General features: G+C 42.3%; 1 protein-coding gene and 4 long non-coding RNA genes across 5 annotated transcripts in view; 2 read left to right on the top strand and 3 right to left on the bottom strand.

Moving 5' to 3' along the window:
• The first annotated feature begins 4,954 nt into the window (after positions 1 to 4,954).
• Positions 4,955 to 30,827, top strand: LOC120730402. The gene is made up of 4 exons (XR_005695101.1): positions 4,955 to 6,668; positions 27,882 to 27,892; positions 28,973 to 28,984; positions 30,816 to 30,827. It is a non-coding gene; the product is annotated as an uncharacterized LOC120730402 (long non-coding RNA).
• LOC120730408 lies at positions 8,311 to 11,222 on the bottom strand. Its single transcript, XR_005695104.1, has 3 exons — positions 11,209 to 11,222; positions 9,209 to 9,214; positions 8,311 to 8,399 (listed from the first exon to the last, which is right to left on the bottom strand). It is a non-coding gene; the product is annotated as an uncharacterized LOC120730408 (long non-coding RNA).
• LOC120730396 lies at positions 20,294 to 38,026 on the bottom strand. The gene is made up of 4 exons (XR_005695100.1): positions 37,828 to 38,026; positions 26,308 to 26,312; positions 25,844 to 25,848; positions 20,294 to 20,306 (listed from the first exon to the last, which is right to left on the bottom strand). It is a non-coding gene; the product is annotated as an uncharacterized LOC120730396 (long non-coding RNA).
• Positions 38,027 to 59,377: 21,351 nt separating this feature from the next.
• Positions 59,378 to 60,726, bottom strand: LOC120730097. Its single transcript, XM_040026229.1, has one exon. It carries the CDS (start codon positions 60,724 to 60,726, stop codon positions 59,509 to 59,511), a length of 1,218 nt encoding a protein of 405 aa, XP_039882163.1. The 3' UTR covers positions 59,378 to 59,508.
• An 11,172-nt stretch (positions 60,727 to 71,898) lies between these two features.
• LOC120730427 overlaps positions 71,899 to 72,089 on the top strand; it is a 1,176-nt gene continuing 985 nt past the window's right edge. The window contains exon 1 of the long non-coding RNA XR_005695106.1: positions 71,899 to 72,089. This exon is cut by the window's right edge and continues 61 nt beyond it. This is a non-coding gene — a long non-coding RNA (uncharacterized LOC120730427).

The raw sequence follows: 72,089 nt of genomic DNA on the forward strand, positions 1-72,089 counted from the left end.
TTTAACAAGGCCGACATAAAGACTCTATTCCCAAAGTTCTATCAGCATGTCAAATGTCCCACCAGGGGAGAGAACACTCTAGATCATGATTACTCCAACATTAAACATGCATATAGAGCCATACCCCTCCCTCAGCCAGTCCGACCACCTCTCTGTCCTGAACACCAGCACCTAGAAACATTTGCAGGATCAGCAATGGGCTATATATCAAGGTCTATATTGTGACTGGATGACCAGCCAGGCACACTTCTAAGAGCCCGCAATGCTGCCTTCAGGTCAGGCTGCAGTTCTCTATACAGGGCTGCTTGAGCTGTTCTGAAAAGGGGAATAAAAAAAGCCAGGAGTGACCATAGAAGAAGCATGTCTAACACCTGTCCAGCAACAACACACAAAATATTGGATAACACAAATTAAAGTGCTAGTAGTATTTAAGTTTTAAAAAAAAATTGCAAATAGATATAAGTTCAAATAAAGTGTCAAATAAAAAAAATAAAAAAAAAAGGTTTTATTTTCCACTCCAAGATAACAAGTTTCCAAAAGTTACAGACAATTTAGTTCTTGAATTTACGATTGCAGAAGACATGCTCTGGAGGCTTGCTCTTATTTTTGAGGTGATGTTCCCAGCTGTTGATGACCATGCTTAAGATGCTCTCTGTCATGACTTCAACCATTTGAGAGGTGCAAGAGCCTTTTTCAGGACAAACTCATCTATACTTTTTGCTTAATGCTAGTAAAGCAGAATAAAGCAGAATCAGAAAATAACGCTACTAATCACAAATTTGGTTGTACTCGTTGGTTCATTTTGTGTTACACCATTGAAAACAACATACAGTTGAGAGTAGGTGAAGAAGAAAGTGCAGGCACCGTGGAGCGAATAGAGACAAGTGTCAGAAGTGATTTGTGTGTGTAGCAAAAAGAACGAAAGAGATGGTTTACTAGATTTCAGCAGTAGACATCTGCTATTATGTATGGCTTGGAAACAATGGTACTCACAAAAAAAGGAGTTTGGAGCTGAATGTGGCAGAATTAAAGATGTCTTTCAACTTTCTTTTAAATTGACCAGGATGGACAAGATTAGAATTGAGCTTATCAGAGGTGCAGGTTAAATAGTTTGGAGACAAAGTTAAAGAGGCAAGGCTGAAATGGTGGATGATTGGACATGTGCAGAAGAGGGATTCTGGATTTACTGAAGAAAGTTAAAACATGTTGAGTATGAAGCTGCCAGGCAGGAGGAAAAGAGGAAGACCTCAGAGAAGGTTCATGGCTGTAGTAAGGAGGATATGCAGAGGATTGGTGTGACTGAGGAGGATGCTAGGTATAGGGTGAGATAGGGGCAGATGATCTACTGTGGTGATCCCTAATCGGAGCTGCTGAAAGAAGAAGTTGCTTCCACAGAACACATTTATTACTATCTTTGTCGAACTTTGAAAGAGTAAAGCTACTTGTTTAGCAGTTATGGGAGAGTTAAGATAAGACATTCACATGTCTATCTTATCTTACCTGATCTACTTACATTGATAAAATAACTTCTTACTAGAGGTATCTGTGTAATGTTATAGTACGAAACATGCACCAAGTGACACAGAGAGAGAGAGAAATACAAATGTCAGAGACCAACTTTAACTTCTATTTTAAAGTGAAGCTTTATAAAGGTGAAATAAATATTTATGTGTCTTTAAATGCCTATGTGCTGCTGTTAAGTGTAACAGACTTCCTTGCACCTAATAAAAAAGAATTAAACATCTTTTTCAAGTGGTGAACAATAGGAGGCCCAGAGGCCTCCGACATACCCACTCCTCAGTTACTATTCACAAGAATTCATTGCTACCACCAGTGGAGCTACAATGCCATTACCTTTTGTACCTGATTGGTCATTCTGTGGCGTTAAATCAATAACCACTTTGGCCAAGCTGAGTGCTGTGGTGTTGCTGAGGTTGTTTTTATTCAGATCAGACAGCACAGTATAACTGTTCAATCTGGCCAAAAACACCATACATGAAAACACAACAACCCTTTTTTGTGTGGTTGTGCAGATTGTGGTGTGGGTTTTTTTTCCAGGAGTTGGGCTCGGCCCCTTAATTCCAGTGAGAGGAACTGATAATGCTTTAGGATACTGAGACATTCTGGATGATGTCTTGATGCACGCTCAATCATCCAGGTAAGTACAAAACGCTACATCCAGATGAACAGAATCAACTTTTGGAGATTCTGGATGATATTATGTTCCCAACTGTGTGGAAAACAGTTTATGGACGGCCCCTTCCTATTCCAGCGTGACTGCGACGTAGTGCACAAGAAAAGGTCTACAAAGACGATAAGCGACAGTGGTGTGGAAGAACTTTATGGGCTTGCACAGAGTTCTGATCTCAACCTGGTAAAACACCATTGGGATTAATTAAAGTGGAGACTGCAAGCCAGGCCAGGTCCAACATCAGTTTCTGACTTCACATATATGCATCTGGAAGAATAGTCAAAAATTCCCATAAACACATTCCTAAACCTTGTGGAAAGCCATAGCAGAAGATTGGAAGCTGTTATACTGGAAAAGGGTGGGCTGACATCATAAACCTGGTAGATTAAGAATGGGATGTCACTCAAGTTCATATGTGTCTGAAAGCACATGAGCAAACACTTTTGGCAATATAGTGTGTCAAAATGAGTAATGAAGGATTAAACATATGAAGGATAATAAAGTTTAAATTGACTTGTGTAAAAATGCCTATGCTTTAAAAAGGTTGGACGGTGAAATTGTTATAAAAGGTCTGAGACTCGTTGCCTGTAGCTGAGACTGTTTATTTGATTTTGTAGTTATCATGTTCCTGGGTCGTAAATGCCTTGTGAAATTGGTGTTTCCAGGCAATGCAGTCAGCATGAAACAGAAACAAAGAAATTATCCTTTTCCAGTTAAATGTTTTTGGCTGTTGACTGTACACACACACACACACACACACACACACACACACACACACACACACACACACACACACACACACACACACACACAAACAAACAAAATCAGTTTTCCATCACATCAGAGTAAAAGACATTGACTTATACTTGGGGGTGGTAGATCAGGTCATTTACTGATCAAAAGGTTGGTAGTTTGACCCCTGGCTGCTTCAGTCTGTGTGCCAAATATCCTTGTGCAAGATACTAACCCCAAGTTGCTCTCCAATGCATCCATCGGAGTATGTATGAATGAATGCGTGTGATTGGTAGATAGAAAGCACTTAAACATAGAAGGAACTGTGAATGGGTGGAAGAGGCATGTTATATAAAGACCTTTGAGTGTTTGAAATGCTTGCCAAGAGGAAGTCTCTGCTTTCTAAGAAAAAAAACCCATGCCAGCTTGTTAATGGTTTGAAACCCCCCCCCCCAAATCAACAAGAATCCCATCCATCCTCTTCTGCTTTTCCTTGTCAGGGTTGCTGGAGCCTATTCCAGCTACCATAGGGCAAGAGGCAGGGTACACCCTTGACAAGTCACCAGTCTGTCGCAGGGATAACTAGGGATGGGTACCGGTATCCGGTGCCATGATGGCACCGGTTCTGACATAAACGTTAGTAACCAGACCGAAAAGCAGCGCACATTTCGGTGCTTTATTTCGGTGCTTTATTTCGGTGCTTTTTTTTTCCTGAGATGTGATACACTTTGAATTCTAGCCAATCATTTTACGTTTCCGAAGATAGTAGGCGGGTCCAGGTACGTACGTTCTTTTAGAGCAGAGCTACAGATTAAAAATGCCCAAGGCAAAGCGGTCAAAAGTCTGGCTGTACTTCACAGCAAAATATGCAAACTCAGCAGCCTGCAACAAGTGCTTTAAGGTGATACTGTGAAAACACCTCAAATCCGATGAAACACCTGGCGACGCATAGCGTTTTTTTTAAAAGCCGAAAAATGCGCCGTATTTGAAAGCTTGCCGCGAGACCTCACACCGAGCGCATCTACTGTGGGTGTGGTGCCTGTTATCGGACCCGGATGATGATGGCAGCAGCAGCCGTTCTTCTCTGCGTGAGTAGCTTACAGTTTTTCTCAGTCGCTTTGGTGCGTTCCTCAGAACACCATTAACATTTGCACAGCAGTTAGTGCATTTCCCAAAACAATTAGTGCAAACTGCAAAACCTAGTGGATAGCCTGCAAAAGCACGTCACATGCACAGAATTGATTATCCATACCTCAAAAGCAAGTATCCATGTCAATGAAACTGTCAGTGCCATCAAAATGAAAAGTCTTGACACCATCTTTATGAACAAGATAGTCAAATGGCATTGTCATGTTTCCACTATGACAGTTTATCATTTCAGTGTTTCCCATTGCAAAAACAATTGGTGACACCTGAAAATGCTGACGACAGCACTATGGCCTACCTGTACAGCCATCTGAAATGTGCAGTAAAGTCACTGTAGATGTTATGGGAGTCTTGGGAGTAACTGAGACACTGAATACGTACGTTTCACATTTCCATTGTGTAGAAGTGTTTGTAATCCTACAGAATTGTGCAAAAGAAAAATATGCTACAGTCACTTGTGCACTGTAGAATACATGTAAACATAAAATCACCCATTTGGTAGAGCTGTGCACTAATGTGAACAATAAACAGCACATGTAACAGTACAGTAAATCATTCTGGCACATCCAGACGTTCCTGTCTGTCTGGCCACATATTTTCATCTACATCACAACAGATGTTATCCCTCGCAATGCAGCGAGGAAAGTATCTCCTGGAGTGGCGAATCCATCCTCTGCAGGACCCTGTTGTGATGTCGTCACATGCTGCATCCATGGCTGCTAGCAGGGCCATTTGCTCATGTGGATGCCGGTCATAAACTTTCCACCTCCAGGCAGAGAAAAACTCCTCTATTGGATTAAGGAATGGGGAATATGGAGGGAGATATTCAACCAGAATTCTGTCATGTGCTGCAAACCACTCTCTGACCTGATGGGAGTGGTGAAAACGGACACTATCCCAGACAACAACATACTTGCTGAGTTGGCCTCCACCTCTCTCATTCTCAGGGACTAGGTCCCTGTAAAGAGTGTCTAAAAATGTCAGGAGATGTTGGGTATTGTATGGACCAAGAAGGGGGATATGGGTGAGGACGCCGTTGTCTGAGATGGCTGCACACATGGTAATATTCCCTTCGTGCTGACCAGGGACTTCAGTGGTTGCCCTCTGTCCAATGCAATCTCTTCTACGCCTTCTGCCTTTGGCCAGATTGAAACCTGCCTCATCAACATATATGAATGTGTGCAGTGTTTCCCTGGCTTCCAGCTCCAGTACACGCTTTAGAGAGAGACAGAAATGCAATGTCACAATATGCCTGTGTACAGTAACAAACAGTAATGCATGCATTTGGTAAAACACATTGTAGAGTATGTGCTGTGGAATTGCAAGTGTACTGCATGAAACTACGAAGTACTGTAAAACAGTTTGCAGTGCAGAACATAGAAGACCAGCTTTACCTGCACATACTGGTGACGGATCTCCTTCACCCTGTCACTGTTTCGTTCAAATGGCACTTTATACAATTGCTTCATGTGGATTTCATTTTTCTTGAGTACTCTGTCAATTGTTGAAATTGAAACAGATTCAATATTGCCAAATACCGTGTAATTCTCTATGACAGCGCTTTGTATTTCTCTCAGCTTTATTGCATTGTTTGCAATGACCATTGCACAAATGGCTTCTTCTTGCTGTGGGTTAAAAAGGGGCCCTCTTCCGCCTCCGCGAGGTTGTCTTACAATCCTATGTGGTGCAGAGTGAACTTTTTGTGAAATTGCAAATACAGTACAGTAACATGTGATGTGTCTGAGATGGCACAGTACAGTACAGTGTATTACTGTTTGCATACCTGTTTTCCCTACGGAATGTTTGAATGATTGAACTGACAGTAGTTCTTCCAATATTGGGTTGCACCCTTCGACCAGCCTCCTCCATGGTGAGGCCGTGATTGACAACATGGTCCACAATTGTAGCCCTTATTTCATTAGGAATCCGCCTATATCTGCCTCTTCTCCCTCTTCCCCTTCCTCCCCGCATCCTCACCCCTCTTCCACGGTGCTGACCTTCCATTTTGTGTCACAGAAGTGTAGAAATGGTACACACTAGCTCCTGCGCAGTTTATATATGCTTGCCAATTGGGGATTCACAGGATTCATCCATAATTGACAGTGAACAAGTTGTTTGTCATTGGTTACAACTAAACTTTCACACGCCTCCTCATGAGTGACAGCTGTAATTCACCTGAGATCAATTGTTCAATTTCGGAGACATTTCCAGGAAAAATGATACAGAAAGGTATAGGATTTGCTTGACAGATGGCCAATATTTGGCATGTGATAACTAGTTCAACAATTTTGTGTGTGATGACTCAAGCAATGGATGTATGACTATTAGTTTTATTGGGAACGACTATTCAGCATCCATAGGTATGATTACTTTTGACTGACATGACATAAGCAAATGGAAATGTCAGAAAGCAGCAGGGAAATGTATGGAAGCAACTGATTCATGTCCAAAATCATTTGCAGTTTGTTCAGAGAGAGGAGAAATTGCTACTATGATGTGCACAAATGACTGAGTGTTGTGGAGGTTGAACTAATAGTTATGAGAATTTCAATTCTGATCTGAGAAACGCACCAAAGCGACTGAGAAAAACTGTAATGTTGTCCGTGTGTAATTTACGTTGAGTAGGCTAACCACGTTATTACATTAATGCATGTAAGGTGAACTAGCAAACATCATCATAGCTACATGCGGCTGTCTTCTTGTTTGATGGCAGATACTCCCTTCACCCTGGCCAAAAAGGCTAAAATGACCAAAGAAAAAGTGGAAAACAGTTAAACATGAGAGGTTTTTGGATAAAGTTTGTGTTTTTTCCATTGTTTAAGCACTGCTTCCAGCCAAGAGTGATGCCATATATGCCCTATAGCTGCAGAAAAGGCTAACATTGTTATCTTTTTACAAAAAAAAAACAGCTGAACATGAGAGGTTTTTGGACCAATTTTGTGTTCTCCATTCTTTAAGCACCGGTTTGAGCACCGTTTAAGCACCGGCACCGTTTCAAAAGTACCGGTTTGGCACCGGTATCGGATAAAACCTAAACGATACCCATCCCTAGGGATAACACAGGGAGACAGACAGCCACTTGCACCAATTTAGAATTACCAGTTAAAAGACTACAGCTCCCCTTTCAACACCACAGTTCCATCCAGGCTTATCGAAGCTTGGAATCTGCGCATCAGTGTCTCCTTATGCTGCTGGGTCCTAGACTTCCTGTCGGACAGACCACAGGTGGTAAGGATTGGACATGTCATGTCATCTACACTGACACTCGGCATCAGTGCCCCCAGGGATGTGTGGTCAGTCCCCTGCTGTACAAACTGCTCCACAACTGTGAGGTCACACACAGCTCCAACAGATGCAGATATCACCACCATCATCAGTTGCATTTAAGGCTAAGGGAGGTTTGGCATGGACCCCAGAATACTCACCAACATCTATTGATTCATGACCTGGTACAGCAGTTGTAATGGTCTGTAAAGCTCTGTGGAGTGTGGCCAGATCTGTACAACGTATTGCCAGGTTTGAACTGCCAGAAAGCTCACTGGATCTTCTCTGATCCCAGCCACCCCAGCCATAAACTCTTCATCCTACTACCTAATGACAGGAGGTACAGGAGCATCCACAGCCGCACCAGCAGGTTCAGGAAAAGCCATCAGGCTACTGAACTGCAGAAATATTGGCCAGTTTATTTTGCACATGTGTATACATGAGTTCAACTTCTTGAACCAAAAATGTACAGCTCTATTTTGGTAAATGGACTGGCTTTTATACAGCACTTTTCTACTCTATCTGAGCACTCAAAGCACTTTACCTCACTAACCCATGCTCTTCCTAGGTAAGAGCTTGCTATATATTGCTGGTGTCTAACATTTGCACATTTCCTATCATTTCCTCTTACATACTGATGGAGGGATCAGAGAGCAACTTGGTATTAGTATCTTGCCTAAGGATATTTGGCATTTCGCAGACTGAAGTAGATGGGGATCGAACCACCAACCTTCCGATTAGTAGGCGACCTGTGCTGCCTCTTGAGCTTCAGCCACCCCAGATATACTGTTTACACTAACTGTATACTAGGCAGTATAATCAAAGTAATATAAACTAACCTGCAGAGTTTTTTCAGGCAACCTTTAAATAACAGTTCATCTATCGCAGTTTGTTTTGCAGCATGTTTCACAATATGAAAAAACATAATGTCACATGGACTTACATGTAAACTTTAAATTTCAAGTTTATCAAATACAACTGAGCAGTCCTTGCCTCTAAATCTGACCTCTCTTCTTCCTCTCCTGTCCTTCCTTACTTATCTTTCTCCATCTCTGAGTAGATTTAGCTCTCATGTGGTTTTCCCTCTTTCAACCATGTTTTGTGACATCTTCTGGCGATTAATATATGAACAGGTTTGCCTTTTATGCGTTACTGTTTAGGCTCAAATCGGTTTGATGTGTGAAGGCCTGCAGTGATATGAAACAATAACTCCCATCAAATGTATCAAACCAAAAGTAGTGCCCTCAACAGAAGGCCCCGGACTTGTTCATGTTTTAATTTTTTTTCCTACTCTGCCGCACCCACTGAGGAAAACACTCTGGTTATTGGTTACTTTGTTTTCGGTGTCATGAAGTTAGAAGCACCAGCAGCCATTGTTCATTGTCTTTAAGGGACCAGAGCAGGCGACATTGAAGGAACCCAAAGAACCAAAAGAAGCCAAAAAATGTTGGACCCTGAAATTTTATGTGGTCCCCTCCACTCTGCTATGATGACCTGTGAACCCTGACCGAAACTCTTCAAATAAGCTATTCCTCTGATCTGTTAGCTGTTTGACAGCTGGATCTAGAGATGGCTTTTTAAGTAATGGTTTTACTACTGCCAGCTTGAAAGGCCTGTCTTACATAACCGATTATTAGAGAAGGGTTAATTATATTTGAGATTCTCCTCTTCATTACACATGACAATAACCCATAAGCTGGAAAGGAAACGACTTCTCCATAATTTATAAGATATTTATTCAGCATCATTCTGATGATAATCAATCACCCTGACCTGTTGTACATCCTTTCTAGCTTAATCTCTCTGCCTAGCCAATCGATGCAAGTGCTTTTGTATATCTAACCTCACTATAATTTATTCCTGTACCTTTTCCACCTCTTTCTTTGCCGTACACTTAAAGTATTCCTGTGTACTTTCTTCACTTCACTGACTGTCCTACTTTTTCCTCTTCCTTCAACAAGTTTCTGTATTTTCTCATCCCACTACCAAGTCTCCTTGGCCTCTTTCTGTTTGGATACACCTAACAGGTCTTTACCTCATAATAAACAGGCAACTGTTGTTGTGATTTGCTGCTATATAAATATTTGGTGCTATATATATATATATATATATATATATATATATATATATATATATATATATATATATTTATAAAAAAAAAACCTAACTGAATTGAACCTTGGCACTTTTCCTCAGGACTACAGCTATATTTTCCCAATATTCCATTTCCACATAATTTTCCCCACAAGCTTACAATGCTTAAACTACAAATGAAACTATGTTCCTTCCTCTGCTGTTTCACCCAGTAGTAAAGCTGCTCCAGGCCTGACAGAGGAGTCAAAGAACAGCTCACACCAGATTACTGTGATTACAGTTTTTGCTGATTATAGTTTTCAATAGGGTTATTGCTGAGCTTCATCTCAGCCATCTCACCACTTTACATGGGTGTTGTCGAACGAGCAACCAGGAAGTATCCTCAGACAGACCAGTATCTTTCATCACTTTTGGTTCGGGTCAGCAGAAGTGTGGGGTTCATGACTAGACAGATTTTTTGTTTTGGCTGACTCAACTCATGCCAACAGACATAAAGATCAAGACTAAACTTTTATAAATAATAAAATCACTGCTTTTACAATGAGGTTTTTAATTTTTTTTTCAATATTTTCTGATGCACAGTTTTAATAAAAGGATAGTACAAAAGAGAGAAAAAAATGAAGTACAATCCTCTTTAGCCTCTTTATGCACGAGGAAAAAAGGCATGGCACCACATCAGACAAGAAAACAATGCCCACAGCTTGTAATTATGTTTGAAATGTGGTAACTTGAATATCGAGATTTCCAATTAGTTTCAAAGAAGACAAGAAAAAAAGAACCTTAAGCAGATATAAGTCTTTGCTTCACATGGTTCCACTTTACAGGCTTGAAGAGAAACAAACAAATTGCACCTCATTTGGTTGGGCTGGGTATTTATAACTGCTTTTGGCTGGCAAACCACAGCACAATCAATTGCAAGAACAGCACTGACTGAGCAGCAAAGACCGCACGCACGCACACACACACACACACACACACACACACACACACACACACACACACACACACACACACACACACACACACAAAGAGAATGTGAGAGAGAGATCTTGTATAGCATCCAGTTGTTTTACATGAGAACTGTTCTTTCTTTTTGTGGCCTGGCTTGACTCTAACTAACAAGACTGAGTCAGCAAGTTGCTAAAGTAGTAAACTTATTGGCTGGCCTTGGGAGTAAAACCGATTACTGCTTGCAAGTTTTTATCGTCGAAAGACAACTCTGAAATTCTCATCCTGCAAGAAACAGTCAAATATCGTATCCAGTGCATATACCATCTGAAATTCTTCGACCTTCTTCTGCTGAGTGTGCGTGGGCTTTGAGTGATATTCTTCCAGTTCTTTCTGATGCTCTTAGACACAGCCAGGTTACCACACATACCATGATACTATACTAAAAACCCTACATACATTTGTTGCACACGATAAAGTTATATTTGTCAGCCTTATTTTTCTATGCTATAATTGCAGAGTTCTTATGTATTAAATGAGAATGATTTTCTTACGTTATTGTGTATTTTATTCCTATCAAGTCTTCATAGTTGTCTGACTGACATAGAAATGTCTACATTTAAACTCATTTCCATTTTGATGTAATCACTTAACAACTTATATCAGCTTATTTAATACTAATAATTATATATGCTATTATTATACCCGCTAAACCACTATTTAACATATACTCAATGGCCTTTTCCTTAGATGCATGTTGCTACTACTGGATAACGCCCACTTTTTTTAATAATTATTTGGGTTTTCTTCAGTCTTTTAACACCTGTTCTTACCTGTGAAATACAACTTTTTAAAAAAAAATCTATATACTAATAGGCAAGTATACGCTAATATAAAATATATATTAGTGCTGTCAAAGAATTTAAATGTTTAATCAGATTCATCACAGGAATATAGTGGATTAATTTTGATTAATCACGTTTAAATATCATTCATTTTTATTCTATATTAATTGCATTTCATTTTGTGTGAGCAAACAGACTCAAGGAAAAAAGGGAAAATATAAGCACTTAACATGTTTATTGAACATCTTGCACATTCATGTTAACAAAAAACTCTGTAAACATTTATCCACTCTCTCTCTGTCACTCTTGGGGAGGCACCTCAAGTCCTTGAAACAAGTACCAAAGCTACGTAAACCGCTTGTTCTCAACAATATTAATAGGTCTGCAGTTTGTTGCAGTCCACTTGGCGATTGTGTCAGTCAGCATTTCAGAGGTTGACTTACTGAGCCCCTGATGCTCCGTGGGTGGTTTGTCACAAGTTGGGTGACACGTTAGCTAAAGTCCTAGCATCATTCCAGACTAACAAATCCAACGTGCGTTTATCATCTTCCATATTGAGTTGATTGGTTCAGCTGCCCATCACTACCAGATCAACTGCCCATTTGCACATGTGCGAAGGTAACTCTACTTGGACAAACTGCCCGAAATGCGTTGACAGATACATTTTGGGGAGTTTAAGTCATTTTGCACTCCAGATGCGTTAATTGCATTAAAAATTTTAATCGCGTTGACTGTGATGGTGGATTAGTTTGCGTTTGACAGCACTAAATAGAATATATAACAAGAGACAAAATATAAGAAATAGCTCTAATGTATACAAATAGCTCAATTATAAATAGCCAGAATATTACAGAGATTAAATATATGTGATTGCCATTTACTCTGTAAACTGTAAAACTTTGCTATTTGTTATTTTACTGTACAGGATGTGCAAAAGGGTGTGTAACTATTGCACTGTAACTGGCCAGCACATCATGGAGTGGGTGGGAGGTATTTTCCAACATTGTCCTTATCTTGGACAACATCTGCATCTCCGACACCACCTTAAGGGAGTCCAGCTCCATCCCCACAACATTAGTAGCCTTGCGGATCAGTTTATTTAGTCTTTTATCATCTGTAACCCTCAACCTGCTGCCCCAGCATGCACCAGCATAGAGGATAGCAGCAGCCACAACAGACTGATAGATAATCCTGAGCATTGTCCGACAGATGTTAAAAGAAGACTCTGGCAACCCAATAGAGTGCAGTGGTGTTTTTAACCTGGTCCAGTTTATTATCTATTTGTACTCCGAGGTATTTTTAGTCCTCCATAATATCCACATTGGCCCCCTGAATTGAAACAGGGGTCACAGGTTTCCTGGTCCTACAGTCCACAATCAATTCTTTGGTGTTCTGTCACATTGAGCTGCAGATGATTCTGCTCACACCACGTGACAAAGGACACATCAACAGCAAGTTACTCTGTCTCATTACCCTCGCTGATGCATCCAACCACCGCAGAGTAATCCGAAGTCTTCCTGGGCCAACATGACCTGGGAAGTAAGTGCCACAGGCCTGTAATCCTGCTGGCCACTGGGACACGGCGTCTTTGGTACAGGAACCAGGCATGACATCTTCCACAGCACTGGGACCCTCTGCAGACTCAGACTCAACATAAACAGTTTATGAAGGACTCCGGACACAGGTCTTGAGGACACAGCGAGAGAGTGATTACAGTGGATTGCAGGCTGATTACAGATAAGTCAGGTAAGTCAGGTGAACATTCACTGCTGTATTGAATCTGCTAAAGAACACATTCAGCTCTTTGGCTCTGTCCTCACTGCCCTCAGTTCCCCTGCTGTTGGATGGCCTGAATCCAGTGATTGTCTTCATTCCACTTGACACCTCTCTCATGCTGTTTCCACTCCAGTTTCTCCTGTAATTATTTTTAGCCTCTCTGATTTTGCCCTTCAATCACCCATTCTCACCTCCCCCCTATTGCCCACACTGAAGGCCTTCTTCCTGTCATTGAGGAGGGCTTTGATGTCTATGGTGCAGTTTATGTAGTCAGTGATACACTCAGTAAGTCCATTGATGTTCTCACTGTGTGGTTTGCAGAGTCTCCCAGTCTGTAGTTCTGCTAAGGCCTCATCTGACCACTTACTAATACTTCCAGTGGTCACAGGCTCCCTTTTCACAATAGGAACATAGCAGAGGGTAAGGTGAATCGAGTTATGAGCTGACCTACCCAGTGGGGGGCAGGAGGAGGAACTGTAAGCATCCTTAACATTAGCATATAGTATATGCTAATGTTAACCAGTCGTGGCAGATGGCCGCCCCTCCCTGAGCCTGGTTCTGCTGGAGGTTTCTTCCCACTGTCACCAAAGTGCTTGCTCACAGGGGGTCATATAATTGTTGGGTATTTCTCTGTATGTATTATTGTAGGGTCTACCTTACAATATAAAGAGCCTTGAGGCAGCTGTTGTTGTGATTTGGTGCTAAATAATTCAAATTGAAATTAAATAGGTCTGAAATTCTCTCCTCCCTGGTGTGACAGAGCACATACTGTGTGAAAGTTGGCAGTGTAGTGTCCAAGGTGACATGGTTGAGCCAACCTGAGACAGCAATGAAGACACTTCGGTGCTGAGTCTGTAACTATGGCAGAGTGAATACTGTCACAGACAGCTGTGCGGTTAGCAGCAAAGATTACATGGGTAAATTCCCTGGGCAAATAATACGGCCTGATAGTTATTATTATTATTATTATATTAATGATGATGTCTTAAGAGGTATGCAAGCCTCCATGACTTCAAGTTTTTTTATGCAAACATCAACATATCCACAGAAACCTTAGAATCTCAGCTAAATGGTCATATAAACTATTTCTACAAGCACCAAACACAGCGAAAACCAGCAATGATTAAAAGAGCAGTACCGGACCGGTTTCCTCTATTGTTCTCCACCGATTGCCGCTGTAGCTATTGATAACGGTAGTGCTAACACAACACATTAGAGCCACTTCCATCAACAATCACCATTTTAGGACCAGTTACACACGTGACTGGATTATGCCTTGTAACTTCTAGTTGGTGGAAGTGACGTGAACGCAGCCTCTTTACTGGGATTCTGTTGGCTCAAATGATTAAAAAGAGGTGTCAATCATGTAAATTGGCAAATACATGTTACAGCCCCTCAGAATTTAAAGCGCCAGAGTCCATTTAAACTGTCTATTACACACAGCAGAATGGGCCCGCTGACTGTGTTTGGGTGGTTCATTCTTAAAAAAATATTCAAAAAACAAGCCTTTTTAGGCTTGTCAGTTCCCAGTTTCTGTCTGATTGTGAGTCTTGCATCGGGGTCCTTTTCCTGCCTGCCAAATAGCACTTCTTGATACCATAAAGGTTACAATATACAGATACTGTGTAAAAGGAAGTAGGTAGGAACCAAAACACTGTTTAGACTGTAGAAATCATACCCTTTGGTCTTATACTTACTTACCCACCCAAACATTTATACACAAAAAAACACAGTGGCAAGTCTTTTATTTTTGTTCCCTGGAGGAGGAATACTAAACAAGGTATAATAGGGGGAAAAAACTACTCACTTTTCAACCTGAAGTACTACACGGGAGTTCTGGTCATCTACTAGTATACTAGCATATACTACCATTAAAGCAGAAACTGTTCTTAGGGACAAAAAAACTAACTAAAAAAAACTAAAAAACTAAAAAAATGTAGAAAAGTTAGATTAATTTAAAGTTTAGTTTTTCTTAATTGCAGTCTGCTGATCTCTAAAGACATTTAAATACCAGGCATACACGTAGGAAGAAAGCATTTAGAAAGCAATCTTTTTTCTTTCTTGTCTCTTCAAATACATGTATATTAATAAATTTCATTGTGTTTGAACATGGGTCTATCCAATTAAATGTCTGTACTATCACCTACATTTTCTCATTAATTCCAATTTGACTTCTCTGCATTACCACAAATCAATTGGAGATAAACTGTCTAAATTTTAGGAGCGGGACCACCTCTCCAAAGACGCCCCTTCCAGGTCTTATCTATGTATGACCACCCAGTTCTACAAGTTGTTCGTTCTTGTTTTCATGCTCCACCCTCCCTCCCTTTTTTTCTGTTCTTTCACTTCTTCACTTCTCATTAGTACATGGGGATCTGCCAGGCCAAGGAGCTGCCACCAGGCCCCATCGAGGCCTTCCCCAAATCACAGCTCAATTCTTGTTTAAGTCATTCGCCTTTATTTACTAAAAACACGTTTAGAAGGTGATAGATTACTTTGGGTCATCAACAGGTCTGCAATAGATATAAAAAACTGAAGTTGGTAAGATGGTAATTTTTTATGGACTAAGGGAAACAAATAGTCCTTTTTTGTATTGAGACACTGTTGCTGTTATATGCCTCATTCCTATGCTGTATGATTCATTGTGGACTTCATAATTAACAGCTAACTTTAAATCATTAATACCTCATCCTCCTAATTAATACCTTGATTAGGCATTTTTGTAACTATTATAACTGTTAATTTCTCTTTGACACCTTAAGCAGGGATTGGCGTGCCTCTTTGTAGGCTTGCTGGACTCCTGGTTTGAAGGTATTGTCACGTGCTCTTTGTAGAGCTCGCACCTGGCTGTTGAGCCATGGCTTCTGGTTGAGGAGCACTTTAAGAGTAGTTGTAGTTGTAACACTTTTAGTGCAGAAGTTGACGTATGAGAGTACGGCAGATGTGTGGCCCTCCTGTTCGTTCTGCAAATATACTCCATACTGTGTTGTCAAAACCGTCCTGTAGGGCTGTGGTGGCTTCCACGGTCCACACTCGTACTGTTTTTACAGATGGTCTTTGTCTTTGAATTAGAGGTCTATAAGGAGCAGGTGCAATATAAGCAGGGATCAGGCACAGAGAGAGATGATCTGAGGTTCCGAGATGGGGCAGGAGGGTGGCTCTGTAAGCATCTGGAAAGTTGGTATAGACCTGGTCCAGTGTGTTATTTTCCCTCATTGGAAAGCTCATGTTCTTAAAGAATCCAGACAGGACAGATTTCAGGTTTGCATGGTTAAAATCTCCTGCCTCGATCACATCACAGTCCAGGTGTGCTGTTAGCCATTTTTTAAAGAAGCTAACGCAGCTCCATGGCTAACTTAGCATTAGCTTGCAGTGGCACATAAACAGCTACTTAGGCATATAGAAAAGTACTCATGTGAATGGATGAATGAAGGATGTTTTATAAAGTGCTTTGAGTCCTCAAGAAGAATAGAAAATTGATATATATATTTGATTTGATATTTGAAAATATTTGCTTGCCTCAATTTAATTCAGAATTTTCAAATTTTATATATTTTATCCACATACCACTAATACACAACACAGGAATGGATAAATCTCTACTTTTTCACTGTGGAAAACTACAAACATAACACTGGGAGTAGTCGATTATGTAGCTTTTGTTCTGTAAGAGGTCCAAATGTAGCCAATTCCACAATTTTCTCTGGATAAAGACACTAGATGCCACATATATAATATTTTGCAAAAAGAATTCCTTCACCCATCTACATAACTGAATTCAGGTATTCCAATCTCTTCCTTGGCCACAGGTGTATAAAATCAAGCACTAAGGCATGCAGACACCTTTACAAACATTTATGAAAGAATAGGTCTCTCTCAGGAGCTCAGTTAATTCCAGTGTGATACCGTGATAGGATGCCACCTGTTTAACAAGTCCACTCATGAAATATCCTTATGAAGTCATAGGCCACGTAAAATCACAGAGCAGTCTCAGCAGATAATGAGGCACATAGTATACAAAGGTTGCCAGTTGTTCACTACATACCTACAAACTTCATGTGACTTTCAGATTGGCTCAAGAAAAAAATGTTTAGAGAGTTTCATGGAATGGGTTTCCATTACATTACCAAGTGCAATGCAAAACGCTGGATGCAGGGGCATAAAGAATGTCACCACTAGACTCTAGAGCAGCGGAGACCTGTTCTCTGGAGTGACGAATCACGCATCTCTGACTGGCAATCTGATGGATGAGTCTGGGATTGGCAGTTGTCAGGAGAACAGTAATTGTTTGACTGTGCAGTGCAAAGTTCAGCATACCAAGACATTTTGGACAATTTCATGCTCCCAAGTTTGTGCGAACATTTTGGGAATAGCGCCTTCATATTCCAACATGATTGTGCATCAGTGCAAAAAACAAGGCCCATTAAGACACGGATGAGTGAATTTGGTTTAGAACGCAGTCATGGTGGAACACTAACACAATACACAAACTGGTCCCACAAACTTGGGGACATGAAATGCTTGGTATGCTGAAGAGGTCCTTTCACTGGAACTAAGGAAAACTCCTGAAAACAACCCCACCCGTAATTCCCCATCTAACAGAGTTTGCATTTAGCACAGTGCAGTTATGATGAAGTGCAATGCAGTTCTCCTGGCAACTGCCAAACCGAGACTCTTCCATCAAATTGCCACAGAGAAGCGCAATTTGTCACTTCAGAAAACAGGCTTCTAGAGTCCAGTGAAGTCATGCTTTAGTCCAGCGGTGGTGTGCTTTACACCACTGCAACCAACTCTTTATGTTGAAGTTAGTGAATCATCTAAATGTAAAGGTAAATGCCACACCAAGTGCAATGCAGAGTGCATTATAGCAATGTAGTCTAGATGTAACAAAACCATGGCGCTTATAAAGCCTCATGGGAAGAGGTTTGTTTCCAGATTGTTATTCCCAGATTCTCGTCTGTTTAGTACCAATTTACATAAATTTCAATATAATATGACCTATGGCATATCTTCAATAGCCCTTGCTGTGTGGATATCAACAAGGAAACATCAATCTAAAAATATGACAAACTTATTCGAATGAGTGCATTCACAGTTACCCATATATGAATGGGTGTGATCTGTAGATGACCTGCTGCTACCTCCTGAGCTCCAGCCACCCCATACCCTGAATGTAATGAGAACCTAAATTTCACTAAAAACAATTTTACTCTGGAGAGCATCATCATCATGGGAGCACCACAGGGGTGTGTACTATCGCCACTGCTCTACTCCCTCTATACTTCAGACTGTGTGGCCACCCATGGCTCCAACACCATTGCGAAGTTTGCTGATGACACAGTGGTGTTGGGCGCCATCTCCAACAATGATGAGGCGGCCTACATGGTTGAAGTGAAGAATCTGGCATCGTGGTGCCAGGATAACCACCTCCAGCTGAATGTCGGCAAGACCAAGGAGCTGGTGGTGGACTTCAGAGGGAGTAAGGATAGAGACTACAAGCCCATTATCATCAATGGAGCTCCAGTGGAGAGGGTGCAGTCCTTCAAGTATCGGTGCCCACATCTCCTCAAACCTGATATGGTCTGCCCACATTCAGGTCAGTTCAAAAAGGCCTTTTTGAACTGACCTGAATGTGGCCTGAATGTGGCCTTTTTGAACTGCCTTTTTGAAAGGCCTTTTTGAACTGACCTGAATGTGGGCAGACCATATCAGGTTTGAGGAGATGTGGGCACCGATACTTGAAGGACTGCACCCGCTCCACTGGAGCTCCATTGATACAGTGCCTGTATCATCTCCGACAACTGAGGAAGTTCAGGGTCTCTCCAGGGATCCTCAGGACTTCCTATACAGGCGCTGTGGAAAGTATTCTCACACAGAACATCAAATCCTGGTAAGGGAACAGCTGTGTCAAGGATAAAAAAGCTCTTCAGAGAGTGATCCGTACGGCAGAACGCTGCTGCAGGTCTACTCTCCCTTCCGTACAGGACATTTACACCAGGAGATACTAGACTAGAGCTGCTCAGATACTGAAGGATTCGTCCAATCCCAGCAATAAACTGTTCCAGCTTCTGCAACCAGGCAGAAGGTTCTGCACCATCTGAGCAAAAACAGAGAGGCTAAAGAGGAGCTTTTATCCTCAAGCCATCCGTGTTTTGAAGCAGGACATTTGCTTTTGGAACTCAGCATCTTGGATTTGGGGCCTCACCTCTACACACTGTGCATTTTATTACAGCGATTTGCAAAAGTCAGTAGTAAATATAGCTGTAAGTCCTCTACATAGCAATGACAACAGATGTTATGTTTGCAAATAACTTAACCTTATAGAATGAGCATGTAGAAGGATAAGGATAAGGCCCCAAGAGAGACATTTCTGAAACTCCAAGTGTCTTAACTGCTAATTCAGATTAGAATTTTACAATGTTAACTCAGAAAGTCATTTGTTTAAGATTTAAACCTTTAAAGAGTCAAACCAGAATCCAGAATCAAATTTAGAATCCTTATACTCACATACAAGGTCTCAAACATAAAGACCCCATCATGTCTTAAAGACCTCACACACCATATCACCCCAACAGTGGACTTTGCTCTCTGATTGCTGGCTTTCTTATAGTTCCTATGATATTTAAAAGTAAAATGCAGAGCCTTCAGCTTTCAGGCCCCTGTTCTGTGAAACCAGCACCCAGTTTGGATTTGGTAGAACAGACACCCTCTCTATCTTTAAGATCAGGCTTACAACTGTCCTTTTTGCTAAAATGTATAGTTAGGATATCTGGCATGCAGTATGAAGGAGCCAGGGATTGAACCACCAACTTTGGGATTAGTACGTGATTTTCCTGAGCTGCAGCTACCCCTGCTAACAGGCTTAGGCTGGTGTATTTTTTCTTCACTCACCTTTTTTGCATTTATACACCACTCTCCTTTAATTATTAGTTCACTAGCTGGGCCCACGTCCTCATTTTAGGTTTGAAAGCGTTTTAGTAGGAAAAGGTGAATGCTTGGACATGAATTGAGCAGCAGTTTGGGGAAGCCTCGAAGGCGACCGGCGACGGCTTCCGGGCCTGGCAGATCGTCATGTACTAAACAAAAGTGAAGAAGTTAAAGAATTAAAAAGGGGAGGGAGGGTGGGGCACGTAAACGAGAATGATTAGCTTGCAGAACTGGGGTAACCTATATAGATAAGAACTGGAAGCCGCGTGTTTGGAGGCGTGGTCCCACTCTTGAAATTCCGATACATAATCTCCAATTATTATTCATCTCTGGCTAACTTCCAGAATGTAATTTTTATCTTGTCTTCCACCCCTCAACCCCAGCTGGTTGCAGTAGATGATTGTCTGAGTGATGGGGTTTTCTCTCTACTATTGTAAAGTATTTTCCTTACAGTATAAAGCACCCTAATTAAAATCATATTGAAATGAAGCCACTGACTCCTGTATAGTGTTCCAAATGCTCAATGAATAAGCCATAATTGGCAGTGTGAAAAGCAACACTCAATTCATACCGTTTGTGCATGAGAATTCTCATATGAAGGTGAGCTCTGCAGCGCCTCCGTTCCAATGCAATGTTTTTTTTTTTTAACATAATAAATGATTGAGGTACACTTTTTCACATTTCTCAGCAGCCTGTTTGTTGAATGGAATCATTGTTCCAGTTATAAGTGGAGAATTAAATATTGTGTAAAATTGAAACAAGCACATTGAATGTTGAAGTCTAAAGTGACTATACACGGGGAAAATAATGGTCAGATCTAACAGGGGTGGCTAAAATTTTCGTATTTCTTATGTTAGCTGTTTAGATCTGCTTCACTGTTGACAAGAAAACACAGCTTCAGATTAGTCACAGCGTCTCTTACTGTACTCCTAGCTATTAAAGTAATTAAGATAATTACTATCATTTTCTTCAGGTTTTATACTGTAATTAAGTGAGTTGGGAGAAGAATAGTAATTTGGCCACAACATAAGCCAATGAGGACATAAAATGAAAAATATAATTATTTACTGTGTGATTTCAGCAGCTAGCCAGGCACTAAAAAGGGGGTTTGATGTTTGCACTGACATCTACATACGTGGATAATTACTGTTCTTAGGCTGGATGATGAGATGGCACAGATTACACTGTCTCACTGCTGACTGAAAAAAAAAATAGACAGATAAGAAGAACACTGTCTAGCCTGGTCCTACAAGCGTATGCATAAAGTGTGTGAGCCTGTGTGTGTGTTTCTTGGTATGTATGTTAACATACATACATGAGAAACCCCCCCCCCCTCCCTCTCTCACACACACACACACACACACACACACACACACACACACACACACACACACACACACACACACACACACACACAAATAAAGAGAGGCAGAGTTTCAAAGGATTTAACTTTAATTTAACCTTTACCTTCACCGCTTTTTTCCCCTGTATAAGGAAGGCACATCTCCATAATGTGACAGTGAGTTGATTTAGGTCCCCACAACATAAGAAATACTCAGTAATACCACAGATGCACACACACATACAGTTATGCTTCCTCTATAATGAATTTCCTCCATTTCCTGGAAAATTTTCCTAACCATAAACACAATTACTACTTACTGAAACCTAACTTATACCCTAACCTTAAACCAAGTATGTGTACTAAAACACAATGAATAATGTCGTGGTTACTTCATAATGTGACTGTAAACAGATGTATGTTCCCACAACATGGTATTACATAGTATTACACAAAAATACACGCAAATATAAATTATCAAATCATGCCCTCTTGCTATGTCACAGTACCCCTGACTCATTGAGAACAAATTACAGAGCAGAGCACGCTCCATTAACAGGGAACAGAGATCAGAGGAAACCACACCAAAGACAGATGTTTCCAACCATCACTGGTTGTAATTTGGATTCCGATAGCACATTGTCTGTGTCTACTTCTGTTAATCAATCCAGCTGTCAAAACCAGCATAATATCTATGTTTATTTTGCTCTCAGCAGCACTTATAGGGAATTAAGGGACTTAAGGGATTATCAGTCAGAAAGAACCAACCAAGAAGGTATAGCTTGATTTACAAATAATTTAAGATCAAAATGACAGTATGCATGACAGTATGGATAGAGGTAATAGACGCTTCATTTACCTCCATTATACTGATAGAGACAAAGATTTTTATAAAACTGTAAAAATAAAACCAAATCTACTTAGAAAGATATACCTAAAAGATTATGAGATGATATACTGTATAATAGGGGTGGGCAATTCCAGGCCTCAAGGGCCGGTGTCCTGCAGGTTTTAGATCTCACCTTGGGTCAACACACCTGAATCACATGATTAGTTCATTACCAGGCCTCTGGAGAACTTCAGGACATGTTGAGGAGCTAATTTAGCCATTTAAATCAGCTGTGTTGGTTCAAGGACACATCTAAAACCTGCAGGGACACCGGCCCTCGAGGCCTGGAGTTGCCCACCCCTGCTGTATAATATAAAATAATATAACTGACTGAGCCTTTCATCATCAGTCTTCAGGAAAAAGTACAAGTATAATATTGTTACCTCTAGGGCCGACGTGTCTTTTTAACAGAGAGCATTCTAATTCCCAATGTGTAACATACCGACGATACCGAGGCATCTCATAGTAACACGAAAAGTACCCTTCCACATCCTTATGGGACGCTCCGGGTCTTCTGTTGAATCCAACAGAATGCCGGTGGTAACACACGCTTCAAGCAGAGACTCCAGCCATAACCACACCCCTAACCTTAACCCTACAACATAGTGTTTTCCAAAGCAATTAATGATCAGAATGTAAAAGACATTTACATCTATACATTAATTCCATCTGGCTCTCATGACTCTGAACGCGTAGCATGCCGACGATTTGTCAAATGAAAGTAACTATTCACAAAATCTATTTGTAATTTTACCAAATAACAGTCATTGCTATAATGACATACTTTATTTTGTTTTGATAAAAAATGTGGTAAATGGTTGAACCCCATGAACCTCATGGGTTGCATATACACATCCTATAGAGAACTATAGTCACTTTCTTTCCTGCTCCTTAGACTGTGGATGAACCTACAGAGGCACATCTAATAGTCCAAAGCTGTATGGGTGACAGTTGTGTTTAATTTTAAGGGGACTTTGGGTTAAGTGTGTGTGTGTGTGTGTATGTGTGTGTATATGTGTGTGTATATATATATATATATATATATATATATATATATATATATATATATATATATATATATATATATATATGTACAGAAAATGACAAACTTCACAGGGTAGAGTCTTGATATTTATGTATAATCACCTCTGTAATATTCTTAATAATTGTATGTATAATTGTGCGATTTGTATATATTAGTGCTATTCCTTACATTTGTAAACTCTGTACCATATTGTATTATTTAAATAGTTTAGTCTGTTACTGTTACTGTCTTGGAGCAACTGTAACCCACACAATTGCCTTAGGGATAAATAAAGTATGCAGTTGTCAATGTATATACAATGGTCCAGTTCCAGTCAAAGAAAAGCAGTATGTTTTGTTGTTGTCTCGCAAAGACATCAGAGCATTTGAGCCCGAGGGGCTCCCTTCCACACAGTAATACAGGGCTGCTCCTTTGACCTCTTGTGTAACATTCCTGAAGGACATCCTGAAAGAGAACAATAGCAGAGAACAAAGTTAGACAGTGGTTCCCAAGCTTCTATCCACCCCAGGCTCTGCACTGACGTAATATGAGGACAGACATGATGGAAATAATACGGTGAACTTTTGGAGCTTTACCCCTCCTGTTCTTGCTTTAAAACCAGGTGCAGAGTACCACCTTTGCCACCTTTGACAACAACTTACACCCAGAGGTCTTTTTTTTTTGTTTTATTTTTTGGCATTTTTGCATGAATAGTGGAGCAGTGAAGATGGACAAGAAAGTAGGGAGAGAGAGAGAGAGAGAGAGAGAGAGAGAGAGAGAGAGAAGGAGAGGAAATGTAGCAAAGACGCAGGTCAGACTCAAACCCAAGCTGCTGCACTCCAGCTATGTGGCTACTTAGCTCATTTAGCTCAGCAACCGCTGAGCTAAATGAGCTAAGTAGCACCCAGCTACTGTTGAACCCATTTGTTCAACAGTTGTTCAATGATTCTATTGAACAGATTCTGATAATATGAAATGGGTGTCACTTGTCTATTGTGGTACTTGATTTTTTGCTAATACTTCTGCAGTTCTTCTTTGTTGTTAATGTCTTTAATGCCTGTGACTTTTTAAAAAAGTGGTTTTGGTTGAATTTGCCTGACAGTTGCCACAAGACACAAATTTAATTTCTGAAAGTACTGTATGAAACCTCATCTGACTGAACCCTTCCTTATTTACACTGCAATAGGCCTGAACTGCTGGGGGCTTTCCACAATACACAATTTCTTGTTTATTCACCTCTTTTCACTCTCTAATACTAAGAGTGGTGGTTTATACACCACTTTGCATTTAATCATTAGTTACTACTAATCTCTGGATATCTTCCACAGTGTGTCTTTTGTCAAATCTCCCTCTCTTTGCCCCCAACCAGTCATGGCAGATGGCTGAGTATAGTTCTACAAAGTTTCTTCTTGTTTAAAGGGACCTTTTCCCTTCTTGTTCATAGCGCGTCATATGACTACTGCACTTTTTGTGTATTATTGTCTGTGTGTGTCAAGTTATGAAGAAATCTTAAGATGAAATCCTGAACCTTTCACACAACTTCCAGTTTTAATTTCACTCCTTTAAGAAAGGAAAACTGATGCCAACTTGGGGTCTACTTGCATATAGTGAAATACGTCAGGATATGCAATGCATTTTGCATCACTGACATCTAACTTCAATTTAAACGCACCCTTACTCTAGGTATGTACAAGGTATGTAATATGAACCACATAGTCTTAAGAAGACAACAGAGCACATTAACCAGATGCTTGCATGCAAACTTAGTATCAATTTAAACTATATTTGTAATAAATGAATGTCTAAAACCTCCATCTTTTTTGGTTTACAGTGAATAGTAATTTAAAAAAAATAAACTTCCAAAAGATAAAGTTAAATGCAATGCTTCAATCAGCCATTAACACTGACCGTAGAGTTGGTGTGCCGACATCCAGCCTAAGAACAGAGTAAGTCATCTTTAAGATTACTGAGATAATTATTACTATTAGTGGCTAGAGAGGGTTTTCAATTATTTATAACTGGTTTTATAAACAAATGTATTTAGCAAAATGTAAGAGCAAAAATAACAGTGAGTGCTTATTATTTATTTTTTACCCAATTGTCCACTGTGAATACATAATGATTATGCTTCTATACTTTTCAAACTGTATTTCTAGATCTCAGTGAATATTATGATGAGAAGCTACAATGTTTAAGTTCCAGTTTATAATAAAAAAAAAAGGTATTCTTTAGTTCATAGCAAGTACAAGCATTTATAAGAGTTTATAATACAGTCCTTTCGACCTCTGCTATCAACACAATGTAAACATTGTATAGAAATTTTTGTTGTTGTTCTCTGACTTTGAGAGAAATCTGGATCTAATGAACTATCCCTTCTATTTATTTGACTTCACACATCTGCTCAAACAGCCAAAAACGCAGACCAGATATTGTTTATTGATGGACAGAACCATCTGCACTGCTAAGAGCTTTGTTATCTCCCCTAAAACCAAGGTTCGTAGGGGCCTCTGGAACAACAATAAAAGTAGGGTGAATCCCCCTCTTTTTGAAATACATAACAGTGCAGTTACCACTGAGCTTTGGCACCATGCTGCTGCATTCCACTGGATCAGCTGAGATGTAGACAGTGATACAGCAGAGCCTCTTATTCATTTAACTGAAGTACAGGGGCTGTATGTTTTCTGAATTTGAAAATAATAAGTGAAGATTATAGAAATGATAGCAAAGTAGTTATTATAATCATTAGTATACAATGATGATTGTATGATCCACTTAGCAATGTGAGGAATAAAATTAACTTTTCAAATAACTAACTGACATGAAGTTTTTCTCTCTTCAATGGACTGTGTCCAACATAATTGCAGAAAGCTTTGCAGATAGGCATAGTTTTGTCTACATGTACATTTGAATGGGAGAAGCAGATATTTAATGCAGTTACAAACAAATTCATATATTTACACTTTCCACCAGATACATAACCACAGTGGTTTTCTTGACTCAATTCTTTTCCATGTGTTGGCCATTATATCATCTATAACTTTAGGAGAGAAATATTGCCTAATGTGCATACATTTCTGAAACGGAAACTGTATTGTTGGCCATTTTATTAAGATAATACCACTCTTTTACTAACCCTAATCAGTAATCAGTAATCTCTTGAGATAAAGAAATACTTTGTGCAAATATCCACTGTCTTTGGATTTGAACCCAGTACACTCTTGCTTCCCAGAGGCAGTACAACTCCGTAGGGGGGTTGGGTGGGAGCCCAGTGGTGAATATAGAGAAACTCCAGGGGCCTGCTGGGAGGCCCTGAGTAGGAGCAACTTAACAGAGGCCCGCTCATGGCTGAAGAGATCGGATTGCCCAGGAGCCTGGGAACAGGGACAGGTATAGGGTCAGGCTCAGCCTTTTTTGGTGCAACAGTTTCTGAGGATGTCCCAAGTAGCAACAGTCTTTAGAAAGAGAAGTTATGCGAAGCTAAATACAGTTTCTGAGCTGGGACCACAAATTGCTGTCTCTGTGTTATGGTCTCTTGGTCCTCCTGTCCTGGCTCACCTCTTTCTGTCTTTCTCTTCCTTTTTGCTTGCGCTCTCTCTCTCTCTCTGTGTCTCTCCTCTACTCTGTCTATTTGTACCTGTGTGCGAGTTGACCTCATCCCTGTGTTTCAGGAGAGGAACCAGGGTTCCTGCTCTTTGGTTCCACATCTGGTAGTAAAGAACTCACCTATGCCTGTTTTGATCTTATGTTAAGTTTAGGTTCTCTGAGTGGTTTATGTTAGGTTGTTTATTCCTTGCTGTCAGTAATTATGTGTACCTCCCTCAGTGTCTAGCCGTGTCTTATGTTTTGTGAATCTTGTCTCTGTTTCATTCGTTCAGTCACTAGTGTTAAGCTTGCGTGTCTTGAGTTCATTCTGTGTGTTTCCTGTCTCATTTTGATAGTCCCTGTCCTGTGTGCAGTGTGTCTGGTTAACAAATCAGAGTCTTGTTAGCTCTGATTTGTCCCAGCTGTGTTTCCGTCCTGTCTCCCATTCCTTGATTGCTTCCTCTGTGTATTTAAACCCTGTTTTTCCATTGGTCTGTATTGTGATCTACCTCATCCCATACTGTGTGTTCTGTTTTGTTGTGTTTAGTAATAAAGCTGTGTTGAGTGCACTTTTTAGCCTCCGTGAGTCGTGCTGTCCCCTGTGCAGATTGTCTGGAGGCTAGTGAGCTGAACTTGTATCTGGTGAGAGAGATTCTAAAAGGAAATGAGGATCCACTTTTGTTTTTTTTTTATCTGGAACCCTGGATCGCACTAATCTTTTGCTTGAACCATTTCAATATTTGTGTGTTTGTACATAAACTTGTTGAACTTTTAGTTTGGAGTCATGTGTTTTAATTCAATCCATCTGAGCTGTTATGATGGAAAAATCCAGCCAAGAAATGGACTCAGTGAACTTGGAACCATTGCGTTGTGGCCTGTCTATCCAGGAAGCTCAACTTAGAAGACATGAGCATATGCCACGCCTCATCTCTGGAGAACACTGCACCATAATTCATCAACTCGCAGAACTTAAAGGTATGATAAAATAATCTGGATCAATAACTCCTCTAATCATTCAGTTTTGGCCTTCAAAATCCAGATCACCAGTATTTTCAGATCCTCTCGAGAGAACCTTACCTTACCTTTCTAGGTAGGACAGAGAGGAGTTGGTGATTCTCAAGACAGTGTTTTTGTTTTTTTTGTTTTTTTTTTCTGACAGAAAAATAAAACATGCTTCTTACAGTGCTAAAATTGCCTTTTTGGTAAAACTGCTGTGGAGATAAGCACTAAGATGGGGACGGGTGGTATTAAAGACTAATCCAAATATTTCTTTTGTGCACTTATTGCCAATTTCAAAAATGTGTTTCATAAAGGCTTGAACCCTGAGACATCCACTCACAAGCTCTTCACATTCAAACGAGCTAAGAGGAGCCTAAGACGCCTGGAAAGAAAGCAACTGGACTTCTTTAAGTTTCTTGAAAATGTTTTACCTCTAGGTGCGGCTTGCCCCTCTGAGGGCGGGGGTACCTGGACCTGGGATATAGAGTATGTTTGGGGAGTGCGACTGTCTGTGCAGTGTCTATTTGTGTCTGTCTACACGTTGGGTGAGTGCCGAGTATTTGGTTGTGCATATGGGGTGGGAATGCACGTCTGTGTCCGCGTGTGCCTGTTCGTCTGTGTCTATATGTCAGGTTGGGTCTTAGACTCAACCTCTCTGGGTACATCTCAGGCCCTCTAAAGTACGGAGGCCTATCTCCCCTCACCACACTCCCTGCCGGTGGCTGATGCCTTCAGACGTTGGTGTGTTGGTGGTCCTTGTCGTCTGGGGCTGGGTGCTCATGTATGTACCGGCTCACTCCTGGTGGCCGATTGGCGGGGCCGGGCGCCTGTGGCCCGGCTGGGCTCCTTCCGGGGGGTGGGATGCCCTCAGGCCTCTGGCCTCTGGGCCTGAAGCTCGGTCCTCTCTGGCACAGCTGGCTGCCGGCAGAGCCAACGGGCACGCCACTGCAACCCCCTCTGGCCTCTGCTCCGTAGCTGCGGGGTGACCTCTCCTTTGGGGCTCTACTCAGCTCTTCCCAGGAGGGTGGCACGGTTTCCCCCCCTTTGGTGGTCCTCCTCGGGTCCTTGTACTCTGGGGCCTCTGGATATCTGGGGCCTGGATCTCCTCCATACCTGCTTCATACCCTGGTGGACGGGGCTATGGCTCCCCACACTCCCTAGCAGATCGTTACATGGAGAAACCTTTGGAATACAAGCATGCTGATCCACACAGGTGTGCACACAGGTGTACACACGGGTATTCACAGACGCGGACTACACCTTTCTTGGCTGCTGCCTCAAAGCACATTGTGCGCTGTCTATCTTGCGTGCTGCACAATATCGTTTATTATTTAGTATCTACTGTTATCTACTGCTAGCTATTTTATTGTGATGGTGCTGTTTTTTTTATTATGTTGCTCTTTGTTGTTTGCTTTCTCTTCTGTTTTTTTTCTCCATACAGGTGATCCAGGTGTTTTGTTTGTTTTTCTTTTCTTTTTTTTCTTTTTTTTTTCTCTCTTCCCCCCCTTCTCACCGTCTCTTCTCCCCTTTGGTTTTCTTTCTCTCCCTCTCTTTCTTTCATTCTTTCTCCCTGTCCTATCCCCCAGTCATGTCTGTCCCGTTTGTAGCAACTGAAAATAAAATAAATTCATAATTATAATAAAGGTCAATCAAATGGACCAATATGACAAGGCCATGATGATCCACTTGGTAAAATAAATCCGCTTGGCATCTTTCTTGGCCTCAAGACAACAATTCTGATGGCTAAAGATCCAAACGGGACACACACACACAAAAAAAATGTTTTACCTCTAATCCAAGAAGCTTCTTCACTTTTAAAACCACATGGTGGTTACTCCCTGGTATTTAAAGCCTAGTAGGTGTTGTCCCAAAAGAGGGACCCACTATTAATCGTGTGACACATGAGCTAGGTTGTGAAAAAAGGTTATTATCATTAGAGGTTTCAGGGGAAACCATTTTCAGACTTTGCCTCACCCTATCATGTGATCTACTGAGGCCACTTGACTCAAGATGTGAGTAGTGTTTGAGGTGTCTGGGAGGGGATCTCAAAACTGCATTGTAAGTGGCAGACTGTTGGTGTCATAAGCCACCCCCTCTGTTCAAAGGTCATCCACCTTTGAACAGAGGGGGTGGACATAAATTGCCTGTTTCACTCATCTTGCAAACTATCTGTGTTCTCTGACCAAAATGTGAACATTATCATTCTCCAAAGAGTCACATTTATCTTTTAGGTGCATCTGTACTACTGAGTCCTGTTACAAGACTTGTTATAGGTGACCCCAATAGGTTACATAAAGGGTGAGGCAAGGTCTCATAATGGTTTCACCTGAAGCCATTGTTGACAATGACCCATGCCTTTCTTCACACCCTTCTCAGAATCTTCTCAGACGAAAGCTGAAACATCGTCAAGAAATTTAAAGAAGTCCAGTTGCTCCTTAGATTATCATGACCTGGATGACTGAGAACCTGCACACACAAGTTAAGAGAAGTGTGGCAGATTTTTCTGTGGATTTCTGGATACAGTCTGGGATGAAAAGGCCCTCCAAGGCACATTTCTTCATAGTTTGTATGATAAATTAAAGGCTTAACTAGATTTCCCTTACTCACTAGATAGGTTAATTTCTATGTGTATCAGAACAGATGACCACATTCAGGAGCATCTGAGAACATGAAACTACAACTTCAATGGTCAGGAACAGGAAAGCAGTCAGCAGGACTGACTGTATTCCTGTTTTGGAGGGGTCGACCTAAAAGACAGAAGTGAAAGTGAGTCAAGAGAGAGTGATGTACAGTCTATGTAGCTTGGCCGGGCCCATTTCTCACTTCTCTATCTTGCCCAACTTACCAGCCCTTGCTGATTCTATTGATCTGCTCCTTGGGGCCACCTTGTCAACTAGCAGACTCCATTGCACAACAAAGCCTGAATGAGAGGCCATGGAAAACAATAAAACTGCCTGTATTGTAGCTGGAATAATTGAAACATATTCTGGTCCTGTAGGTGCTCGATTATTATTTTTTTGTTGAAAAGAAACACAAGCCTCTTTGTCCCTGTACAGATTTACATGGTTTCAACAAAATAACTGTCAAGAACAAATATCATTTATCTTCTTTCTTCATCTTTTGAATTGTTACAGGGAGCCATCATCTTCTCATTGGACCATTAAAATGCCTACCATTTGGTGAGAATAAAACAGGGGAAGAAGTGGAAATCAGCTTTCAACACTCACTTGGACTTAGGATATTTTGTAATGTCCTTTGGTCTAACTAAAACACCAACTGTTTTCCAGGCCCTTGTAAACAAAATCCTCCAAGACTTCATTTCATCTTTGTTTATTTTGATGCAGCTTCATCTTCTCATGATCCCCCAACAAACAAGAATTCTGCATCCATCAGGTGCGCCAAAGTCTCCTTGAAAGTAAACTCCTTAAAGTGAGTTTAAATCAATGTGAGTTCCACATTGATTCAGTATTATTCCTCTGGTTCCTTGTCAAGAAGGGACAGACTGACCTGACCAAAGTTAAAGAAGTAGTAGACTAGCCTATTCTTCCTAATTGTAAGCAGCTCCTACGGTTCCTTGGTTTTGCTAAAGAATATTCATTCAAGACTTAAGGAAGTTACCCTTACTGTTTACTAACCTGAAGACCCAGACACAGTAACAGACCAGCTAATTTCTTTTATATTCTTTCCAAGGTCAGGTCTTAGATAATACATTGGGCCCATACTGCCACATCACCCAGAAAAAAAAAGTTTCTATGGCCATGTAGATCTTCACCCATTAAAATGGCTCTTACCAAATCTACTGTTTGTTTGGCTCCAAGGTAGCCCATATCTGATGAAGGCGTCTAAGTGCTGTGGTTCTCAACCCCTCAGGTAGCATAACTTGATGTAAGATGTTAGGACCACCTTACCGGAAGTAAAGTGGTAAGTATAGGTACCTCCAGCCTAAGGCTGGGAGATGGAATTTTACTTTAAGAGTACTCAGAGTGATTAGCACTTTAAGAGTCCAACTACTGCATTGATAGCAGGTTGTAATGTCTGCTTTTGCCTCAGTGCCTCTGAAAATGAATGGGCAATGGGAAGGCCATCCACTTGCTCCTGCTTGAAACAGTTGGGAATGGCTATGGACTGGTGGGTGAGGGATTTAACTAAGGTCAACCCAGAAGTGGTGGCTCCAACATTAGCTACAGCTAATGTTCATGATGTTTACAAATGACCTGAATTAATTCCAAGGGAACAGTTTCTGAACTTTCAGGATTGGTCAGATGTTACATTGTGAACTGCCAGATTCTCTTGCCTTCCTTCTTGGCTGCGTAATCATTGTCTGGAATAACATAAGGATAGTAAGAGACTGCATTGGCATCCAGATTTTGTTTTTCTTTGTACTGAATGATTAGGTGAAAAGACTGGACAACCACTTATACCCTGTTGTATCAAGCTTTGTGGATGTCAAAATGTACATAAGTTGGTTGCTGTGAGTCAATACCGTGAAGTCTGTAACCTAATACGTAGTCAGAGAATTTTTCTGTGACTGCTGACTTAAGGGCCAAGAACTTGAACCTATGAGCTGGGTACTACCTTACACTCTCTCACTCTTTGAACGCCTACGACTTGCAAAAGATGACTGACCATCTTGTACCTGATACAATCGAGTTCCTAGGGCAGTGGTACTGGCATCCATATATAGAACATATGGAAGCTGGGGGTCTGCAAATCCAAAGACTGGAGCTTATGTTAGCTTTGTTATTATCTCATCAAAGGCCTCCTGATATAGGGGTGTCCACCAGTGACCAAAGGGCTCCCTTTGGTTGTTATAATCTGAGTTTGCAATTGTCCTTGGTTTGTTATTCAGTTTCCTAAGTGGTGACAAGCCGGAGGCTAGTTCATTAAGTGCTCTGGCAATGATGGAGTACCCATGAATAAACCTCTGGTAATATCCAGCAAATCTTAAAAAGGACTGAAGTTCTATAAGATTTGTGGGGATTGGCCAGGTCTTTAGGACCTCAACTTTCTTGGGGTCAGTTTCCACCCCTCTTTCAGAAACAATGTGGCCAAGGTATTTTACCGAGTTTTAGGTTCATATTGCCCATGCACATGTTCATCAATATCTTGAAGGTTGAAGGTGTATTTCTCAACCCCTGCGGCATCCTATTAAATTGGGCAAACAAATAGTCTTTGTCATAATCCTGGGTTTTATAACCCAGCGCTTTCGGGGTTTTTTTGTTTTGTCATTTTGTATTTTGGTTTGAGTCCACCTTGTTAGTTTAAAGTTTAGTCTTAGTCCCTAGCTTGTTATGTTTAGCTTTTGATTGTTAGATCTCCCCATGTCTTTGGTCCTGTGTCTTCCTCTGTGTATCTGTGTTCATATAGCTCTGAGTTCCTGTGCCTTGTGTTTTATTCCATGTTTCCCCAGCCCGTTATCTCTGTGCCCTCTCCCCCCCCCCGCATCCCTGTGTTCTTCCTGTGTTACATTTAAGGTCAGTATGGGTCAGTATTTTCAGTTTCCGTGTCCTCCCTGCCTTGTTATGCGTAATTGTCCTCAGCTGTGCTCCCCGTGTGTTCCCACATCCCTCATTACCTTTTGTGTACTTATGTCAGAATCTCCCTCTGTTCTGTGGCGCGTCGTCCCTCAGTGTTGTGTGCATTTCCCCATGCCGCCTTGTGAGTTAGTTTTAGTTCTTCCCAGTGTAGTTTCATATCGCCCTTTGCCTTTCTGTTAATAAAGTCGTGTTTTGAGTTTAACCTCTGGTTTACAAGTCCAGCGTTTGGGTCCAATCCTGGCTGCCTCCACAGCACATCATGACAGTCTTAGGGTTTCTGCTTCCTCTATTTCGGCCTGATAGTAACTGCACCTGAGGTCTAGAACAAAGAACCACAAAACCGACAAGAGCAATTTTGGAAAAGAGTAGGCATCCTTTATGGTTTGCAGATTAAGCTTTATGTAGGCTACACATAGACGAACAGAACTATTCTTTGTGCCAACAGCAACAATGGGGACTCAGACTCTTCATCAGAATGAAGGCGTTCTGGTAAGTGTTGTCTCGCACCATCCACATCACTGAGCTTGATAGTGTTTGACTTTGTCACTATGTTTTCTAACAGTTTGTTTTTTGTATAGCACTTGCACTATATCACTAACATTAACATATTTTTCTAATGTTGTTTTGGGGGGGGTGATAATTTCATGATTGATTCGTCATTTCTTAATACAACAGGGAGGTGACATAGCCATAGGCATCGTAAAGTGACTGCAATCACTGAAACCATTAGGCCATGGCTGTTCAAGGACAACAGCTCTTTAAGTTTCTTTTTCGTATCTCAAGTGTTTTCAGAACTGCCTGATGCCAATTCAATAAAGGCTGAAAGGGTGGGAGCTTCTGGTAGGCAGAATAGAGGACATCGAGTGTGTGTTTATGAGTGCCTGCTCATGGCTTGCAGAGCGGAGGTGGGAAATAGCCAAGGCCAAAGTGTAAATTTCAATATAAGAGCATACAAACTCTTTAGAAAACGTGATGGTAAGCTCAATATATCATAAATAGGGGACAGACTGATAACAAGCAACCTCCACTTCAAGTAGATCATTTGATTGGTCAGATCTGCAAGATGTTCTTCATAAAAGGACTGGAGTAGAGATGTGACTTGTGTCCATAAGACAGTTTGTCTCTCTCCCTGCAATATTTACTTGCACTGTGGTTTTAGTCTGTCTGTCTCTCCTCACCCCTATCATTTCTTGAAGACAAATGATAGGGGCCATTATATGTACGTTTTACTTTGCTCAACAGAGCTCTGACTTTTTTGTCAGCCTGGCTACAGTGCTGAAGACAAACTTAGGGCTGTTGTCATTTTCTTCAATCACTGATAAATAGTAAGATGTTCGAGCTTTACGGAGGGCTTTTTATGGAGCAATAAAGTATTTTTCAGGGATAGATGAAGATTTTCTAAATTAGCCAGATGCCATTTCCTCTCCAGTTTATGAGTTACATGTGATAATGTAATACTGATAACAAGATAATTAACATCTGTGGCAGTAGAGATGTTAGGGTTTTTTGGATGGGGTCTGGGGGGGATAACTGGAGAAGAGAAACACATAGAGGTGTGTGAGACTGCAACTCTGCTTCCTGGTTTCAACACTGGATAGTCACATTTTGGGGGATGGGCCAGATTTCTAGAAATCTAGAAAGCCAGGATACACGTCCATGCATCAGGAATGACATCCAGTGTAAAATCTGTGTAAATCATTGTAAAATTCAAATCAAACATGTAGCTTATCAAGAATGAGACTTCCATCCCAAATTTGTCGAAGCACAGGTTAACAACGGCCAACATGGTGCTGGTGGGAACTGTGCTACTTGGCTGGAGACGAAAGAAGAGGAAAGAATGCTAAGAGGCAGCTGGAGAAGAGAAGAAAGGCAGGAGTATGAAGGTCAGGAGTAGGGAGTTTAACCCTGTAAGACCCAACCCATCAAAATAAGCCAGAAAATTCTGATTTTTGGGAACTGAGATATTTATTAACCCTTCTAACAAAATCCACATTTATTTTTTGCTATATCATGTTGGGTTTTTTTTGTTCACAACATTTTGACGTTATGGCAAGTATTGATCATACTGATTAGATAGAGGTCTCAGAAACTCATGCTTCAAATATGACAAAGGGCATTATAGGGTTAAATATAGGGACTATTACTAAACAGAATGAGCTAGCTGATATGATGTAGAGAAGGATGGTAGATATACAATATTATTTGTGCAGGAACCAGGTAGAAGCAAAGCAAGGCCTGGATTACTGGAGGTGGATTCAAGCTGTTCTACCATGTAGACAGGAAATGAAAGTAGAGAGTAGATTTACCCTTGAAGGAAGAGTATATGAATGGTGTTGTGGATGGAGCAAAGTGTCAGGATCACAAATTTGAAAGTGGGTGATGTTGAATGTTGTCAGTGACACACATGCCAGTTAGAAGAGAAAGCCTTATTCTGAAACAAGTTGGATGAAGTGGTAGAGAGTGTCCCCCTGGGGGACAGAACAGACAAGTAGGGGAAGGAAACAGAAGTGTTGCATGGGTAGGTGTTAAGGAGAAATATGTAGAAGGATACATGTTGTGGATTTTGTGTGAAGACTATAGCGTAACATATAAGAGTGAAGGAAGTCTTAATCTGAATCAGAATACTATTAATCCCTAAAAAAATTATGTGGGTAACAGTTGCTCCAAGACAGTAACAGTAACCGACTAAACTATTTAGACCAGCGGTCCCCAACCTGTATCACAGACCGGTTTATGTCCAACAATATTTTCACGGACCGGCCTTTAAGGCTTCGTGGATAAATACAACAAAATAACCAGAAAAAAGAAGATTTATTCATAACACACGGGAGGGAAAAGAGCCAGGGAAACCGAGTTAATAAGAAAAACGATTTAAAAAAAAATAACAATAAAAACTGATAAAAACCCTGAAAACCATAAATTTCACACCAGAGCCTCAACTCTCACGGCCCAGTACCAAACGACTCACGGACCAATACGTCCATGGCCCGGGGGTTGGAGACCACTGATTTAAACAATACAATATGTTACAGATTTGACAAATTTAAGAAACAGCACTAATATATACAAATCACTCAGTTATAAATATCAAGAATTAACAGAGGTGATTATAAATAAATATCAAGTAAATAAATATCAGATGAATTATACAGAAATCTTACCCAGAAGGTGCAATCTGAAAGAAATAAGAGATTGAGAAGTGGTGTCAGCAAGGCTGCATCTGATGGCAGTCTGTAGGAACTTTAGGAATTAAGACGAGAACACTAGAGATTGAAGGGAATTTGATAAAGAGATCTCTGAGCCGGTGGGATACTGTTTACTGAAAAGTCAAGATGTATAACTAGAAACTGTATGTGAGCAAATGGTTGTTTTCGAGTTCTTGAATTGTTCTTGCTTTTTAAAAGTTCATTTTTGCTCATTTGGAGAAATTCTAACCTGGTACTCGTATAATAACCTAATTTGAGGGGATTGCATACATGCAACCACTGCTTCTTTTTGCTTGGAATATAGGAGGTACGGGAAATTGTGGTTCTCATAAGTGTGTCTGGGTGTGTGCATGCATGTTTGCTTCCCTGTTACTCATCTACTGCATGTGCCAAACAATACTAGGAAATAGGTGTACAGAGGCAGGAAGGATAAAAGAGCAGATATTTCTCCTGTCTGGTCAATGACTCATTATGGTAGCAATACAGCGAGAGAAACGCACAGAGAAAGGAAAAGACACACACAGAAAGACACACAGAAAAAGGTTCAGAGGCTAACTGAGAAAAGCACCAAGACAGCTATAGTGTTTTCACAGGGGTACTCTGATCTGGGTTCATCCTGCTTTCAGCTGTAACAATCCCAAACATATAAACACAAAGAGCGTGGGGCCCTCCACGTATCCTACTGAACATAGCTCAGTTATGAAATTACCACTCAGGTAGGAGAGGAGTTCCCACAAGTATTAACACAGCTAATATTTTCATGGAAGAAAGTATTATTTTTCATTTACACAATATGAACATTATCTCATGTTTTATTAAGCTGTATCCTCTGCTGTCCTCAGCTTGCAAGTTTCCAATGCACAGTATGTTTGCCAAAGATGATTATTAGGTCAGTCAACAGAAAATATTACATGCTGACTTCTTTTTCTCTTTGTGTCTTTTTTATTGTCTTCTTTTTAATTACAAAAAATTCCAATTTAAGGCTTCTTTTATTTGTTTTGCAAGTTTGCTTTGTGTTTTCTTTCGATGAAAACCAAACCCAAAGAACATATAAAATTTTTTTCATATATTTAAAAAAAGCTAAATTGCGTGAAGTGTATGAAGCCAGCTCCCTGAGTACCTTGGTCCCTGTTGTGACAGGCCACCTCAACTGCCTTTTGGTTTTTGGACTCTGGGCTTTGGTTTTGGACTGCTCCAGTGATGGCAGTTTCAAAGGCCTCAGATGTGAACAACTTGTAGTATTTGTGTTTTAACTTTTAAGTCTGTTTTAAATCTTTTAAAATCGTTTTTGGTTGTGAGATATGGCTTTTGTTTCTAGATCCTACCTCTGGGCTCTATCCTGGCCATTTGTGGCCACTTCACTTTTCTTTTTTCAACCATTTTCGTTCTGTTAATGCAAATTGAATGAAACTTCCCAAAGGTGTGTATTTTTTTCAGATTTTTTAATTTTCAACATCAGCTCCTTAATAATGTCAATAATATACACTACACACGAAATTGTTCCTCTTGGCTCTATTGTGGCCATTTTTGGCCAATTGAAACCCATTATAACCACCTTTTTTGATTCCTTGTTATTGACAGTACTATATCATGCAATTTACGTAAAATTGCTTTCATTCTAAACTCAACACAGGAAAATTGTAGTTTTTCATGTTTATTACCAAATTACATCATTTACCCATTTTTGGCCAAACAAGCAATTTCATGTAATATTCCTCGTTTCTAGTAGCGGCCTTTGATGGCTTACCACACTCCAGTGGACCAAAATAATGAAACAATTCTGACATAGGTTTGATCTTAAGGATCTAATAGTTTGTGTTTGTGCATGACATTGCAGCACAAACATGTATTTGCAAGATAGACTGGAATAAATTCAAACATTACATAGGCTGCAGTGAATTTCTGTCAATGCAGGCTATTGAGCTTTGAGGTTCCCAGTCAAACTTAGCTTTGAAGCACATCTTAAAAGCACTTTTACTCTTGTATTTTTCATAAAAAGTACCATACCCACAATATTAACTCTAAAAATAAAACAAAAAAAACCAAAACAATCACAGGACATTTTGCAGAGTTCAAACCTGCAGCTGCAGTGCAAACAACAACAAACGTGTCCTGGAGTTTATGCAGGTGCAGACAGTGCTACTGCTGTAAGTAAGCCTAACAGCTTCCAGATCATTTATTCAGGCAATATGGCAAGAAAGTCATCACTGCTTCAAGCACTGCCTATATGATCTGGTCAGAGAACAAGGACACCAAGCAGTCCTCTGGCCTCGAAGAAAAGACATCTGCCCAAGATGAGGTTGGGGGGCATGGAGGTGGAGCTCAAGCAGCTGATGGAAAAGAACATAGGAGCATTTTCTGAGACCGAGGAGCCGGTGACTGAGTGGATCCCTCATGAAAGGAAGACCATGTATCAAACCAGGGCTCACCCTGTTTGCAGTTTCCTGCATTAGCAGCCTGAGATCTACTTTTGACATTTTTATAACAAAGGAGATCTTTTAGCTGCTGTGCACCCTTACAAACCTGCACAGGAGGCGAAGGTGTGAGGATTGGATGATTATAGATGAAGTGGAGATGTGAGCCTAAACCAGGATAAAGTAATACATAGCATGTTGGATGACAACACTGGAAGTATCAGGAAATGAAAAATGGCATGGGTTCAGACTCCAACTGACGGAGGAGCTCCGTCCCTGATTCTCAGCCACTTCTGCCATTGATCTCAGGATACAGTAGTCTGAACCAGAATGTGACCCACACCCCACCAACAAAATGAGAAGAAGGTGCAAAAGGCGCACCTCCAGGATTGGAACAGCAGCCCCTTGCACCAGGTGTAGAAAGTGTGCCTACAAAAACCACTCTAATGTTGTTAGTACATTTTGCTGCTAATGAGGATGCACACAGAAGCACAAACACTGAAACGTGTAAATAAATAAAATAAAATAAAGTAAAAATGAACTTTATTGCTGTTTTCTCCCCAAAACATAGTAATAATACATAATCAGACTGGTATTCAAAGGGTATAATTTCTGAATTTGAATTATATTTTGGTTTTCATGACTAGGACCAGTGCTAATTTAAAAAATGAAGTCAATGAAAGTAGAAAAATGTTTTAATATATATTAATTTTATAGCATTTTGTAAATATAAACAGGGGGTGGCCATTTTTGGCCACGAACAAGCTGAGAGGGAGTTTTTTTGTTTTTCCTGTCACTGCACAAAAAAACAAAGATACATAAAACTCATTGATACTTTTAATTATTGCTATGCATCTAACCTCCATCATGGTTAGAAAATAAATCAGATGGCATGTATTATTTAGAGAAAAAAGATTTCATGCTTTTATCCCTATGTAAATCATTAAAATTATGTGATTTAACTGGTATTTAAAGGGTTAAAATTCTGAATTTGAATGAAATTTTGATTTTCATGAACAGCACTGATGCTAATCTAAAAAATCAAGTCAATGAAAGTGGAAATTTTTCTTAATATATATATTAATTTTATAGCATTTTGTAAACATAAACGGGGGTGGCCATTTTTGGCCACGAACAAGCTGAGAGAGAGTTTTTTAAAGGCATTCTGTTCTATTCTATCTACGTAGCTTTGGTTCCTCGTTTCAAGGACTTGAAGTGCCTCCCCAAGAGTGAATGAGAGAGAGAGAGAGGATAAATGTTTACAGAGTTTTCTGTTAACATGAATGTTGAAGATATTCAATCGACATGATACGTGTGTATATTTTCCCTTTTTTCTCAAGTCTGTTTGTTCACGCAAAATGAAATGCGATTAATATGCAACAAAAATGAATTATATGTAATCGTGATTAATCAAAATTAATCCACTGTAATCCTGTGATTAATCTGATTAAACATTTTAATTGTTTGACAACACTAACATATATTATAGATTTGTCTATACTTAACTATTAGTATATAGGTTTTTTAAAAAGTTGTATTTCACAGGTAAGAACCGGTGTCAAAAGACTGAAGAAAACTATTCAAATTCTCTTTGAATTTAAGCATACATTCTTTGTGTTTATTCTGCATTTACTTCATTATATTGCAGAAATGTTAGTTACAAATTTAAATATAAAGTTGAAAAAATGTAATTGCAACCAGGCTATTGATCAAGTAATTGCGATTATTTACAGAAAATTGTGAGATTAATTTTATATATATATATATATATATAAATAAATCTATATATCTATATCTATATATCTATCTATCTATCTATCTATCTATCTATCTATCTATCTCTCTCTATATATATATATACACACAGATTGTACAGACCTATAGAAAGTGATACACTATGAGGAGACGCAGAGAAAAGGAAGGGGAAAGGAATAAAACCCAAGGTATGCCAGGACCATAAGAGCCACGTGTACCTTGTTCCAGCTCACTCTGACTCAGCTAGAAAAGGGAAACAGTTCCCAGTATCCCGCTAAATTATCTCTGCTTGACATTCAGTACAGTCCTGTCATAGCAGTTGGTAGAGAAGCTCCAAGTGCTGGGAATAGACTTGAACATCTGCAAATAGATCCTGGACCAGGCTTCCAGACAGTAACACTGTCACAAGGCAGAATTAGCAGCACCACAGGATCTAGGATTGTCCCAGGCTGTGTACTGAACTTATTATTGTACAAGATAATGACACAAGATTATTCTGCATATTTTAACACCAATTATTTCCTGGAGTTTGCTCATACAGTAGTTTGGGGTTTATCAATCTAGATCCAAGAGCATACAGAAGAGAGGTGGAGCGGCTGGCAGCCTGAAACACAACACATAGTCTTACTCTGAACCTTACCAAAATGTGGACATGGTTATGGTTTTAGAAAGGCTACCCCCAGTTATGTTTCACTTATTGTCAGTTATCTTACTATAAGTGAATCTGTGGTACACAGGGTAAAGTCCACCAAATCTTAAATGATCACTTTGTGGCCCACAGTTAACATGCAGGAAGCCACTGCAGTGTTGTTCTGAATGATAGGTGTGATCACCTATACTATACTGCCACATAAGTGCTGCTATAGGAAAAGAAGAAGTCAAAATTGGGGGGGGGGAAAAAACTTTGGACAAAGACATTCAGCAAAGTCTTGGCTTCCATTCTCTTTCTGTAAACTGTGGAGGACCAGAAGAGTCACATGTACAAATTAATAATAATTTTGTACTTCAATAATTAATATAAAAGTAAAAAATGTGCATTAGCAAATTTCATTTACAAATTCATTTTTTTAATTTAATTAGACATTACTAAAGCAAGTCATTATTTTTTAAATTAATGGAAAATAAAAAAGAGTGATTATAAATTAATATTTCTAAATGAATTGATAATAAATGATTCAAATCTAAAATGGATGTTACATTAAAAAGAATTAAAATCGTATTCCAAATTTAAAAAGACATCTTTAGTCTTTAAAAATACTATTTAAAAAAAAAAAAGAGAAGTAAATAGATGCAAAAATCAAATTATGAATACTGATTTATTTTTGAAAATAAAAAATAATTCTTCTACTCAATTTCAAATCCACTTGCTCACTGCATTTACGTTTCCTGTTAGCTAATCCCATAGCTAATACATTAACTAGTAAGTCTAATACATTAGCTATGGGATTAACTAGAATATTAGCTAATGTATTAGCTTCGGGATTAACTGTGAGATTAGGTGTAAAATTAGCTAACAGATTAACTATTGTGTTGGCCATCCTGTTTAGAATTACCGACTGTTTACCATTACCATGTCCACCATGTAGACTGTTTTTGTAAAATGTAAAATTGCCACTTCAGTGCAGCATAATGACCTCTCTGATTGGAAAAAAGGCACAGGCTGGATGCCTGAATTTTTCTATACTGCTGTTTGTGGCAATAGATTTGCACTTCTAAGAAGTGTATATGAAGAACATTTGGCTTGATATTCAGACCACAGATGTATTAAGAAGATTTCCCTCACCACTGCAGCTGTACTTCTCCTTTCATCTGGTAATTTTTCTCTACCATCCACAGTCTGTCTCAACTCCTTCCTGAAATATTCTGAAATATTCCCAAAATTCCTCCTTCAAATTCCACCATTTATCCTAGCCTCTCCCTTTTGACTGGGTTAAAAACACCACTGCACTTTACAGAAAGGGCCAGAGTCATCCCTTTTTTCTGAGGCTGCTGAGGTCTTTCAACATCTGTCAGACAATGCTCAGGATTTTCCATGAGTGTGTTGTGGCCAGTGCCATCTTCTATGCTTTTGAATGGTGGGGCAGCAGGTTGAGGATTGCAGATGCCAACAGACTAAATAAACTGATCCGCAAGGCCAGTAATGTTGTGGGGACGGAGCTGGACTCCCTTAGGGTGGTGTCTGAGAGGTGGATGTGGTCCAAGATAAAGACAATGCTGGACAACACCTCCCACCCACTCCATGACGTGCTGGTTAGTCACAGGAGCATGTTCAGTGAGAGACTGAGGTTACCTAAAAGCACCACTGAACGACACAGGAAATCAGGTGGCCATCTCCCTGTACAACTCCTCCATCTGATACACTGTAAACACTGCAATAGCAACACCCTTTTTGCACATGCGCTCCAGTAAAATAACAATTGACAAAGTTCACAGGTTAGAGTTAAATGGCAATCATATATATTCCACCCCTGTAATATTCTCAACTCTGTAATATTCTTGATATTTATTATCAGTGCTATTTTTTAAATTTGTAAACTCTATAACATATTGTATTATTTAAATAGTTTAGTCTGTTACTGTCCTGGAGCAACTGTAACCCACATAATTTCCTTAGGGATTAATAAAGTATTCTGATTCTAATTGTGTTGTTGCAAGCCTTTATGTTTGGGTTCAAGCATAAATAACCACAACAATATCAGCTACTTACATAGGTTACATCATTGGCTCGACAAAGATTCCCTTTAAAAGACTATATCAGACGTTAGACATAACCTCTTCTTGAAATAAGTTTTGTCCTTTTGTGTCTCCATGACGTCCATCATGCCTCCATGTTGTTCTGCCTTTAGTCTTTGTCAAGCTTGTGTGTCTTAGTCTCTGTGTTTATGCTTCCTGTTATGTTTGATGGTCTCTTGTCTCAATTCAGTTCAGTTCAATTTTATTTATAGAAGGCCAATTCAACCCTACAGTAGAACAGAGAAAACCGCAACATTCAGACCCCATGATCAAGCACTTGGTGACATTTGAAGGAAAAACTCTCTTTTAAAAAGAAAAAACCTCAGGCTCAGGGAGGGGTGGCGGTCTGCTGCGACAGGTCTCATGTGAATTAAATTCAGTTTTGCATCCTTTGCCCTCATTAGTTAGATTCAGTTCAGCTGTGTGTTTTCCCCATGTGTCTCTTCTCCTGATTATTCTCTGGTATATATATTACCTGTGTCTCAATTCAGGGGCTGCATCCTTTGGAGGACCCGGCCTTTGCGGTCTACGTGGGCCGGGGTCCTCTGAAGACCGAGAAGGCCGCAAGTGCGAGGTTGTGACTGGGACGGTCTAGCCTTAAGATTTGCATCACAGCTGTTATTAGAGTTTAATAAACTCAGCCGTCTACTCCTTGCTATCTAAAATAGAGGGAGACTTGGAATAGAGCTAGCAGTTAAACTAACTTTATTGTGGAAAGAACGGGTATAAAAGGTGTAGGTGAATTGGGAGCATAACGGGGCTCAGGATCTTTGCCAAAGTGGAGAAAGGATGTTAGCCTGGTGTCCAGCAAATAGAGCTTATTGTGGTGGAAAACAATTAAGGTTTACAGACAATTGATGGTGGATGGAGCAGAAAAAGCAGGTGAGGGTGAGGCAAAGAAATTTAAGAAAAAGGACGCAATTATGATGGTGGTGACAGTTGTACAGAGGACTAAGGGACCTGCTTGCCAGACGGCTTAATTGACAATAGTGCGGAGTGTTACTAACCCCAGGAACTCTGACCCAGGATGAAAACCCCACCCAGGGTCAATCAGGTAATCGTATCTGCAATTGATTAAAAGGAAAAGGAGGGGGGGAAAACCCTTTGTTTTGGCAGGGCTGGGTTGTTTTTTTTGTTTTGTTTTGTTTTTTGCCTTCATCCAAGTAAACAGCTCGCTCTGAGTTTATCACAGCCTTGCATATCTGCTTTTGGGTCTTCTCTATCTACAACAATCAGCGTAGTCAACAGATTATAACAATCACAAATTTTAATGCCACAGTTTCTGAACTCTTAGAACTGCACCAGCTTGCTGCTTAAAAATATCAAACTCAAGCAATCTCGCAAGCTAGTAGGACAGTTTGTGTTATTCGACTTACTGGTATTTTACTTTTTTTTTCCCATTGCTGTGCTATTTCCCATCCCCGACTGGTATACAATCACAAAGCTTTGCCCTGGAGCTGCTTTCTCAGCAGCCTGGTTCACACCTTTGTGGTGCATGAAGCATGTTATGACTTTCAGAAGAATGTGCTGATGGCCCAAGGCTGCAAAGCTTCACCATAATAAGAGCCACATTCCTTCAGGCTACTGACCAGCAAGGATGGAATGCAATTAGCACCTATTAGAGAGAGGCTGGAGGAGGCCTGTCAGGCCCATTGGCATACACAAACTGCATGCTCAGTCCTGAGAGTGACACAAACAAACCCATACACAGCCTGGCAGTTACTGTACAATCAATAGATCCACTCCAATAAGGCTATTTAAACATGTTGTAGTATACACTAGAACCTGAAGTAAGATGATTTTATGAATAATAAACTTGATGTGTCATAATCAACACTCATAAGTGTCAAGTGTTGCTGTGTGCAGCAGCCAAGATATTGGACCCAAAAAGCAGATTCAACAAGCAGAACTTAACTCAAAACCAAAACAGAACATGACGCACACCGACGGGAGACTATCAAAGTAAAACAGGAAATACAGGGAACACACACTGAGACGCAACCTGACTAGGTACAGGCAACAGCAGGAGCGACACAGACACGACTGGGGGACAAGAGAATAAACATAGAGACAAGACTACGTGGGACATGGAACAACAGGGAGGCAAGACAACGGAAACCTAAAGACTAGATAAGAAAATTGTTCATGCATCTTTGGTAAACCATCCAGACTAGGTGTAACTTCTCTAACTTGTGGTATGGTGTGTTCAGTAATTTTGTCACTAAACATTGACAAAATTTCCTTACTGAGCAACATGAGTGTCTTGCTCTCTGTGGTGCTGATATGCTGCTATGGATGCTTTGGGCTTTGAAGATGTGGGAGCAAAGCAACTTTAGATGAAAGTTTCAGCTTGCCTCAGCTATGCAGTGTTGTTTTATACCATTGAGTCTGTGATCAGTTCCACTAACAGGGTTTGTCTTGGTGTGGCACAGCAAAGTTCAACCCTTCTGTAAGGAGGGTAAGGAATGATGTTACATCTGTCTTCAATTATGTTCCAGTTACTGAAACCGTCGGGGGTTCATAAGAGATTACATGAGAACAAAGGTCATATTTGATCTTCACGAAGGACAACGATCACGCTTTCAAGGATGCAAGGATGCCAGTTGTTCGCATTTTGGACCAAGAAGACAGATGGTTTAAGAGAGGACTAAAAGACGCCATCTATTTCCACTGTGAACGACCGTCGTTGAACAGAGGGGTTGGTTTATGACACCAACCTTCAGCCACCTACAATGCAATCTTTAGATCCCTTTCCAGGTGCCTTAATCCCCACTCACATCTTGTGTCAGGTGATATCAATATTGTCACATGACAGAGTGAGGCAAGATCTCATAAGCTGTGTCCAAATTCATGGGCTGCATCCTCCTGAGGACCCGGCCTTTGCAGTCTACGTGGGGAAACGGCTGGGGAAGTTAGATGGTCTAGCCTTCTGATTAGCGTCACCGCTGTCTCGGTGGAGTTTAATAAACTCATAGGCCGCGCTATGAATTCTGGGATATGGTGGGCCACGAAGGACACACCCGACCCATCCTTCAAATTCGGGGAAAAGGAGGACCGATTTGTCGGCTGCATTCGGAGGAGTCTACGAATTTGGACAGCCTTCGGCGCGTCGCTGTGACGTAATCGGTCTACAAATGCGTCCTTAGGAGGATGCAGCCCATGAATTTGGACACAGTTATAGTGTATTCACCCAAAACCTCTGGTGGTAATGACCCAAGCATTTTTTCACATCTTGGCTCATGTGTTGAGGCACATGATCAATAGTTGGTCAACGACCCTCTTTAGGAACAATCCCCACTAAGGTTTAGAAACCTGGGACCCATTAGGTTTTTAGAACTGAAGAGCCTTTTAGATGAGAGGTGAAACCTCTTCATGAAGCTTAAAAAAGTTCAGCTGCTCCAAGTTTCCAAACTAGATTCACTACAATGACCGGGATGACTGAAAACCTACACAGACAAACCTCAACAGCCGGATTTTTTTAGCTTTTTACTTAACGCCAACTAAAGCAGCTTTCTTTGAGGTTTTTACACACACAGACACACACACAGACAAACACACACACACACACACACACACACACACACACACACACACACACACACACACACACACACTTTTTATGAGCTCAGGTCACATGAGCTCCCCCGTATTGCGGTCATTTCTAGAGGCAGTGACTATAATAAATCTGACATGTTCAAAGTTATTTAATATATTAGTTAATCTTGTTGCAGACGTCATCCAGTCACTTGTAAAGAAGCTGACAAGGGTTAAAATGTGTGGGCAGGCTTTGGAGAAATCTAAAGCTAAAAGAGGTTGATTCGTGAAACGGCCCAATCAGAAATGGGAAGCATTTTTTAAAGAAATGGGGTTTAAACCTCAGGCAGCACATGACACAGCTTCTTTGTCTATCTGTGAAGGACCACTTATTTTGAACAATGTGTTCTGGTTCTGGAAGTGAAATTACTAAAAATACTACTAAAATGTTTGCATATTATAAAATAAAAATACAAAGAGAAAATACTTCCATAACTTTCAACTTGACTGTATAGATGCCTTCACTGCTTTGGTTTATATGCCAGTTACCCTGTATGCCATTTCCAAACTGGGCATACAGAGGACACTTGTGCCTTTGCTGTATTAGAAAAACATACCAACGCTAACATTGTGTGTTATTAATCTTCCACTGTAGAAGCCATAGGGACACATTGTCTTGATGCTTGCTCAATCATCCAGGTAAGTAAATCTGACAAGGTTGATTCTGTTCATCTGGACGTAGCGTTTTTAGTGGGAGAAACGTTTCATCACTCATCCAAGTGACGTGCTCAGTCTTGTAAACCTTGTAAACAGGGAAACCTGCAGTTAGCTGAGACTGAACATGTCACTTGGATGAGTGACAAAACTTTTCTCTGAGCAAAGTCATGTTTGGTAACAGCTGAAGCTTCTCGACATTTGCTGTTAAAGGTCCAAAATGTCCCAAATGGTTTTTGAACAAAGAGAGACTCTACTGGCTTTGTAGCTTAACCCTCTCAAGGCAGGTGTTGCCAATTTGCAACAGTTAAAAACTAACAACCTGATTACCCCACATACATGTTTTATGAGGGTTTTTTTACTCAAGTACCACTGCGGGACGTGGTTGTGCATTAGCAACAAAAAGTTTAATTTGAGCCTGAGAGAGTTAAACATGGAAAGCAGAGAAATTCTCATGCATTGTATTTACTTCTACTGCCCCTGTCTCATCACCTGTAATTCACCTGGGGAACACAGCTTAATTAGTTTAAGCTGTGTTCCCCACCTTTTGCATGTTTCCATGTCATCTTGTGTATATAGTGGGTGCATTTCAATTATTGATTTTACTTAGGGAGGTTTCTAACTGAGAGGTGGGACAAAGAAGTATCTGTGTTGTGACCATAATCAGAGCGAATACTAAGGAAAGGGGCAAGAACTAAGGAAATGCTTCCATTAGCACAAGATAATAATAATACATTTTATTTAAAAGCACCTTTCAAGACACCCAAGGACACTTAACAAAAGAATAAAACAAATAATACAACAATGACAACGTAGAACAATAAAAAACAAAAGCACAAGACAGAATAAACAAACAATAAGTTCACAGTGAATATGCAGATTTGAACAGGTGGGTTTTGAGTAGGGATTTAAACTGGGGGAGATAACCAATGTTTCTTATATCTGGGGCTAGAGAGTTCCACAGTCTGGGAGCTGAACAACTGAAAGCTCTGCTTCCCATGGTGGTGGGGCAGAAAGAAGGCAAAAAACCTCATAAAACATGTATGTGGGGTAATCAGGTTGTTAGTTTTTAACTGTTGCAAATTGGCAACACCTGCCTTGAGAGGGTTAAGCTACAAAGCCAGTAGAGTCTCTCTTTGTTCAAAAACCATTTGGGACATTTTGGACCTTTAACAGCAAATGTCGAGAAGTTTCAGCTGTTACCAAACATGACTTTGCTCAGAGAAAAGTTTTGTCACTCATCCAAGTGACATGTTCAGTCTCAGCTAACTGCAGGTTTCCCTGTTTACAAGGCTTACAAGACTGAGCACGTCACTTGGATGAGTGATGAAACGTTTCTCCCACTAAAAACGTTACGTCCAGATGAACAGAATCAACCTTGTCAGATTTACTTACCTGGATGATTGGATAGAAGAAGAAGATCGTAGTGAGCGGGCAGAAGAGGTAGTGCTTAACAGATCAGAAAGGTAAGGAGGAGCAAGGTTATGAAGAGCCATGAAGGTGAGCAGAAGAAGTTTGTACACGATCCAGAATTTCACAGGGAGCCAGTGAAGTTCCTGAAGAACGGGGGTGATGTGCTGATAGGAGGGGATTCTGGCGATAATGCGGGCAGCAGAGTTTTGAACCAGCTGAAGCTTATGGAGAGAGTTTTGGGGGAGACCATGCAAGAGAGAATTACAATAGTCAATCCGGGAGGTAATGAGACAATGAACAAGAATGGATGTAGACTGGATGGAAAGACAAGGAAATTATCTATTTAATGTTGCATAAATGGAAATAAGCAGAACAGGTGAGATTATTGATGTGAGATTTATAGGATAGTGATTTGTCTAGGATGACACAAAGGCTCTTAACCTGAGGTGAAGGGAAAACTGTGGATTTATCAAAAGTGAGTGAGAAATGATTTGCCGTCAATAGGTTGGATTCAGTGCCAGTAAGGAGGATTTCAGTTTTATCCTCATTAAGATTATGGAAATTAGAGATGAACCAGGCTTTAAATTCGGATAAGCATTCTGCAAGGGAAGAGAGTGGAAGGGAGGCCTGCAGGAGAGATATAACTGGGTGTCGTCAGCAAAACAATCAAAATGCCGATCAAATTTACGGAAGATGATACCAAGAGGGAGAATGTATATTATAAAGAGAAGAGGGCCTAAAACTGAGCCTTGGAATACACCAGAAGTGACTGGGATTAGACGAGAGCGAGAAGTTGAACAAACTGCGAGCGGGCAAGGAGATATGATTGGAACCAGGCTAGAGGTGTGTTGGAAATGCCAAGAGAGGAAAGTCGGTAGAAGGATGGAGTGAGAGATGGTTTCGAAGGCTGAGCTCAGATCCAAAAGGACAAGAATGTTGAGAAGACCAGAGTCAGCTCCGAGTAAAAGATCATTAGCAGTTTCTGTTCTGTGACATGAGCAAAAACCAGATTGAAATCTCTCGTAGATATTATTATTAAACAGGTGTGAATCAAGTGGAGCTGCAACTACTTTTTCGAATATATTTTAGAAATGAAAGGTAAATTAGAAGAGGTTGTTAAGGTTGTTAGGATCTAAGGAAGGTTTTTTTTAGTATAGAAGTGACTGAAGCAATCTTGAATAAGGAGGGAACGAAACGGTGGTGAGTGAAGAATGAATGATAGCAGAGATGAGTGGAAGTAAGGAAGAGAGACAAGATTTCACAAGTCCTGTAGGCATAGGATCTGGATGACATGTGGCGGGCTTTGATTTACATATGAACTCTATATCAGGAAGCTGAAAGGTGGAAAAGGGTTCGAAATGGAGAGGTTTTGGAGAGGTGGTAGACACAACATTCGAACTGAGCTGCTGGTGAATGTTATTAAGTTTTGTAGTGAAGAACAGCATCAAGGAGTTACAGGTTTCAGAAGAATAGAAGTGTGGTGGTAAAGCATTGGGGGGCTGAAGAAATTTGTTGAGAAGTGAAAACAGAATCCTGGTGTTACCCTCATAAGAACTGATAATACCTGAGTAGAAGCTTTGTTTGGCCTGGTTGGTGGAATTTTTATACTGGAGTACATGACATTTTTGGATTTCTGCATCGACAGTTAAACCAGATTTTTTATATCTACACTCTAGTTGCTAAGCTTTGGCCTTCATTGCTTGGAGGTCAGAGGTGAACCATGGAGCAGAACGAGCAAAGGAAACAGTTTTACAGGAGAGAGATGAAAGGTGGGTTAGTAAGTTAGCAAAATCACAGAGGAAGACTGAGTTAGGCTTGGAGGGGCGGTATACAGTAGCTATGAAGGTGGGAATAGGTCCAGTCAGTTCACATGTAAAGGTATCAACTCTAGAGAACTAAAGGTATCAACATTAACTGGCAGGACTTTCAAGTGCTGGTGAAAAATGATCGCGAGACCACCCCAATGACCTGAGCAGCAAGGTTTCGGAAAGTAAACAAACCCCAGAGGAGTAGATTAATTTAGTTGAGAAAAGTCATCAGGTTGTTGCCAGATTTCGGTTAAACAGAAAAAAGTCAAACTTAGAGTCAGATAGGAGGTCTTGGATGAGAGGTCGCTGATTTGTCAGTGAACTGATGTTTAACAGACCAGAGTTGAGTGGAATATTTTCTTTTTTGCTAATCGTGGTAGGCGCCCTGGTCAGGTGGGCTAGAGATTGGTGGTTGACAACCCGATCTGGGTTCCTGTGAGGGTGGCAAGTAGCAGACTAAATCGATTTAATTCAATTGTGTAGCATTTACGTGGAGTTATATACAGTACCGATGGATAATAACCAAGGTAATGAGTAATTTGGGCTAGTATCAGAAGATTAAGAACGACTCTTAGAGCTCTGGTACATGAATGACAGAGAAACCAGACAAAACACAGTTGTGTGGCTTAAAAGTACTTTAGTGATGTTAAGCCTTTTAAAAGAATTTTGTAAACAACACAGGATTACAACATGTTTAACAGAACTTCAAGTATAAAATTTTCCCCCAAAGTAGCAAAAAAAAATTGAATGAAATAAAATTGTGCACAAGTAAAGAATTAGTCCTTTTAAGTCCAAATGGTACCGGTGGGGCCCATGACAAACGGTTGTATTGCAATAGAGTTCTGTCCAATGAGAAGTGTGTCACGATTAGTGGAGTGGACTCAGGCGCAGACCACAAGTTTCTTCAAATCAAAAGTGAATTTATTTACAGTGTTCTCCACAGTGAAATATATATACACACACAACGGTGTCTGGGGAAAAGGGGCCGGGGTTCCAGGGTCCGGGAGTGAAAGGAGCAGGAGTCCAGGGAGGGGAGATTTCCATACAGCCCTCGCAACCACACACAGCTCCTCTTCTTTCCTCTATCACTCTTGCTCACACTCAGTCACCGTGCACAGGGAAAACAGGTCCAGGGGAAATGCTGATGGCTCAACGATCCAGCGACGAGTAGAGCAGACTCGCCATCTTAAGTAGGACTCCAATTCTCATAATCAGCGACAGGTGTGCTGATCATCTCCAGGCGCGTGGGCCAGGAGCAGGAGCCCATACTGAGCTCCGCCCCGGCAGGAGAAAGAGAGAGTGGGAGAGGACGAGAGAGAAAGGGAGAGCAGAGGCGAGAGAGGAGAATAAACAAAACAAAGCGCCTGACTGCTGTCAGCTGGCGAGGTGCGGGGACCATGACAAAGTGTGTGTCTCAGATTGTAAATGACCCAGATTATTTATCTTATTGATATTTTTCAAACAGTTAAATCCCTGAACGAATTATACCTTATAATATAGATTAGACTCTTATTTTGAATTTCGGAACGGGCAACTTCCGGGAAGGAAGATCGTACTGCTACTGCTTGCCGCAGAAAAGGTTAATGAAAAAGTTATCGTTTTCCATCCATCTTTAAATTAGCATCTAGCTGGAAGGCGAACAGGTATGTTTGTGTGTTGTACTTGTTGTTTACATTTCGGACAATTTGTAAATGTATTACTTGATTGTTAACAAGTTTATGAGTGATCTAGCAGGCTGATGCTAGCACCTCCTGTGCCTTTTCTGTGAATTAATTAGCATAACGGAAACGTGGTCATATCAAGTGAATGTTTATTTTGTTTTATGTCATGATTACAGCTCTTACGATGTGTCTATGGTAACTTGTGAATAAATGGGTTCGAATACCCCACCATGGTCCATCCGTAATGATCATTGAGTGCATCGTCTTGAATAAAGTCCGGCTGGAATGCTACAGTAAGAGCTGATCCCCCGCATCATCCTGCTGCCACTCTGCACCACGGAACCACGAGGACGAGTCACGGGGCTGTGTTGCTATTCGTCTCGGATTGACAAGACATTTCACGGAGCAACTCAGCACCATTCTATGGGTCTTCTAGACAGAGACTTTATAATCATCATGCAGCTGGCTTAATGGTTTGATGCGACGGTCAGAAAAGATATGGAACATTTCATTCTAATCGACAAGGAAAGGACATTCATTCTCATCAGTGGTGGTTAAAGGGAGAGAGAAGGTCGTCAACTACTGTGGACATCTGCTGCATTAAGACAGAACGGACATGAAGTAATAACAAGTGAAGTAATTTTGTTTATTGGTATTTACCACCACTACTGTATATTTATCATTCTTTCTACTGACCCAAAAGGGGGTGAAAGAGGTGGCATTTAGTTCAATTTGTAACTGTACAGTCTTAATGGTGTATTGATTTGTGTTTAGCATAAGAGGTTTACTTTACCACATCAGTTTGCAACAGCTAGCAGCTGTTTTTTCTTAAACGCTTGCCAAGATGCAATGACACATGTGAACAGCCTTGAAATACTGAACGACTGCGAAGAGAATAAGAAGCTAATCCTCAAACTACCAGAGTGGATAGCATCTCACGGGAACAGGAAGGTTACTGAAGCCTTAAAGGGCAATAAGGAATTCCCCAGTTTTAAGGACTTCGCCGCATTTATGGCGACAGAGGCAGAGATCGCTTGCAATCCGATCACCTCAGCTTATGCCCTCCGCAGCTCTGAGTCGAGCACTGCAAAACAAGGCAGCAGAGACACTAAGAGGAACAAGTCAAGCATTCTAAAAACACAGACTGAGGCTGACACCGAGAGGCTCAAGCCAGTTAAAGGAAAGGAAAGGCCTCCTTGTGCCTTCTGTCAAAATAATCAGCACAGACTACATGGATGTCCCAAATTTATTGCTAAAACTCTGGAGGAGCGTCGAGATTTTGTCAGAGAACATAAGCTCTGCTATGGCTGCACCAAACCTGGACATAGTGCAAAAGACTGTCGACATCGACACTCATGCAACACGAGCAAGGGTAAACATCCCACTTGTTTACACGATGACAACTATGTAAAGAAGGAAAGGGTCCTGCCACAGGAAACCACTATCCCGAGCAACGCCGGCCAAACGGAGGCTGCTGCAACTTCAATGTCAGTGATTAATGGACAGCCAACTAACACATCAATGATTGTGCTTGTGTGGGTGTCAAAAAAGGATGCAGGAACTGAGAAACTGGTTTACGCCCTGCTGGACACACAAAGCGACACAACATTTGTTGACCAGGAACTGAGTGATGTACTAAAGGCAGATTCCTGTCCAGTAAAGCTGAAGTTAACTACTATGATCGGACGTGACGTGATTGTAAAGAGCCAAAGAGTCTCAGGGCTTTGTGTTCGGGGCTATCGTTCCTCCCTCCTCATCAACCTTCCTCCTGCCTATACCAAGGATTGCATACCGGTAAACAGAGCCCATATCCCAACAAGCGAGACAGCTAAAAGATGGAATCATCTCTCCAAGGTCATAGAAAAGATTCCACCTCTACAGGACTTTGAGGTTGGTTTATTGATAGGCTATAACTGTGCACGAGCAATGGCACCAAGAGACGTCATACCGGGAGGAGACGATGAGCCTTACGCAATTCGTACCGACTTAGGATGGAGCATAGTTGGTGGTGCGTCGACATGCCCCGACACTTCAAGTACGGCGGGACAGTGCTTCCGAGTTGCAGTCAGGGAGCTCCCACCAGTCACCCCGACAGATGCCATTCGCATTCTAGAGTCTGACTTTAAGGATGCTAAGGAAGACGGCAAACCAGTGTCTCAGGAGGACATCCTGTTCCTGGACAAACTCAAGAACCACATCAAAAAGAACAGTCTAGGTCACTACGAGATGCCGTTACCCTTTAAGGAGAGACCTACCTTACCTGACAACAAACAGCTTGCAGTCATGCGTCTGAGCCATCTAAAGAGGAAGCTGTTAAAGGATGAAGGGTACAAAGAACAGTATGTCAAGTTCATGGAGGAGGTCATAGAAAAGGGTGATGCAGAGGAAGTCCACGATGATGGGAAAGAGGGCGAAAAATGGTACATACCTCATCACGGTGTATTCCACGACAAGAAGCCAGGCAAACTGCACGTGGTGTTCAACTGCTCTGCCAAGTACCAGGGAACCAGTCTGAATGATCATCTGCTCACTGGTCCTGACCTGATGAACAATCTCAACGGCGTACTCCTTCGCTTCCGGTTGCACTCCACTGCATTGATGTGCGACATAGAGAAAATGTTTCACCAATTTCATGTGAGGAAGTCGGACCAGGATTACCTGCACTTCCTTTGGTGGAAGAAAGGAGATCTCGGTGCACAACCCCAAGAATACCCTATGAGGGTGCATATCTTTGGCGCAGCCTCATCACCTGGTTGTGCAAACTACGGATTGAAGCATTTGGCTACAGAAAATAAAGACCAATACCCATTGGGCTCTCAGTTCATTCTGAGAAATTTCTATGTCGACGATGGAGTCACAAGTACAGACAGCTCAGAGAAGGCTATCAAGTAAGCAGAAGAAGCCAGAAGACTTTGTGCCCTGGGTGGTCTTAGGCTCCACAAGTTTGTGTCCAACAACAAAGCTGTTCTGGAAAGCATACCAGCAACTGAACGTGCATCAGACATTAAAGACCTCAACCTTGCCTTTGATAACTTACCTTCAGAGAGAGCGTTGGTTATCCAATGGCACATCGAATCCGACTGCCTGAAGATCAGCACCAACCTTAAGGAACAGCCGGCAACACGTTGAGGCATATTGTTCATTGTTGCATCCCTGTACGATCCCTTGGGTCTCATAGCTCCTTTTTTGCTCATTGGAAAGGAAGTGCTGCAGCAGATGTGCTGCCATGGAACAGGTTTGGACGACCCTCTAACCAACGATCTTCGCCCACGGTGGGAGAAATGGAAAAACGACCTCAACAACTTGGAGAGGATAAATATACACCGAAGTTACGCCCCGGCAGATTTCGGAAAGGTTATCAAACGTGAGTTACATCACTTCTCCGACGCAAGCACTACTGGCTATGGACAGTGTTCATATCTGAGGCTTAGCAATGAAGAAGGAGACATCCACTGTGCACTAGTCATGGCCAAATCTCGCGTCGCCCCAACAAAGGTCACCACGATCCCAAGATTAGAGTTGACGGCTGCAGTCATCTCTGTGAAAACCAGCAATGTTTTGAGGGAAGAACTTGGATATGCGGACATTGAAGAGCATTTTTGGACCGATTCCAAGGTTGTACTAGGGTACATCAATAACGAGGCTCGACGTTTTCCCACATTTGTAGCCAACCGTATCCAGAAGATACATCTCTACACGAATCAAAGGTAATGGAGATATGTCCCTACCGACCAGGATCCTGCGGATCGTGCTTCTAGAGGTTGTTTCGTCAATGAGCTAATATCATCAAACTGGTTTACCGGCCCTGCATTTCTATGGGAAAAGGAAGTTGACCTCTCAGAAGAGGTGGCTCCGGAACTGTCAGTCGGAGATCCAGAAGTTAAGGAAACACGGACTCTAAACACGGAAACTGTAGAACAAGATTCTCTCACTTATCAAGTTCTCGTCCTGGACTCGCGCCATCTGTGCAGTGGCTCGCATTCTTCGAAGGATCAACAAGGATAAGTCAATCGGCCTCTCTACAGTGCAGGAAAGAGAAGAAGCAGAGCGCCTCATCATAAAAGATCTGCAGAGACAAACATACTCAGAGGAAGTGCGGCTATTGAAGAAAGGTTGTCAGCTGCCACCTCATAACAAGCTACATCACCTCAACCCCTTCTTGGACAACAATGGTGTGATTAAGGTGGGAGGTCGACTCCGTGATTCAAACCTTCCTCTCTCAGTCAAACACCCTACCATCATTCCAAAGGAACATCATGTTACAAGGATGATCATAGCATACTGTCATGAAGAAGTCAAGCATCAAGGCAAGGTGATGACTCTCAGTGCAATTAGGACAAGAGGTTACTGGATACCAGGAATTGGTAGGACGGTTGCATCCTATCTTCGCCGACGTAGTTTGTCGGAAGCTTCGGAGATGGACAGAAGAACAGAAAATGGCTGATCTCCCTCCAGAGCGAGTAAATCCATCTCCACCCTTTACCTACTGTGGAATGGATTGCTTTGGACCCTTCTATAGCAAGCAAGGACGTAGTGTGCGAAAACGATATGGTCTCCTTTTCACCTGCTTCTCCTCCAGAGCCATCCATATTGAAATGCTGGAGGACCTATCTACAGACTCATTCATAATTGGACTACGCTGCTTCATTGCTATACGTGGAGCCGTGCACCAGATCAAATCTGACCAAGGCAGTAACTTCCTAGGAGCCAAGAATGAACTGCAGGTAGCCCTCACGGAATTAGATGGTGATAAACTGACGAACTTCCTTTCTAAGAAGCAGTGTGACTTCATCCTAAATGCTCCTGGTTCAAGTCATGTTGGTGGAGTGTGGGAGCGTCAAATTAGAACAGTCAGGAGTGTTCTCAACACGACCCTTGGACTCTCACCTGGAAACCTACCTGATGCTTCCCTCCGAGCATTCTTCTATGAAGCAATGACGATAGTTAATAGTCATCCTCTCACTATTGAAAACCTACATGATCCCAACAGTCTTGAGCCACTGACACCAAACCACTTACTTACCCTGAAGTCTACCATGGCCCTTCCTCCCCCCGGCAAGTTCATAAGGGAAGATATGTACGCGAGAAAGAGATGGCGCCACGTACAATATTTGGCCGAACAGTTCTGGAGCCGTTGGCGGAAAGAGTACTTGGCCAACATTGCCTTTAGACAACGCTGGCACACCCCAAAGAGAAACCTGCAGATCGGGGATATAGTCATAATGAAGGATGAAGACTTGCCCAGAAATTAATGAAGGTTGGGAAGAGTAGTAGAGGCTACAATGGACAGAGATGGACTGGTTAGGAGAGTGAAGCTATGTCTAGGTGACCGGAAACTTGGCAAAAATGGTGAACGTCTTACTAAGCGGTCAGTGCTCGAACGGCCAGTTCAAAAACTAGTCTTATTGTTGGAAAATGACTAGTTCATTCCTTGCATACTATGCTTCTGTTGTTTGGTCATTATTGGTATTATGAAATCATTTGTGTTCTCTCTTCCTATGGTTATGGAGTTATGATGTTTGGAACACTAATGATTTGGTAGGAGTGTAAATGACCCAGATTATTTATCTTATTGATATTTTTCAAACAGTTAAATCCCTGAACGAATTATACCTTATAATATAGATTAGACTCTTATTTTGAATTTCGGAACGGGCAACTTCCGGGAAGGAAGATCGTACTGCTACTGCTTGCCGCAGAAAAGGTTAATGAAAAAGTTATCGTTTTCCATCCATCTTTAAATTAGCATCTAGATGGAAGGCGAACAGGTATGTTTGTGTGTTGTACTTGTTGTTTACATTTCGGACAATTTGTAAATGTATTACTTGATTGTTAACAAGTATATGAGTGATCTAGCAGGCTGATGCTAGCACCTCCTGTGCCTTTTCTGTGACTTAATTAGCATAACGGAAACGTGGTCATATCAAGTGAATGTTTATTTTGTTTTATGTCATGATTACAGCTCTTACGATGTGTCTATGGTAACTTGTGAATAAATGGGTTCGAATACCCCACCATGGTCCATCCGTAATGATCATTGAGTGCATCATCTGAATAAAGTCCGGCTGGAATGCTACACAGATTATCTGTCCTACCGTACTATTTGTACAATAGAGGATTGCAGTCCATCAATGTGCAAATGAGCATGCGTGTATATGTAGATCGTCTCCTAGGATCTTGGGTTGGCTCACCATTCAGAGAACACTGGAATACTCTGGGATCTGGAACCGCTGACCTGGTCTTTGGATTCGTCCCATATAAAAACCTGACCTATAAACAATGGTCAAATATATGTCACGAACAATTTAAGAATAACCCTCACAAATTAAACAAAAGTAGTGTCACACTGCAGTAACTACTATTCAGATCAGCTATCATCAATTCAATGATCATCAGTTCAGTCATGTTGTACAACATTAAAATATTAAGGTTCAAAGTTCAAAGTATCAATGTTCAAAATTCACAGCTGTAACCTGCAGTAAGATTAAAGATTACCATTGGTGGCCATTGGTGCGCTAGCGCGTCCAAGCCCAAGGGTGCATCGTGGTCGATTATGGAGAAGAACAGGGGGCAGTGAGTATTTACCCTGGAAGCAAAAAGATCTATTTGCACCTTGCCAAATAGATCCCAAATCTGAGCCACTATTAAAGGGTGTAAAATTCATTCTCTCACCAGAGGACCCCCCCCTGGAGAGAAGGTCTGGCCCCAGGTTCAGGAGGCCCGGGACATGGGTGGCTCTCAGAGACAGAAAATGAACACTGCACCATAACAGCAGAGAGCGAGACAGCGTCAAAAGGGGGAGAGAGTGTGTTCCTCTCTGCCTGTTTATGTAAGACACCACTGTTGAATTGTCCGTCCTGACTAAGACATGCTGGCCCTCCAGGACTGGACAGAAATGCTTTAGAGCTAAGAACACAGCTAACAGCTCTAAGTGGTTGATGTGCAGCTGGCGCTGAGCTGCGGACCAGATTCCTCTAACTGATGCACCCTCGCACAGCGCTCCCCACCCTCTTAGGGAAGCATCTGTGGACACCACCTTGCGAAACAACACCCTCCCAATCCGAGAGCCCTGATGCAGAAGCCTGGGCTCCCTCCAAGGACGGAGAGCTAGCATGCAAAATGCAGTTAGCGGCAGCCTCCTCCGGAGGTGACGCGATGCACACAGGTGGTGAGAGAGAGTCCAGCGTTGAAATGCTCTCATTTTTAACTGTCCAAGCGGCACTATGGCGATCATAGATGCCATCATGCCCAACAAGCGTAATATCGTCTGGAAACGCAGTCTGTGTCCCAGCTGAAACTGAGCAAGGCAGCGATGAAACGCGGCCACTCTGTGCTCCGACAAACGTGCGCGGCTGGAAAGCGAGCATATTTCCAAACCGAGGAAAGAAATCTGCTGACTCTGGATTAGTGAGCTCTTTTGAAAGTTCACAGAGAACCCCAGTGTCTGAATGTGTGACAGAACCAGTGACAGCTGTCTCCGCCTGCTCTCTGGAGCAAGCTACGAGAGCCCAGTCGTCTAGGTAGGCTAAGGTGCGGATGCCTCTCTCTCTGAGGGGCGCTAGCGCTGCTTTGGCACATTTCGTAAAGATGCAAGGAGCGAGCGACAGCCCGAACGGCAGCACTAGGTATTCGTAGGCTATGCCCTCAAATGCAAACCTCAGAAACTGCCTGTGTTTCGGGTGTATAGCCACATGAAAATAAGCATCTGTTAGATCGATTGTTGCAAACCAATCTCCCGGGCCGACTGCATTCAAGAGCTGTCTGAGTGTTAGCATCTTGAACCTGTACGTTCGTAGATACGTGTTCAAGACTCGCAGGTCGAGGATGGGACGAAGCCCTCCCCCTCTTTTCGGAACAACAAAATAGCAGCTATACCAACCTTTGTCTGTCTCTGAAGCGGGGACCGCTCGTATTGCTCTTTTCTGCAATAGTGCCTTTATTTCCTCTCTGAGTATCATGGCCGCCTCGGCGTTGACAGTCGTGTTTACGACTCCTTGGAAACTAGGTGGCTTGACCCAGAACTGCAATCGGTAACCCATGGCAACGGTTCGCAGCACCCACGGAGAGGGGGCGCAAGCGCGCCACTGAGGGAAGCAAGCAGCCAGCCGGCTGACCTGCAGCACCATCAGCGGGGCATTGTCACCCCCCAGTGTGTCTGCAGGGGAATGCACCACCTGCCTGACCTGGCTCATTCTGCCGGCAGGCTGAGCATTTGTGATTGTTTGAGAGTAAACAACACTCTTTATTGATTGTAACATGTACATTCATACATATTGTTGGAGGCACCTTTTCTGGGGCACAACAATGAAAAACAACGGGAAGAATTGATGTGGTCACCTGAACATTTAACACACCTGAACAGGGAGTTACCTGAGGCATTTTGTGTGCAGGGGTTTTGTGCTTGGGAGACAGTGTTAGGAAAGTGCAGCGCCTTCTGGGGCTGACAACCTGAACAGAACGGCACCTCTTGGGCGGCAACAGAGGGGTAAAAGCAGCGTCTCCCTGCTGCTGGACCCCTTCTCCACTCGAAACCACAGCTAGGAGGGCTGAGCCTTCTTCCTCCTGGGCGTCGGGTCCCACCGGGGGCCCGAGGGTGGGCCTTTGCTCCAGGCCAACTGGCGTGGAGCGGCGGGCCTGTGAGAGCTAGCTGCAGGCTTGGGCTTGGGCTGACGTCTGGGGATGATGTCGCGCAGAGCTTCCATCTGCTTCTTCCTCAGATCAAATCTAGCCTGAATGGCTTCAAGTGAATGTCCGAATAACCCAGCCGCAGACACTGGTGCGTCCAGATATACAGCTCTGTCCCTATCCGGGACGTCAGAGAGGGTCAGCCACAGGTGCCTCTGCGCCACTACTGTCGAAGCCATCCATCTGCTCAGGGAGAGCGCTGCACAGCAAGGATGTAATCTGTGGTGACTCTGACCTTGTTAAGAAGAGGTGCCAGCGGGCTGTCATCAGGAACCAGCGATCCGAGCTCCGCCAGGCACATTGCCTGGTACGTCTGGAGCATGGTGACGGAGCTCATGGCGCGAGTAGTGCCGGCCTGAGCTCGATAAATCTTCTGCAGCTGCGAAGCAGAGAATCTGCAGTGCTTGAACGGCAGAGTTGCGGGGCCGCCGACACCATGGTTATAGGACGGGGCCAGATAAGCAGCCAGAGACGACTCCATAGGGGTGGGTTAGCTAAGCCAGCCCCCTCGGCGCCGTCCAACTCCATGTACTGTCCATAGCCGGGCACAGTGGGTAGACAGAGGTTTGTCCCATGATGCTGTTAAATCGCAGAGAAAGTCTGAGAACATGGGAAGGCAGTTTTTGGCCATTGCGGGCTCCGGTGGGAGGAAAAAACCCGCGAACTGTGACGGCTTCTGAGCTGACGGAGAAGAGGGCCAGTCCACCTGCAGCTTCTCAGCAGCACGGCAAAACAGGGAAAAAAGAGAGGTGTCATCGTGGCCGACTGGCGCAGCAGCGGCGGCACATTGGGCCAACAATGAGCTCTCCTGCTCATCCTCCGGCAAACCATGGATGTCCAGGCCGATGTCCAGCACCTCATCATCTTCATGGGGAGCGCTGGCAGGCTTCAACCCAGGCTGAAGCCCGTCAGCGCTCCTGCATGGTTCAGGCTCGTCATCGGCTAACCCGTCAACATATTCTATGTGGTCAGCCCAGCTAATTGCGGGGACATCGACCGGAAAATTCTCGTCTTCGGACTCGGACGAAGCTGGGGCTCCAGACTCGGAAAGGAGAGGGTCATGCCGTGCGACAGCCGAGCGTCCCAGCACTTTTTCCACAAACGTCACCCGTCTTTCCAGGGTCGAGTGCCGGAGTGACAAAACGCACAGGCTCCGTCAACGCTCTCCTAGCGTGGACCATCCCCAGGCAGACAGGGCAGGCATCGTGCTGGTCGCTGTCGTGCAAACAGAAACCGCATCCCTGAGGACAGGGGCGAACAGAAGATTTCTGCTTTGCTCGCTTCGGTTTGGAGTCCATTCCAAAACGCGAAGCGAAACGCTGCACAGGAAAACTTGAAATTAGCGCTCTGCGGGCAGCCTACACATCAACTGGGCGGTGGAGGCTAACACCAACAGGGGCAGTTAAGCTAAGTTCAAGTCAGCAGACAATGGAGCTAACTAGCAGCAGCTAGCTAGCCCAACTCAGCAGAGGTGTTCTCAGCGAGGTGAAGAGTGTAAGAACTGAGGGATGACTATGATGACAGCTGCTATATGTGCAGGCGGGGCCGTACGCGTGTCATCACACGTCATCTGCCTTAAAGGCGTGAATAAAGGTTTCTTCAGCCAGGACACACGAGGCCGTGATATCCCATACTTATGTGTTGTACCGAGTGAATCGACTGAAAGGGAACCTGGGAGCTGGTACTAAGGAGGGACAAGAGCTGCCTAGAGCTTCACTGATTGGCTGACACGCGAGGAGTGGAATAAAACAATAGGCTCTCACCAGAGCTCATCAACCCTTGGAGAAACTTAACCCTTGTTTAACCAAAGCAAATATATAAATCTGTCCCTTTTTTGTTTAAATAAATAAGTTGATCTCGTTTCACTTTCATTAAACAAGGACAGTAAGAACAGAAATATTGAACATAAAATGTTTTACTTTTTATTCTTTTCTCTTTTTTTTTTTTTTTTTTGATGATTTTAGGAACTGGGTTACAATTGCAGTTGTGGAAAATCCTGCAGGACCCACTAAACTAAACCAAGATGGCGGCGCGTGAACAACGCGAGGCTCAGTGTCTCTCCAGAATCTGCTATTTAGCGGTTTTTTATCTACTTTTAACTGGATTATTCGTCCAGAATTGCTGTGCGTTGCTGACCTACAGCAGACAAGAGCTTCTGGACATCTGGACTCACAACTCCAACAGTTTTATCGCCGATCTCCGACTCATCCCAGAGATCTCCAGAACACCGGAGGCTGCCCACTCTCCCCGGCCGGGCGGAAGTGCACGCAGACGGCGCCGAGATCGTAAACAAAGGCGAGGTAGGCGCGGAGGGCTACGGGCTAAGCTAAAGCTAACACCACACCGGCTGCCTTTACCCAGTATTTTTCTCGCCAATGTCCGTTCTCTGGCAAACAAAATGGATGAGATACGGCTCTCCATCACTAACAACAGACGGATTATGGACTCAAATGTCATGTTTTTCACCGAAACATGGCTGAACAACAGCTGCCCGGACAATGCTATCGAGTTAGCAGGACGCCACACACACCGAGCCGACAGGCTAGCAGATGACTCCGGCAAGACCAGAGGTGGAGGTTTGTGCATTTATATTAACAATGCTTGGTGCATGAACTCCACTACTACTGAGAGTCACTGCTCACCTAATGCGGAGTTTTTAATGGTCAAATGCAGACCTTATTATCTCCCCAGAGAACTCACCTCTATCATACTCACTGCCGTGTATATACCCCCCGACGCTAATGCTAGGTTGGCCATGAAAGAACTTTCTGCAGCCATTAACAAACACCAGAATAAACACCCCGAGGCTGCTTTTATTGTTGCTGGCGACTTCAACCACACCAACTTAAAGACAGTCCTCCCCAGATTCCACCAACATGTCTCCTGCCACACCAGAGGAGACAAGACTTTAGACCATGTGTATTCCAACCTGGCTGGAGCCTACAAAGCCACACCCCTCCCCCACATTGGACAATCGGACCATCTCTCCCTGTTCCTCACACCTCGGTATTCACCACTCATCCAACGTGTGAAACCTGCTGTGAGGACAATTAAAGTGTGGCCAGAGGGGACAGACGCAGTGCTCCAGGACAGATTTAAAAACACAGACTGGAATATGTTCACCCACATAGACCTGGACCAGTACGCCTCATCTGTACTGGATTACATCTCCAAAACCACAGACAGTGTCACCACCCAGAAACGGATCACCATGTACCCCAACCAGAAGCCTTGGATGAACCGGGATGTTCGTCTCCTCCTGAAGGCCCGCAACACTGCCTTTAGGTCAGGAGATGCACACGCCTACAGTACAGCCAGGGCTAATCTAAAGAAGGGCATCAAAAAAGCCAAACACCATTACAAAAAGAAGGTAGAAGAACACTTCTCCAACTCCAACCCCCGACGCATGTGGCAAGGACTCCAGACCATCACAGACTACAGGACCACCAAACCCTCCCCCGCATCCTCTGATGTCTCCTTCCTCAACGAGCTCAACAACTTTTATGCTCGTTTTGAGCGAGGGAACCCCACAACCACAACCAAAGCAGACATGACGCCAGACCACCAACCTCTGACTCTCTCCCCCACCGATGTAGGAGCGGTGCTGAGCAGGATCAATGTCCACAAGGCTGCAGGCCCTGATGGCATCCCCGGGCGTGTTCTCAGAGCGTGTTCTGGGGAGCTTGCAGGAGTGCTCACAGACATATTCAATCTGTCCTTGGCCCACGCTGTGGTACCGGCCTGCTTCAAATCCACCTCCATCGTCCCGATACCCAAAAACTCCAACCCATCTTGCCTCAATGATTACCGCCCAGTAGCACTCACCCCCATCATCACTAAGTGCTTAGAGCGACTGGTCCTAGCACACTTCAAATCCTGTCTCCCCCCCACCCCGGACCCCCACCAATTCGCATACCGCCAGAACAGGAGCACAGAGGATGCAGTCTCCATCGCAATGCACTCTGTCCTCTCACACCTGGACAACAACAACACCTACGCCAGAATGCTGTTTATAGACTTCAGTTCAGCATTCAATACAATCCACCCCTTACAACTCATCAGGAAACTGACAGACCTGGGCATCAGTTCCCTCATCTGCAAATGGTTACTGGACTTCCTGACCAACCGTCCCCAACATGTCCGGCTGGATAACCACTGCTCATCTACCATCACGATGAACACCGGTGTACCACAAGGCTGTGTGATGAGCCCTTTCCTCTACTCCCTCTTCACCCACGACTGCAGACCTGCTGATGGTTCCAACACCATCATTAAGTTTGCAGATGACACCACGGTGATTGGCCTCATCAGTGACAACGATGAGGCCGCCTACAGGGAGGAGGTGGATCGTCTGGCTGAGTGGTGCGACAGAAACAACCTGCTGCTTAACACCGAGAAGACCAAGGAGCTCATCGTGGACTACAGGAGGAATGCTGACCCACATCCACCCATCCACATTAAGGGGACGGCTGTGGAGCGTGTGAGCAGCTTCAAGTTCCTGGGAGTCCACATCTCCGAGGATCTCACCTGGACGACCAACTGCTCCAAGCTGGTCAAGAAGGCTCACCAGCGCCTCTTCTTCTTGAGGACTCTGAGGAAGAACCACCTGTCCTCAGACATCCTGGTGAACTTCTATCGCTGCACCATCGAGAGCATCCTGACCAACTGTATAACAGTCTGGTACGGGAACTGCTCTGCCTCGGACCGGAAGGCGTTGCAGAGGGTTGTGAAAACTGCCCAGCGCATCGCCGGAGCACCACTTCCTGCCATAAAAGACATCTACAGGAAGCGGTGTCTGAAAAGGGCTGGGAAAATCATCAAAGACCCCAGTCACCCATCACATGGACTCTTCACCCTCCTGCCCTCTGGGAGGCGCTACAGGAGCCTCCGGACTAAGACCACCAGGTACCGGAACAGCTTCTTCCCCACAGCTGTCAGACTCCTGAACTCTGCCTCCTGACATCTGACCCACGTTAAACTCATGGACTGAACATACACACACCCACAATGGACAACTGTACCCTCAAACACACAATAATAACATGGACTGAACCACCACTCACAACCACTAGCACTTTATATAGCCTCTGTAGAAACTATCTACACCCTCACTTATCTTAACTGCACTACTGTATAGCTCTGTGTAAATAATCATTCTGTACATTCGATAATCTTTAATCCTACAACTGTTTACAACTTGCATAGTTCCCATTTCTGTATAGCTGTATATCTCAGATTCTGTAAAGTTATTTATTTCATATTCTGTATAGTTTTTCATATTTATATCCTGTTCATATCCTGTACATAGCTTGTACTCACTACAGCCTGTACATACTTATAGTTATAGAATATTCACAACATTATAACATACCATAATAGACCCATTTCTGTAATATACTCACATATCTATATTATTGCTAATATATATTGTAATACATCTATATCACTAAAGCACTTCTGGATGGATGCAAACTGCATTTCGTTGCCCTGTACCTGTGCATGTGCAATGACAATAAAGTTGAATTCTATTCTATTCTATTCTATGGATGTATCTCCGGCCAGGCTGAAAAGTGATGTCCGGATGGTAGTGTAGCTCCGCCAGTGACGGGAGCAACAGCTGGTCGTGAAGGTGCAGGAGCTCAGTGGCCGTCAGGAGAGTCCATAATAGTGCCGACCAGCTCAAGAACATATTGACCCACATTTTGGACAATGTAGAAGAGAAAGAACCGAGCCGGCTGGAGCGACAAACAGGTAGGCTAAAGTTAGCTCAAACATTTAAGCTAGTACAGCTCATTGGGAAGTAGATGTCAGAGCAGAGCTGAGTTGGCAGATGTTGAGGGCAAACATTATAAATCAATCCCTGGAAGAGATTGACCTGATCTGGTCCCGAAATCTGACTGTCCCCGTTCATTCAAATCTGCAATCCAAATAATCCAAATTGAAAATGTACTGGTCAGTAGCAGCAGCCAGACACGCCAGGGTTCACTCAAGCCAGAAGTGTTACTACTCTCTGAGATACACTAGAACATGTTTTACTATTTTATCAGAATGAATGCATTCTGATAACAATTTTATTGCAGTCGGGGAATTTTACTGGAGTCAAATAAATCCTAATAGGAAGGAAAAAACGAGTCATGAAGGATCACTAAAGGAAAATATAAGAAAATATAAAAAATATAAGTTAATTTTGTAGGCTGTGGGACAAATTTTTTTTTTTTTTTATTTTTTTTATTTTTAAGAGAAAAATCATTATGGTTCACAACTGTAGGGTAATCTACTACCAGTGGGTTTTAATTTATATACAAAGATGCAGTCTGCCAGAGAATGTAAATTAATGTCTCAAAAATCCTAAGGAGGGAGCATGAGGAAGATCACTGCAGGCCTATGTAAACAAATCTGGCACGACAGACACAGTACAACATTTGCTTGTTGTGTTTGTTTTATTAACAGTGCAGTTTCTTCACAGAGTAGCTTTCCAATCATGCTACCCCTGACCCCACACCCAAAAAAGAGCAGGTGAGGAAGTCAACCACAACCATTGGAATCGAAGCTTATGGAAAACTTTGAACGTAAACAGCTGGAGTGCCAGATACCAGCCACTGCAGCTGGTCATGATCCAAACAGAGGGTGAAAGGGCAGCCCAGGATTAACAAAGGGACTCAAGCACGTACTATATCGCCAAGCACTCTTTTTCTCTTTTTGTGCTATAGCGGTTTTCTTGTTCTGAAAGCTTTCAGCTGATATACACGACCGGCCAGTCGAGCCCCCTTACCTGCTGGCCCCGAGCCCTCTTGAGGCATTGGTCTGCAGGATAAAAGAGAGGGAAAAGTCAGGTCTGTGGAGCAGGGGTTCCCCACAGAGAGCCCTCTTCACCTGCCAAATACTGCCTGGCACTGCTAAGTCCACTGGAACAGATCTTGGGCACTCTTTTTGATGAGATCAGTTAACTGACTGGTCAGCTTAACTGATAGGTAGTAACCAGTAGGTAGCCAGTAGCCCTTGGTTAAATCCAGCATTGTGAAAAAAAAACCCCAGTGCCTAACTAGTCGAGGAGCAACCCGGGATATGGGATAAGCATCAAAACATACTTTACTCACCTTGTGGTAGTGAACACAGAACCATATAGACGGAAATTTCTTCACCATAAGAACTATTGGGCTACTGTGTGAGTCTTCTATTACTCCCATTCTTAGCTTAATAATAATGGATTGGATTTATATAGCGCTTTTCAAGGCACCCAAAGTGCTTTAAACTCACACACTGGTGGAGGCAAGCTACAGTTGTAGCCACAGCTGCCCTGGGGCAGACTGACAGAAGTGAGGCTGCCATATCGCGCCATCGGCCTCCCTGGTCAACACCAGTAGGCGGGAGGGTAAAGTGTCTTGTCTTGCCCAAGGACACAACGACCAGGACAGAGAGCCCGGGGATTGAACTGGCGACCTTCCGGTTACAGATGCGCTTCCCAACCCCCTGAGCCACGGTCGCCCTTATCAGCCAATTCCTCTTGAACAAATTTTCTTTTATGTTCAGGTAACCTATAGGGCCGTAAATGCATAGTCAGACCAGGGCGCGTTTTGTGCTCTATGAGAGTTGTACAGTCCCGATGGGAGGGGGTGTCAAAAAATGTGGAAATGTCAGGACTGCTTCAGGGAGCACCCTTCAACAATTAAGTGTTATCACTTGGTCGAAGGCTGAGCATAGGGTGTCGTCATGAGACTGCGCCAGTGTTCTTTCAAAAATCTTTTAAAAATCTTTAAACAAAGTTGTGGTTTTATTTTTCGTAAATGAGACACTCATGACTTATCAAGTGACTCTAATGACCAGCCAATCGGTGGCATGCAGTGTGACTATGTCACATTTTAATACCTGCTTGAATCGCTTAGAAGCCCAGGAAAGCAGATACTAAAAAAGTACCTTGTACCCCCTTGGCACAACCACGTCTGCTGCATCTTGAAGCCTCCGAGTAAAGGTGAAGGGCTAATACTCTGTCCCCATCTGACCACCCCCAAATTGGCGCCGATGGTCTTCTGGTGTTGGCGGTGGCCCCAGACTGAGCCACCATGCTTTCCAAGACTTGGGCCTGCTGTTCCTCTGGCTAATGCCAGTTTGCCACCACAGTGTCCTGCTACATCGCCACCAACTTATAGAAAGGAGATTACACAAATTCAATGTCCATTCAAATAAATATCTCACACACCTTTCACATGTGGAGAATGTTCTACACAACAGCTTATTATTCAAAGTCCCAAGTAAAACATGTGCAAGGGGTAGAGTCCAAAGATTCCCAGGGTGTGAAAGAAAATAGGGATGAGAAAATGTCCGTCAGTGGTCTCATGTATAACCAGCTGTGTGGGAAAGTGTGAGTGATACAGTCCTACCACATTGCAAGGTGAAGCAGATCATCAAGTGGAAAAGAAAGCGAATCTCAGTCTCTCTAAGTCCAGGTGGGAAGGCTCGCCATCTAATTCACTGGAGGAATCCACCTCAGGAACAACCCAGCATACAAAAATCCTGACAGATCTCAGTGGATCATGGCCGAAGACAATGGTATGGTGTCTCTCTGTTGGAACATGCGGGGCTCTTACTTCTGGAAGCAGATTGAGATGATCTTTCAGGCAGTTGATAACAACTAGAGCTAACGAAGGCTAACAGTTTAGCTCCATGCTTTTTAAAGTCACCAGAAAACTGCAGCATCCGACTGTTTACTCACTGCGGCTACTTTCAACATGGAAGATAGCTGATAACCAGCGAACTTATGTGGAGCAGAGTCTGTTGCAAACTTATATCTAATACTTTTTGAACTCAAAAACTTCAGTCTCTCAGGAATGAAAACGTTGCAGTGCAACACTCTTTTTCTCTTACCAGCATGCGACTACACCCACACGTGGCACGGTATGCTTATTTCATGTGGGTTACACCATGGACGTAGAGTACAATGTTTGTTTGTTGTGTTTTTTATTTTTATTTACAGTGCAATTTCTTTACAGCTTTCTGTCATGGTCCCTGTGTCTCCCTGGCTGGCTTATTCTGAGGCCGTAGGTTTTGTTATTGTTTTATTCTGCTCGCTCTCTCTGTCTCTCCTGTCTCCCGTCTGCCTGGGCAGAACTCATTACGGGTATTTCCACCCCTTGGCCCAGGCACCTGGACTTGTTAACTACCTGCCACTCCTTAACCTGGTTTTCCTGGCCACTACTTAAGGCAGTGACTCAGTGCGTCTCGTTGCTGGATCGTTGTGCAATGTGGGTTAGTGTAGCCATGGCAAATTCTAGCCTCTAGTCTTCTGTGAATCTCTAGCTTGTTTCTAACCATGTGTTTCCTAAAAGAGGGACGGGTACAAGGTATATACAGGAGTCAGGAACAAATTCATCCAGAGAAGAGCTGCATTATTACAAATTGTTCCACCCAGTAAACCTGAAATCTATGTGGAACAGCTGTGAATATGCAGAAGAACACAAACCCAGACATCCCAGATACTATATTACCACGTCACATGTGTGAATGCAAGCATTGCTTGTTAGTTTTAATAGCACAATGCAACATTCAGGGTTTAACTAACACAGTAACACTTTTATTTGATACAGATTGAGCAGAGAGAAGTTGCTTGATGTGTGTGCATGGTTGAAAAAATGAAGCTCATTTCGGTCATTTCTGCTCTGTTTCATGAAATCAGTGTTATTGAGAAACAATAGGTGGGGCTTGCCTCTAAACACTTAGTGTGAGGGCTGAATGGAGAGTCTTTGGGGAGAGAAGTACTATGATAATTGCCACTCAAAGAGCCGATTACGCACTCATTCGTAACATCTCCTCCTAAACTTGTATTAGGAACTATCTCAACCACAATTCATTGAATGACTGATTTTTTTAAATGTGTGCTACAGACTTTCTAATTCATATTTGCATGACTCATCCAATTTGACTCCTGAAAGTGAAACTCTTACAAATACATATGCTATAAGGCCATCGGCCAAAACACATCTTTACACAACTGTCAGTTACCAAACTGACATTGTGCCTCTTCAATAAATCCAGCAGCTTTTTAACATCAAAAAGGCCATTTGGCTGCTGCAGACATTAGTAAATCTGGCCTTCTTTAAAATTCCAGTCTTTGTAATGAAGGGATAATTTTCCCAGGTTCTCATTTATATGACTTCCATAAAACAACAGGGTTAGAACATATTAGACTACCAAACAACCTGTACCATCTTCTGCATGTTGTATTTTCAATACAGCATCCACCAACAAGTTGTTAAGGAAACTAATGTAAGGCTGTTCCAATTCTCTGCGCATGACTCTTAACAATTGCTGTTGTGCTTAACAATTTTCCTTTGAGGAAAACTTAACTGAGGCAAGAGGAAGAGGTTAGGAAGATAAGAGGTACTTTTGGAACACACCCATTGTCTCAGTCTGCCCTTGTTTTTTGTTGTGTTCTCCCTCATGGTTTTGATCTTGCTCACAGTTTGTCCCTCACAAGATTTGTGGATTTTATTTTGTACTAAGTTTAAGTTCAGCAATAAAGCTGGTTTTTAGTTTACTCCTTTTTTCCAAATCCTGTGCCAGGCTTGACAGGTGAAAGCAAACCAGACAACCCAATGTATATGATACACTGACAATGATGCTGATTCACGGTAATTCTCTATTCCCAGGAAATTTTAGAAGCTGTTAAAGAAAAGGATGCATATGTGGCAGGATGAATGTTATCCCTCGGTCCAACCCACTTTCAGCCTGGCCCATTAGGGGGCGCTGGTATAAATAGTGGCCATTTGAGTGTCTCTGGATCGCTTGCCTGTGATCTCCTTTTTGGTCACCTGACTTCCTCGGAGTGGTAGAGATAGTTTGTGGGTTACTCCTCTGAAGTCTCCATCGCGGCTGG

Source organism: Simochromis diagramma, unplaced genomic scaffold (assembly GCF_900408965.1).
Source record: "Simochromis diagramma unplaced genomic scaffold, fSimDia1.1 OVJJ01000746.1, whole genome shotgun sequence".
Taxonomy (NCBI): domain Eukaryota; kingdom Metazoa; phylum Chordata; class Actinopteri; order Cichliformes; family Cichlidae; genus Simochromis; species Simochromis diagramma.

Excerpts from the sequence above, each read along its gene's own strand:
- LOC120730097 (XM_040026229.1), bottom strand. The coding sequence starts at position 60,726 with ATGAGCCAGGTCAGGCAGGTGGTGCATTCCCCTGCAGACACACTGGGG.